Raw genomic sequence first — 70,073 nt, forward strand, 5'->3', positions numbered from 1 at the left:
TCTTGCCTAGATTGTCTCTGGACAAGTGGCTCTCAGCTGGCCGGTCTGAGGGACCAGCAGGTGAGGCAGGGTGGGGTGCGGAGGCCACCCTGGGTGGGGCAGACGCTCTCGAAGAGACTGGACAGCCCTGTTCGCAGCCGCTGGTTTGACAGCAGAGCTCCATGCAGAAGGGAGTGTGGCCCTGCCACCAGCAACCTGCCAAGTCCATGTCTGTAGCTGTCCCCGATCTCCAAGGGAAGATGCCATCCCTCAGCTCCCAACCTTGACCATGGCTTATTTTTAGCCATCCCAGTCACCACTTAGCCTGGCAGCCCTGTCATTTGGGAGTCTGACCACTTCTGTGCCGCAAGTTCCCAGCAGATGTTCAGACCTCGAGATGGCCCCTTCAGTGTGCACTCGGGGGTGCCCTTTAGCCAGAAGTCTCTTTTGCAACTTAAAGTCAGGGCTCAGTGCTATGGAATCAAAACTGGGGTAGGAAAGGGTGTTGAGGACTCTGGATTTTCTGCGCCTGCCTCCTCTCTACCACTGAGCTGGACTCAGTTATCTTGGAAACAGGCTTGTGCTGTCTCTTCTCAAAGGAGACGGGCTGGTGCTGAGCGTGGGGCTGGCTTTACAACAGCGAGGCTAGGGGAGCGGCAGGGGAGGCTTCTCACACTGGGGTAACCTTCGGTAAAGGTTCCCCACCTGGTGCGTGTCCACGTGTGGGGCTGCCGACTTTCCTGGCCAGCCTGGCTTGGCAGCAATGACAAGTTGCATGCCTTCCTGCCTCAAGGAAGACTCGAGACCCTTTGTGTGCCTGCCATGCTCTTTCACTAAAACTCAGCTCCCACCATACCACTCCCCTAACATCCACAAGAGCAGCACCAGCTCCGGACGAAGGGAATCCAGTACACTGCTGAGGACTCACAGAGTACCCGACTCAGTTCAAGTTGGTTTGCTGTTGGCAGATTTTCGCTTATTTAATGAGTATTAGAGCCTCAATATACACAGAAACCGTAACAAAAGAAAAAAAGAAGGCTTCGTAATAAAATAAAATCGGAAACTGGTTGAACTTTTTTGCTACATTGTCCTTCGCTTATGGTGGCTGAGAAATTGGTCCTTTTTTCTGGCATCATCTACTCCGCTTGGTGAGGTTTTGTGGTGTTATTTGATCCTCACAGCATCCTTGGGAGGTGGGCATGCTTCACCGGGGGTCACAGATGAGGAAAGGGAGGCTCGGATTTGCGCCGGGAGCTTTGCCCAGGCCAGAGCCCTTAGGAGTGGGCTCCCTCCATCCCCCCACCCCACGCCCCCAACCACGAATGCTTCTCTCTCCCTTGCCCTGGGTTGTATTTCCTCACAGCCCTACCCACTACTTGCTAGCACGGCACACCATAATCCTCTTCATTCCATTATACGATTTGAGTGGGCCTGTGGCTCTCACTGAACTAAAGCCTTCAAGGTCAAGGAGCCGGCTGGCCGGCTTTGCCCGCAGCTGCACCCCAGCACCCAGAACAGGGACAGCCCTCTGTGGGCACTCAACACATTTTGTTGAATAAATTCAGGGCCAAAGCCTAGATTCAGACACAGGTCTACCTGGTTCCAAAGTGGGTACTTTTTCGATCCTACTGTCCTGCCAATAAAAGCAAGGCTCAGAGAGTTTCCATGACAGATGGAGACAGCCGGAGGCGCTCAGGATCCCCAATCCCAGGCTTTCCTGGTGGGTTTCCTGGCGAGAGAAGCTGCGAAGGACATTGCCAACCGCCCATGCTTCTTCCTCCCGACTTCTGCCTGGAAGTTCCAAGTGAAGGGACTTGGGGTCTTTCTGAGCACTGCAGGAGAGCCCATTCGAAGTGCTCCAGCAGAGTGGGGTTACCAATCTGACTACCGTGGTAGAAACTCCCCCTCCACAGCCGAAGAGGCAGACTCCTGGCCAGTTTGGACCCTGCTGCCAGCCTATAGTGAGAGTCAGATGGGCCTCTGGGCTCCTCAGCAGCCCCTGAAAGGCATTCTTGTTATCATAGAAACTGGGCCCCTTGGCTTCCTTCTGAAGAAATCTCTGGACAGCATCCCATCAGCCCACAAACCCCGCTTCCCGAGCTGACCCTAGAGAGAGATGCCAAGGGGGCTGAGCCCTCCAGGGCTTCAGGGCTGACCTGTTGACCCAGTTTCTGATCCAGATCCCATGGGGCACCTACCTGGCTCAGTGGGTAGAGCGTGAGACTTGATCTCAGGGTTGCGAGTTCAAGCCTCACGTTGTGTGTAGAGATTACTTTAAAAAAAGAACGAAAGAAAGAAAGAAAAAAAGATTCGGGGGCACCTGGGTGGCTCAGTCAGTAAAGTGTCTGACTCTTGATTTCATCTCAGGTCATGATCTCAGGGCTGTGAGATCAAGCCCTGCATCGGGCTCCCTACTCAGCAAGTCGTCTGCTTGAGATTCTCTCCCTCTCCCTCTGCTCCTCCCCACCCCCAGGAATGCGCACACATGCGCCCCCCTCTTTCTCTCCCCCTCTCTCTTTCAAATTAATAAATAAATCTTAAAAGAAAAAAAAAAGGGGGCGCCTGGGTGGCACAGCGGTTAAGCGTCTGCCTTCAGCTCAGGGCGTGATCCCGGCGTTATGGGATCGAGCCCCACATCAGGCTCCTCTGCTATGAGCCTGCTTCTTCCTCTCCCACTCCCCCTGCTTGTGTTCCCTCTCTCGCTGGCTGTCTCTATCTCTGTCAAATAAATAAATAAAATCTTTTAATAAAAAAAAAAAAGAAAAAAAAAGAAAAAAAAAAGATCCGAAGAAAGGAGAGAATGACAGGCATTGGTTCATCTGCCAGCGAGGTGTGAGTGGCTGGAAGCCTATGCCCAAGGCTGGGAAACAGAGGACTGCAGGGCTGCTGACGCAGAGTGTGGGGCCGGAGGATAAAGGAATGTCCCCTCCACCGTATCTTTCACGTTATGACCGTGGCGATGGCATACACTCTATCACCCTTTGTGCGGGGCACTGGGCTAAGCACCCGTGCTGCAGTGCCTGCTACTGCCACATCTTGCAGACGACGTGTCCTGCCTCGCATGCTGACTGCCTCGCCTGGGAGCACGGCATGCATGTTGGTTTGGCCACCAGCACGTGAGTGCTCCAGCTCAGGGACGGTGTGTCCCTCCTACCTGTCTCCCCAGCACCAGGCATGGGGCTGGACACGTAACAGGTGCCTGGCAAATATTTGTTGAATGAATGAGTGATTATAAATTGCAAAGCTCTCTTCCAGTATGATTTTTATTTCTTCTCATTTTTCCCTAGCCGTGACTCCTCCCCAGTAATGAAGCGTAGCTCCGTGGCTCTAGTCCCTCTACATCCTGAAAGGCTTTGGAATCTCGAGGCTTACTAAGGGGGAGCTGCAGCTTAGCATAATGGCACGATGGCTAAGAATGCAATCCTGACAGCAGGACTGCCTGGGTTCGAATCTTGGCTCCGCTTTTGATGGGTTGGGTGACCTCTGTGAGGATCAGTTTTCTCCCCTGTAAAATGAGGATAATGATGGTGGTGAAAATATTAATGATGAAAGTGTATCGGGCACCTCTGAGGGGTGACTTCGGATGCTCTTGGCCTCTGCTATTATTCATTCTAACCAGTGGGGTGGCAACTAGCTTGGCATGGACTATGAACACCCCTGACAGCGCCTGGTCTCATGTCCGCGCTACATGCTCTGGCCTCCTGTCCCGGGGCTTCTCCAGGGCCATGAAAGCATGGGATGCCACAGGGCTCTGCTTGGTGTCTACTCCCGCATAACCAAGAAATGTTTGTGTTGTGGGGGAAGCCCATTGGAGTAGACATCACCCATGGGAGCCAGGAGCTAGTGGATAAATTCTGCCCCCTCTTTACCCTGGTCCAACTGTCCTGAGATGCATTTTATGTGCATTCGTGAAGGATATTCCCGGGGACGGGACACTCCCTCACCTGCTCTAGAGGGAGCCAGTTGGATCACACACCTTTATCGTCAACTCTGCCTCCTTCCCTGCTCCGCGGTCTGTCTCTCCCTCCTGCTGGCTGGGGCCCCTCCTGCTAACAAAGCCGTAGGCTTCAGCCCTCGACTTCTTAGGCTTCGCTGGATAAGAATCCAGGTGAGACAACCATTATCTTCCTCTAAGAGTTTGTGAGAAGCTGAAATTAGCTCATTAACGTGAAGGGCTCAGACCAGGGTCTGCTACCAGTGGGCCTTCTGTCTCACCACTGCCGGGCTCCCCCCCTGCCCCCTTCCCCATGTCTGGTCAGTCACGAGGCCCCACTCACTCCACCACTTAAAGTAATCTTGACAAGACCCACCGCTCTCCATCCCCACAGCCACTGTCTTGTCCAAGCCACCGTCAGCTCCTTGCCTGGACCCAAACTGGGTGCTAATCCAGCCTTCCCCAGCTCAGCCCTCCTCTGCTCCCGATCCGCAGTGACCTCCCACTAGCAAGAATGTGGTTGTGCCGCTCTTCTGTTTGAAATCTTGCCATTTCTCGCCACCACTCCTCAAAACTGGCTCTCCGAAAACCGACCCTCCAGGCTCCTCCCAGGCCACCCCCACACCCCACCTCTGCTCCAAGCAGCTCTCTCGTCCCTTCGGCCCTTCACCTGCGTTGTCTGACTGCTGGGAGAGTCTCTGCCTGTCCTGCTTCCCTCTTCCTCAGGCTGACATCAAGTGTCAGCAGAAATAGGGAGCCTTTCACGGAACTTTTTATTGAAGAAACTTTCAAAGAGCTCCAAAGTAGCGAGTAGAATGAGCCCGATGTACCCAGCCTCCAGCCTGAACGACGATCACCACGTGGCCAGTCCTATTGCTTCTATACTCCCCCCACCGCTGCTTCCTCCCTTCAGATTATCTGGACGGAAACCCCGCACATCATGCATATCAGGTCATCTGTAACTATTTCATCGCGTTACCTCTGTAAGACAAGGATTCTCTTAGGAAAACAGCACCACACCAGCATTATCCCATCTCGGAAACTTAACAAGAGTTCCTTCAATCGTCAAATACGTTATCAGAGTTCATATAGTCCATACCTGTGTTTCATTCATGTGCCTCTTCAATTTCATGTTGTTTTTTTTTTAAAGATTTTATTTATTTATTTGAAGAGATAGAGACAGCCAGTGAGAGAGGGAACACAAGCAGGGGGAGTGGGAGAGGAAGAAGCAGGCTCTCAGCGGAGGAGCCCTGATGTGGGGCTCAATCCCACAACGCCGGGATCACGCCCTGAGCCGAAGGCAGATGCTTAACCGCTGTGCCACCCAGGCGCCCCCAATTTCATGTTTTTAATTCAATTTCTTTTAATTTATAAGTTTCCCCTCCATCTGTCTTTTTTTTTCCCTTGCGATTTTTTACTCAGTTGTTATTGTTGAAAAACTGGGGTCTCCTGTCATAGCAATTTCCACAATCTGGATTCTGTCTTGATGGTATCGTTTTCGTAACGTTCCTTGGTCCCTTGTATTTCCTTAAATCAGGTGTTAGATTATGGGCTTGGTCGGATTCAAGTTTCTTTCTTTTCTTCCTCTTCACCTTCTTTTGAGCAGACTATTTACTAGGCCGTGCTTTGTCCTTCCATCGGGAGAGGCATGATGTTTGGTGATCTTTCTTTTTGTGACATTGTTACGGGATTTTTTTTCTCCGTTGGTGCCCACGGTTCCTGGTCACGCCGCTTGGAAGAATGAAGAGGTACACCAGCGTGGTGGGAAGCAAAGCGAAGTTTATGGAGTGATAGTGAAGTAAAGCTTATTGAGAGACAGTATAAAGCTCCCAGAGAGGGAAGGGACCCAAGAGGGGTGCCCACCAGAGTTTCTGAGTTTAAGGGTTTTTAATAGGCTTTTTAAGTGGCTGTTTTAATCTGATCATCCCTCCCTGTGCCTATCATCCAATCAGGTTTTTGCCACCTATCTATCACATGGGAAAGGTGGAGGGATCCTTCTAGGGTGGTGTAAAATCCTTTTAAGGGTGATTTCCTCTTAGGGTGGGGGCCCCTTGTCCCTGCCTGCCTGACTTCCAACTATTCTTGCTCAATATTAGCAGCCGTAGATGATCAATGCCCAGATCCTTTAACTCATTAACGATACAAAATGGTGATATTTTGATGCTATGATTCCTTCTTTGATTATTAGCTGGTGTTCTGGAAAAGGAGGTATGCGCAAAACAACCTCCAAAGGCCAAAGGAGCTGTCAGATGGAAGAAAAAGGCCAACAAGCCCAGCTTGACAAGATATGGTTTAGGAAGGGGGCGGCTGCAGGAGGAGTAGCTCTCCCACAACCCCAGCTCTCTTAAGACTACCCAAAAGAAGAATGTTCGAGAATAAGCATGTGTCACAGTCGTATCTCCAGGCAGGTCAAGGACGGAGACAGCCACCCCCCCCCACTTCTGTGTGCATAAAGGTGTGGTCAAACAAAAGGAAAGAATGTGGGAGGGGGGCTGTGCTCAGGAAGAGTTCAGGTCACAGCAAGGTCATCATGGAGGATTTGTCCAAGGATTAGTCTGGTTCCCACAGCTGGGATAGTTCTCAAGACTTAGTGCCAATGATGCACCAATCTTTTTGATTTTCCGACACCTGTTCTCTAGTGGATTATCCAGAAAGGGTTCAAGGGAACAGTATTCCTCCGGCTCTTCCATGTCGAAACAGTTTGACTCCTAGACTTGATGGTCAGTTGGACTCAGTGTTAAATCTGTGGTTCGCATGTCCTGAAATACCATATTGTCTTATATTAAACATTGCATTGTCTTCTGCCATAAAGCATTGCTGTGGAAAGTCACGATGACAATTTGTTTTTCCTTCCTCCTTTAGTGACCCGGTCTGTGTGCTTGAATTTCTTCTGTTTTTTTCTTTCTTTCTTTCTTTCCCTTTTTTTAAGATTCTAAGTAATCTCTATACCCCACGTGGGGCTCAAACCCACAAACCCCAGGTTAAGAGTCACATACTCCCCAGACTGAGCCAGCCAGGTGCTCCTTTTTCTTTCTGTAAAGCCCAGCAGCCTTCCCAGACTTGAGTCTCAGAGTTGTTTAGCCCAGAGGCACCGCTCTCCTCCTCAGTATGAAATTTCAGGCCACGCTCTCTGAGGAACAGTGTTTTGAATTCTATAGCTTTGGGTATTTGCTCTATTGCATTGTTTTGGTTTTCTTTAAGGTTCTTTGTGGATTTCTGCTACCTGGATGGTGAATCTTCCTTTTCTCTCTGTTGGATCTATCACTTAACTCTCTTTTATCTCTTTTATCCCTTAGTTTTATTTTTATATGTTAAAAGGCCTTCCTCTTGGGTCGCCTGGCTGGCTCAGTCAGTAGGGCACGTGACTCTTGATCTCGGGGCTGTGAGCTCAAGCCCCATGTTGGACGGAAATAACTTACAAATAAAATCTTTGAAAAATAAAATAAAATGCCTTCCTTTCTATCTCATTTTTCTCTTAGAATATTATCTATTGTGGTTCTTCTGTCTTCTGTTTTTTCTCTTTTCATCTTTGTTTCTGAAATGGTTTCTTATTTTATATTTAGTTATTTTCTGACTTTTATCATCACTTTTCCCACTTTTTTTTTCCTCCTCACTGAGTTTCTCTAATTTCGATTTATGTCATTTCATAACTTCTATCATTTTTTAAAAATTTCTCTAATTTGGTTTTGAAATATTGAGTTACCATTTCCATCTCTTTTGTGCACATGTTTTTCTTGCATGCTTTTATTATTTGTAGGAATATTATTTTGCTGCTTCTTCTCCTTGTTCTTAAATTAGATGGATTTTCCCAGCACTTTTAGGAGACATGGGTGAGTAAGGACAGTTTTCTACCTTCGCCCCCCCCCTTTTTTAAGATTTTATTTATTTATTTGACAGAGAGAGAGACAGCTTGACAGAGAGAGAGACAGCCAGCGAGAAAGGGAACATAAGCAGGGGGGAGTGGGAGAGGAAGAAGCAGGCTCCCAGCCAAGGAGCCTAATGCAGGACTCGATCCTAGGACCCCAGGATCACACCCTGAGCCGAAGGCAGACACTTAACAACTGAGCCACCCAGGTGCCCCAACTACCTTCATCACTTTTGAGCTGCTTTTCCTGTTGAGTCTACAACGTGATTATTCTTATCGTTACTGCTGCATAACAAATCATCCCAAAACTACCGTATCAAAGAAAAACCATTTTACTGTGTTCCCAGATTCTGGGGGTCAGACGGTCAGAAAAAGTACAGTGAGGATGGCATGTCTTGCATCTTGACACTTGGTGGCTCAGCTGGAAGATGGTGTGAAGGTGACCTGACAGTTAGGGCCTGGGGCCATCCGAAGGCCCCTCACTCCTGTGTCTGGTGGAGGATGCTGGCGGTCTGGTAGAATTCCTACCTACATGTGTCTTGTTGGACTTCCTCACGACATGGCGGTTAATTTCCGAGAGTGACCATCTTAAGAAAAAAGGTAGCTGTGCATGACGTTTGAACAGTCTTGGAAGTCACATGGTCTTGATGTCCACTGGACTCTGTTGGTCAAGCCAGTCACAGACTTCCATGGATCCCACCATTTAATGAGATGAGTGTCAAGGCCTCATTGTAAGAAGAGCATGTGGGGTGAGGAGATAATTTTTGCAGCCATCTTTGGAAAATAAAATCTGCCTCAATGATTACACACACACACACACACACACACACACACACTCCCTCTCTCTCTCACATGGCTTTGTACTTTCTGAGGTTCCCCAACCTTCCACCCTCCAATACCACTCTCCCCTGGCTCTTCTCTTTCTTTGTCCCCTGGTGGGCCTGTCCTGATCAGTGTGGATTCTACTCTCAAAGTCCCAGTCAGGGACTTTGTTATGGAAGAGGGAGTCTTTAGTCTATTAGACTAGTTTGGTCTATTAGACCAGCGAGTTTACGGGGCCCAGATGGCTCCAGCGCCATTACACCCCATTGAGCAGCGGTCCCCTGGCACTCCCACACAAACGGGATTCTGTGGGATTGTTTTCCAGTTTCAGCTACTACTGAGCAGGTCTGCTGTACTTTTGGGCACAACTTGGTGATTTGGGGGTTTACCTGTTCCCGGGACGATGAGAAGCCCAGTTTTCCTCCTTCTGCTTCCCCCCCACAGACACCGATATCCACAGGGCTCCTAACCGCCTCTGGCTTGTTCCCAGCCCACCTGTATTTTGGGCTTGTGGGTTTAACTTATCACTTAGGCTTTTTGGTGGATGTTGTTTGTGGGTCTTCTGATTTTTTTTTTTTACCTAGTTTTTAATTTTTTTTAAAGGGGGGGTCGGTGTCTGAGTCTGTTTGAGCTGTCATAATAAAGCACCACAGATTGGGTGACTCAAACAACAGAAATGTATTTCCTCACAATTTGGGAGGCTTGAAGCCTAAGATCAAGGTGCTGTTAGGGTTGCTTTCTTCCTTATAGACAGCTGCCTCCTCACTGTGCCCTCACATGGCTTTTCCTCTGTGAGGAGAGACACAGAGATGTCTCTTCCGCCTCTTCTATAGACACCAGCCTGTCGGATTAGAGCCCTACCCTTATGACTTCCTTTAACCTTAATTACATCTTAAAGGCCCTGTCTCCAAATACAGTCACTTTGGGGGTTAGGACTTCAAGCTTTGTATTTGGGGGAGAACAGGTTTCAGTCCATAATGGGGAATTTGGGAAGAGACATTGTACATTCTGCCATCATCCCAGAAGAAGAGAGGCTTTCTGTGGCTGCAGTTCATACAGGCCCATGCCCCAAGACAGAGAGCAGAGAGGAGAAGGGTGGGCAGCGCTCTCGTCAGCCAAGGGAAGGTGCCGGCACCTGACCAACACCCTGCATGGCTGGGCCTCACCTAGGTCCTCCTCTCATCAACTCCTGACACTCACTGTTTTCCCCTGGTGCTCTGGAGACAGCAAGCTGCCTCTCAGTGTCCCTGAACACACCACCCTGTTTCTGTCCTCTTTGCCTTTGTTTGCACAGTCATGGCTGCCCACGACACCCTCCCTACTTCCCTGTCCTCTTCTCTGTATTTCAGCCAAGAGCTCCTATTTCTTTTCTCCTGTCGCATCTACCCCAGTTATCTTCTCTAGAACATCTTCCTAAACGTCTAGCTGGTGGCAGGGACCCACTTCCATGCCTTCATAGCTTGCGTGTGAACATTCGTACACATACACACTGCCATGCCTCCCCCCTGCACCGCCTCCTTGCAACTCCCTCACTGCATTGTAATTGTGTCTCCGTGAAGACTCCCCACTAGGCTGTGAGCTCCCTGAGGGCAAGACCTGTGCCTGGTCTCCTGTGGCTGGCTGGACTTCTGCTCTCAATTCTCATTTCTCTTGTCACAGACCTTTCTGTTATCACTGGGGCTTCATAGTGGGTAAAATAGACTTCTCTGTCTTAATGCCTTTAGATTTGGGCATGGGATTTGCTTTGGCCAGTGATGTCAGCAGAGGCTTTAAATGTGTTTGGGTGGTTTGCTTTGTCTCTTGTACTCCTGTGATCTACCTCAAGAAGAATGTGTCACAGGTAGTCACTGGACCAACTAGACTGTGAGGACATGAACAGCAGACCTGAAGCCAGCACAGAGGCTGGCCCCACGGGCGTGGGCCCATCCCGTGGCCTAAACAGAAATCCCTGTTCAGGGGCGCCTGGGTGGCACAGCGGTTAAGCGTCTGCCTTCGGCTCAGGGCGTGATCCCGGCGTTATGGTCGAGCCCCACATCAGGCTCTTCGCTATGAGCCTGCTTCTTCCTCTCCCACTCCCCCTGCTTTGTGTTCCCTCTCTCGCTGGCTGTCTCTGTCTCTGTCGAATAAATAAATAAAATCTTTAAAAAAAAAAAAAAAAGAAATCCCTGTTCAACTGCTGACCTACCCGTGAACGAAGAAAATCCGTCCTTGTTGTAAGCCACGGGACTTGGGACGGTGGCTGTTTTGTACCATCATTGATGCAATAGCTGAGACATCACGCATCCCCGCACTCCCAAGCCCAGTGCAGTCCCGGGCCCAAAACTGTTGAATAAAGAAGCAAAGACATTCTTTGAACCAATACGTTTGCGGTGCAAGTTGGCTCAAGGCACCACACCACCCGAAACCTTTGCTACCTCTCGTTTTCAAAGGGCATGGTAGCGGTTTCTTTGAGGGGCTGCTGTGAGGATAAATGAAATACCCCGGGAAAGCGCCTGGTACTTTGTGTCCAACCACTGACATTTTTCTTCCCCCATCTGTGCACGTTACCATCTTGAAGCGAGCTCTTGGGTGAAAATCATCAGGGAATAGAGGAGGCTGGGATGGGGTAGGGGGGTGGGGAGAGGGGAGAGCTTACTCCAGGCTCTTGAGCCTCCGGGCCCTTTAACTCCAGGTGGGGAACCCCTTTAGATTCTTCCCCCTCCCCTCTTCCTTTGCGCCCAGAATTCTTCCTTGAGTCACTGGCAACTCGCTCTTCCTTCCAGAGAGGAGGATTTGCCCCTATCCCAAGAATGGCTCAGCGGTTCCCTGGCCCAGCATGTAACTGGGCTGCCTTAAGAGGACAGACAGCTTATACCTCCGCTCTCAGAAGCCAGCTGCTTTGTAAGAAGTCTGTCCCCTCGGAAACTACCATGCTGTGAGGACGCCCGAGCTGGCCACATGGGGAGAGAGACGCTGTCTGGAGGAGCACTGAGGTGCCACGCTTGGGAGGGAAGCCTTCATGGATTTTCTAGCCCAGCCCACCAGCCAGCTAAAGGCAGCAGAGTGAGTAGCCTCGGTGGATGCCATATGGAACAGAGGAGTCTTCCAGATGTATCCAGTCAATCCACGAATTTGTGAGGAATAATACATTTTTGTTGTTTTGAGTCACTAAGTTTAGAGATGATTTGTTATACAACAGATAAATTAATAGATAAATGAAATTCTTCCTCTAGAATACACAGTGTATGTACAATGTATATAATGTTTACTTTTCCTTAAAAAAATTATTTTTAAGTAATCTCTATACCCAACGTGGGACTTGAATTTACAACCCCGAAATCAAGAGTCATGTGCTCCACCCACTGAGCCAGCCAGGCACCCCAATGTTTGTTAATTTGTTTGTTTTTAAGATTTTATTTATTTATTTGAGAGAGAGAGAGAGAGAGCGAGCAGAGGGAGGAGCAGAGGGGGAGGGAGAGAGACAAGCAGACTCCTTGCCGAGCGTGGAGCCTGACGCAGGGCTCTATCTCAAGACCCTGAGACCAGGACCTGAGCCAAAACCAAGAGTCAGATGCTCAACAGACTGACCACCCAGGTGCCCCCCTCATGTTTAGTTGTATCAGTTTTTCTGAACCATTTAAGAGGAAGTGGCAGAAATCGTGATCCTGAATACTTGGGTGTGTATCTCTAATGAGCCACACATCATCTTACAGAACAGTGCACTTATCAAACGCAGGAAATACAAGGACACAATACTCACAATCACTTGGCCCCCACTCATACTTTCTCAATTATCTAAATAATGTCTTTCATTGCATTGTTTTTTCCAGTTCCAGGACTAGGCGTCGTACTTAGTGGCTGTATCAGTTATATGTGGCTGCATAACGAGTCACTACAAAGCTTCACGGCTTAAAACACCCATTTTGATCATCCCACAGTTTCTGTGTCAAGGATCTGGAGGTGGCTTAGCTCTTTCGCTCAGGGTCCCTCAATCAAAGTGTCCGCCAGGGTTACTGTGATCTCAGGGCTCCACAGGGACAGGATCTGCTCCAAGGCTCATTCGGCAGGTGTTGGCAGGATTCGGGTGGTAGCACGCTGTTGGCCCGAGGGCCTTAGTGCCTTGCCACATGGGGGTCTCTCTCCATAGGGCAGCTCTCAATTCAAGCAGGCTGAGAAGAACCAGAGAGAATGTGTTAACACAGAAGTCACAGTCTCTTGTAACCTAAATTATGGTCTTTTGTGACCCAGAAACGACATTCCCTCACCTTTGCTCTATTGTATTCATGAGAAGTAAGTTGCCAGGTCCAGGCGCACTCAAGGAGAGGGGACTGCACAAGGGAGTGGACACCAGGAGGTGGGGTCGTTGGGGGCCATCTGAGAAGCCTGCCTACCACGGTGCTCACATCCCTCAGCTCTTCTAATCTGGAGTGGTTTAGTCGTGTTCTTTGTCTTTGACATTTTAAAATTTTACAGGCCAGCTGTTTTGTCAATGTCCCTCTGTTTGGGTTTGTCCTGTGTATCCTCACGATCAGATTCAGGTGGTAAATCATTTTTGACAGGGATACTTCACACTCAACATTGTGCCCTTCCCAGCACAGCATATTGGGAGACACCTGATCCTGGCATGTCCCATGATTAGTAATCTTAACTTGGGTAAGTTAAAATGGTACCCAGGCTGCCACATTCTTACCCGCTCTGCCATTCTGCCTCTGGCCTGGAAAGCTCTTTTTACAACAGGGTAAAATTTTTCAATTTTTCAAACAGGGTAAACAAAACAGTACAATACAAAACAATAAAAATGAGACCAAATCTCTTGGCAGAGCAATTGTGGGAAGAAGTGGAGCCTGGAAACTATTTTAGGATGAAAATCCCCAATGTCCTGTCAGAACTTTACCCTCTGCCTCTGATTTGCAACCAAGATACCCTCAACTGAAGGCCCAGGCATTGGCTGTCATGCCAGCCCAAAGGAACCTGTTTCTTTCAATTGCTGGTCCATTCACCTAGAAAGCCCTGTCCCATCTCAGGCCTGGGGTCCTCAGGTCCAAGAACAAGGCCGCAGCACTGAACGACTCCAGGGGCCGACACTCCCACCACATTCCATCTGCCTGGGGCCCCCGGAGCTGTGCAAGCCTGTGATCTTATTCCTGAGACACCCGCTCTCCTGCCCCCGGATCCAGCCTCCCCTTACAAAGCACATGGTATCACTAGTGTTTGTTGCGATACAGGACTGTCTTCTCTGGACAGGAGGTGGGACGAAGGCTTGTCTACCCCAGTGGGCCCCCGTATCCAGTACCCGCTCGATAAGTATTGGGTGAACAAAGGTATTTCGCAGTGGCCTCTTGTGCTCCTCCTCCCTACCCCTACCTCAGTAGCACTGTCCCTGCTCTATAATCTGGGGGTGACACAGTCCTAGGTTTCAGCCTTTGTATCCCCTAAGGCGCTTACAAATTTCTGGCAGTAAAGCCCCAGATTCCGTGTGGCTGACCGGAAGACCTCCCTCATAAGGCCAGCAGGCAGTTAAAAGTAGCTCCTTGACAGATCTGCGAGCTCCAACGAGACGAGGCCCTCCCTTCAGAGAAGAGCTGCTGGGGTCCGGAGAAACCCGCTTGTTTCAGAAACTGGTTGGAGAGCAGCCAGGCTGATTCTAGAGCAGAGGCCCCGGGCCCTGTGGATGCGGCCATGGCAGCCAAGGCTGCAAGACATGTGGGGAGGGCCTCAGGATGCTTACCCAGGAAGTGACTTAAGGTCTCAGTTCTCACCAAATTTCTAGCCCCCCAGAGCAGGCCACAGAGCTGTTAATAATAGAACTGAAGCACCCCGTTGGGTTTTTCTGCGGAAAGACACACACCAAGGTCTCACGTCACAGTCGGGAGCACTTTGCCCAGGTCCCCTGCAGCCCACAGTCCCCAGGGGCAGCTTGGCCTGGTCCCCACCCAGATAATGAACAGGGACCTCTGACTTCCCCCACCTGTGAGGACTCACCCCTGGGGGAAGGCCTGGGTCATGCTCTGCTCTGTTTGGGTTCCTTTTCTACAAATGTTGAAAATGACAAGGGAGGCAAAGTGTAGGTGTTGAAGTTTTTGTCTTTTTGAGTTTTCCTATTTCTCCTTTACGGGAAATGACTTCTTGTTCTGAACCCTATACTATCCCGTTAAATGCCAGGACCACTGCCTTAAATGGCCTGAATTAGCTCCTGGTGCTAAGTGCTGAGAAGACTCAGAAGAAACGCCAGAACCCAGGGCACCACAGGACTCGGGCAGTTAACAGGGAGTCTCTGTTTGTCTTCCAAACCCCAGCACTTGACCGCACTCCTGGTGAAGTTGGCCTTGTACCCATGAGCCGGCGCTGTCTAGCCCGGGCACTGCCCCACGTGTGGGAGGCAACCGGCCCCCACTCGTCGGCCAGCAGCACCCACCCCACCCTCCGCGGGAGGCGCCAGCTGCCCAGAAGGGTGGGAAGATAAAGCCGGCCTGGCTGGCCCCCGTGGACCCCACTTCCTTCTGGCTTGCCGGGTGTCACACTTGAGGGACTCTTGACTGGAGGCATGAGAAGGCGGTAAGGCGAGTGGGTGACCTGTGACGGCCCAGAGAGGGTGTGCTGTGGTCTTTGAAAGCCCGGGGGACCAACATTTGGACCCCCACCCCGCTCGGGGTCGAGAACCAGCGTAGCCAGAGGGATCTCTCGGAGGAAAGATAGGCTGGCAGGCCGGTAATGGCTTGGGAGGCTCTGGCAGGGCGAAGCCGCGAGGATTTCCACGCCGCCTCTCCCCCCACCTACCCACCCCGGGGCCGGGAGCTCCTCCCAGCCTCTCTGGGAGGGGTGGGGGATCCGAGCGGCCCCCCAGCGAGTCCCCGGGGAGGGCGGGCGGAGGTGCGGCTCCCGGAACAAAGGCCCACAGAGGGGTCCTGGAGCGCGCGGCTCCCCGGGGGCGGGGGCGGACCCCTCCCTCCCCCCTCAGCTCCTCCCTCTCCTCCCCTCCTTCCACCCAGAGGCCCGGCCGGCGCGCAGCCCGAGCTGCGCCAACTTCACCAACGGTTCCCAAGTTGCCGGGCGCGCTGGGCTGGGAGCTGGGTGGGGTGAGGAAGGAGAGGAGGAGGAGGAGGAGGGCTCTCCGGGCGCCTTGGACGCGGTTCAGGAATCCTCCGCCGCCGAGGGCCGCTCGCCGGCTCGGGCCCGAGCTGGGAGAGCGCCAGGCAGGACCGCTTGCTCGCTCGCTCGCTGCGCAGGACGGCGCCCGCCTGGCGCCGCTTCCCTCCCGGCGTGCGAACCGGCCGGGCCGCGCCTCCCTCCCTCCCCGCCGCCGCCGCCGCCTCCGGGGAGGGCGCAGAGCCCGGGCCGCGAGGGATCGGAGCGACAGAGCCGCTTCTGCCGCGTTCTGCGCAGAGGAGGGCAAAGTTGAGAGCGGATGCTGCCGGCGCGGGACGCCAGCCGCGGACAGTCGGATCCGCCCCCGCCGGAGGGGGCTCGGCGGCCGGGGTAAGTAGGGCGCCGGCGTCCCGGAACCGCCTCCGAGGCCCGGGCAAGGCCGCCCAGCAGTGCGCCCCTCAAGCTTCCCCGTCCGGGCGGCCCGCCAAACTTTGGAGGAAGAGGTGGCGAATCGGGGCGTGGGAGAGGGAGTTCTCGGCCCAGGGAAAACTCCGCGGAGGCACCCGCGACCCCCAGACCCAACCGGCACTCGGATTCACGGCTGCCAGGTACTCGCAGCTCATCCTCATTCAAGCCACAGACACACCGCGCACTCGCTGCGAGCACACGCCACACCGACCCGCACACGCTGCAGGCCGAAATTTACAATTCCGGGGGCGCCGGGGTTCGGATCTTTAGACCAAGCATGCCCTCCTGCCCTCAAATAAATCCACGGTCTTTGTCTGCTGCCCCTGCAGCCCCCCAGTGAGGAGCCCCTAAAGCGCGAGGGGCCGGGGAAGGGCTGTCTTGGCTTTGAAAGTCGTGGCCGGCACCCCGAGGCTAGAAGTGGGGAGGGGAAAGCGGATACTGCAGTCGGATCTCGGGGTTCATCAGCAGCGAGTCTGGTGTGGAAACTCGGTGTCTTGGTGATGTGTCTGGGTGTGCGCAGCCCTTCCGGAGGCGAGGCCGGGAAAGAGGAGGGAGTGATTCATGAACTCGGACCCGGCGTGCTGGGCTCTGTGAGCAGAGTGGAAAAGGCTGCAGGCGGATGCTGCGCTGCGCGGGACATCTGGGTGGTGGCAGTGACAGGGCCTGCGAAGAAAGCACACAGACCCTGCCCCCCACCCTGCCCCCCACCCCCAGCGGATGTGCTTCCTCAGAGGGGCTTCCAGGAGGACCAGCTGAGGAGACTGCAGCCCTGGCTGTGTGTGTTTACGCGGGGTGGGGGATGCTTAAGGCTTCCAAGGTCACGAAGAAACCAGGGCGATGCGGGAACCCTATTTGTTTTCACTGCACCTGAAGCTGTGTTTGCTTTCAGATGCTCTGGTGTGCTGGGGCCCCAGGATGTTTCAGGGATTGTCCTGGACCTAGCCCAGTGCTTGGCACATAGTCGGTACTCAGTAAGTAGTTTGATGATTAATGACACCAATAATTAATATTTGCTAAGGACTCACTATGAGACAAGCCTGGTGGCCTCAGCTGGGTTGGAATTGGTCTTCCTGCAGAGGAGGGGGCCCTGAATGGTTCCAGGGAGCCCTGTCTGATTTGTTTGGAGAAGTGGCCCAAGCGGCATGTTTCACGGTGCCATGTGGGCTGGCACTGACGGCTTGAATCTCATCATTGGTCTATGCTCCCCTAGGAGGGCAGCAGGAAAGTCTCCATTTCTACATCTGGCTAAGCAGGGGATGGTGTTGGGTGTTTCTTCCTGGCTCCTGCTGGCCTGGCTGGAAATGGGTCTCATGAAGGGTCTAGGGGCTGTGTCCTCCAGCAGGGGCTTGGCTCCGTACTGGCAGCAGGTGGAGGGGTAGTCACAGTCCCTGTACTGAGCATCAGGTGGCTTCCTCTGTGCCAGCTGGCTTGAGTTTCCCAGAGGAGCTGAGACATCTCATATTCCTGGAACTGGGATTAGAAGCAGTCTTGGGAGTGATTCCCTGTTGGCATGGGATTGAGAGTGTTCAAGGATATGGGATAACCTGGCCACGGAATCACAAGGAAATGTGTCATTCCCCTGCCCCTTTGTGACTAGGTTCAGTCTGCAGTTCAAGCTTCTAAATGGTCTCAGTGATGAAATTAGCAAGCTATGGAGCCAGCACCAGAACTGTGACCCCGGATGAGAGAGGGAGTGACCTGGACTTGGCCATCTCCAGTTTCAGGTGGGATGCTGCAGCCAGTCCCTTCCCCATATCACCTTCCCGCCTCTGTGAATCAAGTTCTCCATACATGATCTCATTAAGCCCTACATTTGAAGTTAGAATTTTATTGCTCTTTTGCAGATTAGGAAACTGAGGCTCAGAAAAGTTAAGTAACTTTTTCAAAGTCACACAGCTGATGAGGAACAAAGCTGGGATTTGAACCTGGACAGTCTGACTCTGGAACTCATGCTGTCTCCACCATGCTAGGCTGTCTCTAGGGTCCCTACTGGTTCTCCATGGCAACAAAGAAGCAACACTGGCTACTTACTAACACTTAACTAACATGGTCCTGGGGCCTCTGACTGCAGTCTCTTTTCCACCCACTCTGCCTGGACTGGGTTACACTGTGGGCCATGGGAAACCAAAGTCTGGGTGGCTCCAGGCTGCTAGAATCTTCCCTGTAGGACTGGAGTCGGGAAATGATAGAGATTTGGAAGTGATTGAGGGAGATATTGCAGTAATTCCAGTGAGAGACGATTCGCTGCATATCTGAGAAGTGGGGACAAAGCTGCCACTTGTGACCATACAAGTCATAAGTTTGGGTTTGGGAGAAACGGCCAGGTAGACATTCTCAGATGGATTGCTATATTCCTTTCTTTCTTTGGCCCTCACAAGAGTGAAAGTCTGTCGGGGAAATCAGCCCTCACCTGCCACCTCCCGCCTGGTGAATGTAAAGCGCGTGGTGGCTGTCTTTCCCACACCTGCCATGTGCCCTGGGGTGGTTTCTGGTCCCCAAGAGAGATGGGTGGGGCAGAGCTGGAGTGAGGGATGAGAACGCATGGCTCACCTGGTCCCTAGCGAATGCTTTCCCACACATGCCCCACAGAGGGACAGTGGTTATCGTCCCCACTTGACAGATGAGGACATGAGGCTCAGAGAGGTGTGGTGGATGCCCAAGGTCACGAAGCTAGGGAACTGCAGGCACTTTGGGGCGGCTGTGGTCTCAGTCTGGTTGGTCCTCCATGCCCCGTAAGGGCTGAGGGGGGTGCCTCTCACGGCTCTACCCACCCACATCTCTGCCCAGGGCGTCCACATACAGGAAAAACTGGTAACCTTAAATGAGGACCAGAGAATGAGCACTGCCCCGCTGGCCCCTGCCCACCTTCCCCAGGAAGCCCACGTGGGTGATTCTAAGAGCTGAGCTGTGGGTATTGGAACCCTATTCCGCCTCCACTGTGGGGTGGGCATGATGTCCGGATAGAAGTGGGAGACTGGGTGTGGGGAGAAGCTGCCCCACCCGAGGGACAGGGGCTGCTTATCTTTGCACCCTGGCTCCATCCCCGTGTCTGAGACCTGGAAGTACTTGGGACTGTTGTCAGGTGATGGGTGAAGCCCAGGGAGGGGCCGCGGGCGAGTGCCTCTGCGGGGAAGTCATAAAGCAGGGGAGCCAAGGGAATCTTAGCCATGAGGAAACGCTCACAGAGGCCTCTGCCTGTCATGGAGGAGGAGGAAAGGAAAACAGCTCTCCGTTTCATTCCTTAAACAGAAGAAATAAATGTCATCTCTTCTCTGATGACTAAATAGACGATAGAATGCTGCTTGTCCTGCCCTGACCATGTGGCTTCCATGGCTGGGGGTGGGGTGGTCCCTGACCAGCTGGACAGTTTGTTCTGTGCTTGGAGGTGGACATGCTCAGTCTTCGGCTCCATCGCCCCAAATCTGGCTGGTTGCTCCCCCCACCCTTATCCACCACCATGGAGAGAGGGGGCAGGCTGGCCATGGGAGCCCCCAGCCACCAGTAACTGCACCCCCCCATTCCTCCTCCTCTTGCTTCTCCCCTTCACATTTCCCCCTCTCCCTCTCTCCCCCTGTTCCACAAAGATGGCTGTGTGCTGAAGGACTGTGGGTTTCTCTGGGCCCTGAGAAATTTATCACTGGGGTTCTAGAGGACTCTCTGAAAAGGATTTGGAGGAAAGTGTGGAAAATAAATAAGCCAGTTCCCAGTTGAGCTTCTCCTGAATACCACAAGTAAACAGCCATCCCGGAGGCCAGCCTGGGAAGCTCTGTGTTGGCCTCCCATGGTTACACCTGGCTCACTGGCTGCTTTCACCAGCTCCCCCCTCCCTCCCCTCTCCCTGTCCAGCCCCTCCTCCTTGACTTTGGGAGCCTCAAAAGTCAGGGAACGCACGGGACCGGACTGCTGGACTGTCCTTGTGCTGAGGGAGGTTGGCACGCAGGCTGCTGGGACCAGGAGGAACCTGAGGGAGGAAGGTCTGCCTAGGGTGCCCGCTCAGCCCTGCTCCATCTGAGCAAGTCTTCCGGCCTTGGCCCCACTCGTCGAGGCGGAGGGTGGTCTCCCGGTTGGTGAGTTGAACTTTGATGGTGGAGAATGGTGGGGGTCCTGATGAAGTTTTGCATCTTAAATGTCAGTTTAGGGTGGATGGACCAAAGCTAATTTTCCCCTTTCATGACCCCCACCAAGGTGGGGCTCACATGTGCAAAAACCCTCAAAACCTCTGCATTTACTTTGAAGGGCTTTCGGGATGACCTGGAATGTCAGGGTTCTTTGCTTTTGACCAGAGTCATATCAGATTAGGCCACGTCAGCTCAGGGTGCTGGTGGTGTAAGTTCACACCAGAGGTTTCAAGGAGCTGGAACGCTGTCGTAAGTTGCTATGTCCATAGGCTGGGAAGCAAATTCATGATAGCTTAATAACGTCAATGCGTTCAGTTGACCCCCTCTAAAACCCAGTAGCGCCTAGTGAGAAGGGAGAACCAGGGCTCTGGGTGGGGGCAGTTCCTGGCTGAGACCCAGAGAGTGGCTGAGGGGCCTTTCCATGGTATGTGACTGTACTGAGCTGGGTCAGCAAACTGAAATCTCTGGGATCTGGGGAGCAGGCACTGCTGGGAGGCTCTGGGTCCTGCCTCTGGCCAGGGAATTTTTCTGTCATGCTGCCACCAGGCTGCTGAAAGAGAACTTGGGGGTGAGCTCCATAACTTGCAGCCCTGGGGAGAGACGCTGCATACTCACATCCTCACCGACCATCACATAATCACGGGCTGAAATACACACACACCACACACACACATTCAGATATGTCCCCCCCACACAGATAGTTCAGTAAACAGCTGGGGACATTATATACCAAAACATTTGTAGGCACGAGTGCGTGCGTGCACACATACAGATACACAAACACAGGGACACACTCATTCCAAAAGGCAAATTATGTAATGGTTAAGAGCACATATCCTAAAGCCGCAATGCTCACAGCCTTGCTTAGTAGCTGTGTGACCTTGGGCAAGTTACTTAACCTCTCTGGACCTTAGTTTCTTAATCGGTAATAGGTCACAGGTAATAGGGCTGTCAGTGAATTCATATCTGTGAGGAGTTTAGAAATGTGCCTGTACATAGAACTAGGCAGTGTTACAAGTATTATTCGCCACACACCCTCTGCCCCAGATATTCAGACCCAAGTTCACAAGACTTCTCGGAGAGAGGCACCCACAAACTTGTCAGCGAGTGAAATCAACCGCTTTGTACTTTCTGAGCCCTGATTCTCAGAATGTGTGCCATTTGCTGTACTGGCCTCAAATTAGAATTTATTAGGAAAATAATTTCATCTTTTCTCAGAAAGCTCATTCTCTTAAAACAGTGTTGGTATTAACTCCCCTGAGGAAGGGCGGGAATGCCTTTAGCAGCAGGGGTTTTCAAACTAGGTGCCACGGAACCCCAGAGCTCAGTGGGGGAACCCCTCAGAGGCCTGATGGGAGGAGGCTCCAGGCCTGTCCCCGCCTTGTCTGTGGCACACACGGGGCTTCTGAGGGAAGTTCTGGTTCAGAGGAGGGCTCCCCAGCTTCGCCGTTTGCAGGCCCCCGTCTCCAGGCGGACCTGCTTACCGTTCTGTGTGCGCGCCTGTCCACACACGCGGGGCCTGGCGCGAGCCCGCGCCTCGCGTGCGCTCTTCCCCACTTTCCTCCTCTGCCTTCCCCTCCTGCTGCCGCACCATCTGCAGGATTCTGGGAAGCGCTAAGGGGTCTGAGCCAAAGCAGCGCATCGGAGGAAATATTTTGAAAACAAAGGGGGCCGCCCCCCTGGCTGAGGCCGCACCAATTTTCAGCAAAGCTCGCCCCGCGCCGAGGGCACGTGGCCGGGCCGAGGCTCTGCTCCGGACACGACCTGGGGCCCCTGGCTGCGGGGTCAAGGACAGGGGCGGGGTGAAGAACCGAAACTCCCCTGACCGGGAAGGTCAGGCCCCGTCGTGTTTTCACTCTGAGAGGAGCTCTGCGCTCGCGCGGTTCCTCCTGCGGCTGCGTGCGGCGCGGGTGCCCACGGTCAGGTGCACAGGAAGCCCGTGAGGGAGGCAGCCTGCGATGGCCATTTCGCAGACGGGCGCGCAGAGGCCGCGGGCCAGGAGAGGTTGTCCGGCCCCAGCTCGTGCGTGCGGAGTGGCGGCGCCCCCGGGCCCTGGCGCGTGCGTGCTTGCCGCCGTGGCCACAGCCAAGAGGACGGTTGCTTCGTCCTGGCGGCTCTGGGGAGGCTGGCTTCGGGGGCACTGCGGGTGGAGGTTCGAGCCCCCGGCCTGCCCCAGGCTGACCCACACGGGGCGTTTCTGACGGTACCACGGCCTCTTCTGCAGGGCCGGCTCTCTGCCGAGCGCTGCTTCCCCTTGGCAATGACCTGGGCTCAGGAAGTGGCGTAGGTGGCAGGAGGAGGGATTTAAACTCGCGAGGAGATGCTGGCCGATCGGGGTGTTCCAGCAAGACAGAAGCCCCACCCTGGGCTAGGTGCCGAGCTGCCCGGGATGCGGCCCTGTGATCTTCCAGGTGGATCTTAGGGCCTGGCCTCCCCTTCCCCAGCCCTCACCTTGTCCTCACTGTTCCCCGTTCCAAACTGTCCCCGTTCCTCAGACACAGGCATCCTGCTCTCCGTGGCCTCTCCAGCCTCTCCTTCCTGCTCTTCTTGTGGCCAGCACACATTCAGCCTCTGGCCTCTGCTTGGGTATCGGCTCTGGAAGCCTAGGTCAGCAGCCCTCCCTGTGGCTGCCAGCACGTCCCCCTCGTCACACTTTACCACGCTGTGGCCATTGCTGCTTTCGTGGTCTGTGGTCTCCTTGTGTAGTGAGCTCTGTGAGGTAGGACAGCATCTGCCTAGCTCCCCTTGGTGTCCCCAGTCCTTCCACACACCCAGGGAGTCCCCATCTGACCGTGGAACCGAGAGTGATGGAGGTGACACGAAGCTTCGCCATGCCGGACAGGACAGTGTCCGTCCTCCCAGGATGGGATGCTCCCGTTAGGGAGTGCTCGGAGTCTGGGCAGAGCTGTGGGGAGTCATGGTGAGTGGGAGGAGGCAGCTGATGTGGACCAGAGGCCTTGTGTGGGACTGGGCAGAAACAGGAGTGGGACCCTGGGCATGTGACCTGTTGGAGACATTATCCTGTTTGCTGGGGTGCACTGGGCTGGGGTCCTGACAATGGGCCTGAAACCCTCTGAGAGGCCCCTTGGAATTAGGCGGGCTGGTGGGTGGTTGCACTCTGGGCCCCACTGCTCAACGCCATCAGCAAGTGGCACTCAGTCCTGTCCCCTTATGGATGTCTGTCCAGCCCGTCCAGTTCCTCCGGTCCCTCTAGGGTTCAGACCTGCCCCCCAGGCAATGCAGGCCTCCTGTGGCCTGTGGCTGAGTCCTTTCCCCTGAGCAGACAGCAGGAAGCCCAGCTGGCAGGCTGCCTTCTGGGGCTGGTTCCAGCTGCAGCCCTCCAGCCGTTCTTGCAGAGTAGTGGGGCCCCTGAGGGCTAGTTCTCCTCCACACCACCTAGGAAGCACACATTAGGTGTTTCAGCCCGGGCATTAGTACTGCATGCTCGTTCATGCCTGACGCTGCGCAGGGTGGCCTGGGGCTAGCGGAAGGTGCTAGAAAGGGAGAGGAGACTTGGGCACAGATAACCACCTTCGAGTCCAACTGTGATGAGCCCGCACAGGTGGACGTGAGGGAGGACTTGGGGAGGGCTTCACGGATGAGGTGGGCACACAGCTGCCAGGAAGGAGCCTGGGCAAAGGCACAGGGTGGGAAAGCTCGGATGGAACGCAGAGAAGGGCGAGGAGTCCAGTTGGACCGAACTCTGATTTGTAGGATGGATGAAGACGAACGATGAGGCGGGATGGCGCTGTGGTTGCAGCTGCAGGCTCTAGAGCCAGGCAGCTTGCAGGGGAAGGGGGCCCTGCTGCTCACCTGCTGTGCGACCGTGGCCAAGGTGCTTCATCTCCCTGTGCCTCAGTTTTCTCATCTGTAAAATGGAGATGCTAACAGTACCCACCACAAGGGGGTGATAGGAGAATAAAAGTGTCCCTATACAAGTGTTTAGAGCAGGGCCTCCCATACAGTAAGCATCAAGAAGAATGAGCTATTATTCTTATTCTTTAAATAAATGTAGCTAGAAAAGTCAGTTGAGGTCAGATCATCGAGGCCTTTGAATGCCATACTTTCCATTTCCTAAGCGCCTGCTCTGTGCCAGGTAGTTACAGACCGTCTCACTAAGCCCCACATGACCCAGCAAGGTTGTTAGGCAAGTGTCCGTTTTCCAGATGAGGAAACTGAGGTTCAGACAGGCAGGTTAACTCACCCCAGATCACTCAGCCAGGAGGAGTCGGGGGCAGTAATGAAATCCAAGTGTCTCTGGCAGTTCGGTCTGCCCGTGTGGAGATTGGAGAGACATGACAGAGGTAGCATGTGGGTCACTGCCTGGAGCGGCAGCCTGGATGCTGTAATCATGGGCCCCTGGGGCAGGGAGGGCAGGAGGGGACAAGGAAGGAGAGATACCCTGCAAGCCTGGAGGGCACAGAGACAAGGAGGCCTTGAGGCTGCAGCACACAGCTCACTATTCACAGCCCAGGGGCACCACTGAGTCATTCTGGGAAAGCATGACATCACTGAGTCCCGGTGTCTGCTGCCTACCTGCCAGTCTGCCCTCTGTGGTCCTCTGGTGACCATGTGCCCGAGGTCCTGCTGGGGACCCTCCCACCCCAGATAGCAGGGCCAGGTCAGCTTCCTGGCTTCCTGTCCTGGCTCTCCTCCCCAGCTGCTGTTTCCTACCTTCCCACGGTTCCTTTCCCTGCCTGGAATCCCCACCCCACCCCTTACTCATAAGCTTAGCTGTGGCAGAAGCTTCTGGAAGGGGTGATGGGCATGAAGAACTTCCAAAAGTACATCCTTTCCAGGCCTCTGATTGGAATTCTGGGCATCCCAGTGTTGGAATCACTTTTAAAAAGTAAAGCCTGGTTGAGTTGTGTGCCCAGCACTATGCCAGGTCCTAAAGGCCTGCCTTCCTGCCTTCCTGGGCGCTCAAGCATCCTCAGGCTGGGTGGTTTATTTGCATCAGTCTGATTGCATGAGGTAGCCCCATTTTACAGATGCCAACATTGAGGCCCAGAGAGGTTAGGTGACTTGTCCAAGGTCACACAGCCAGATTTCAAACCCTCAGCTGTCCAACTATAGCTGTGCCTGTGCTCTTAGCCACTCCATGATCCAGCTGCAAAATGAAGCCACCGGAGTCATAGGAGGCAGGGCGTATGAACCTATGCCTGCCAAGCGGTGTGGGGCAGACAGGGAGTGCCAGCACAGTTCTCATCTTTCAGTGGGAATCACTCCCCAGAGTTTCTTGGAGATTGTGGATCTCCAGGGAGGGGGCAGGGAGCACCGAGCTTCTTGGCCATACAGACCCTGCTGACGTGGCCATTTGGGGTGAAACTCACCTCTCTGGAAGGAGCACGGGGTGCAGGGGGCGCCTGTGACGTTTTTGGTGGGCCAGACCTGGAAAAGGAGTGTGAGTCAAGAGAGGGGCCGAGTGCCAGCTTCCTCAGCCCCGTCTGCAGGCGCAGAATGCCAGGCTGCTCCCAGCTCCACCCCAGCCGCCCCAGACAGGGGGAGGGGCCAGGGCCCAGCCCTGTGCTGAAGGGCGCCCTCACCCTCCACAACCTCACAAGGGAGGCATGGTTAGCCCCATCTGCCAGGTGAGGACACTGAGGCTTGGAGAGGGTTTCTGGCTCACCTGAACTCCTTTGACCGGAAGAGGGAGAAACGGAGACTGTGAAGTCTTCTCTCTGCAAGGACAGGAGGAGGGAGGAGCTAGTGTGTCGTGTCCTCCACCCCCACACCGAGGGTACAGGCCAGCTCTGTCCTCAGGCTAGCATTTCTGATTCATTCTACAGTCACTGGGTCCCCATGTTGCTGTGAGAATGACCCTCCCGAGTAAGAGAAAAAGCTCTGATTTCCCTTGGGCTATGAGTTACCATTTTCCCAGGAGCACTTTGAAACGGTAGGGGCCCTCGGCAGGCTTCTGGGGCTGGGCCCTTCCCCCCAGGGAGCCAGCCCCACCTTAGTGGGCCTGACCTGGAAACAAAGGGCCTCCACGAGATAACCTGGCTTAGGCGATGACCTGGCACGGACTGAACAGACAGGTGCCAGATTCTCAGGGTTCCCTCATCCCCTTTTTAATGCCCAAGTCCCAGGTTAGCCCAACTCCAGGGGCCCTCTCCACAGATATATGGGGATCTCCCAGGGTTCCACGAAGTTCCCGACACTGCCCCCTCTTAGCCCCCAGGACCCCCACACCCAGAAGGGAGGGGACCCAAACCAGTTACTCCCCCCAACCACTACAGGAATAATTTCTGGACAGTTGTCACTTTTCTTGCAGGGAAAATAGACTTAAGTTTGACTGTAGGGCAGTTTTGCTTCTCATTGCCTCCAGATTTTCCTTTCTGGCTTTGCCTCAGCTTAAATTCAAAGGCCTGTTAAAATGACTTCCAAAATGAGAGTCTCACCTCAAAAGAACTTTATCTCTACTTCCATAGGTAGAAAACTGCTAGCTGCTTTTAATTTTTTTTTAATTTGATTAAATTTTATAAATTAAGCAATACATGCCCACGGTACCCAATTGGAAATGGACAAACAGATACAAGGTGAAATCGCTTTCAGACTGAGGCACAAGCTTGAGAGTAGCTGTCCTGGACACTTAGTATGACCCCTGCCCAGGGTCATTGCTAAGCCGGCAAGTGCTCGCTCCCAGGCTGTACTGGCTGCCACATCCCAGTCCCCCCAGGAGTCACCTTGGACTCCACCCGTGAGACCCAAAGGCCCCCACATTCCTCTGCCCCCGCAGCCCCAGCGTGGCCTCTTAGCTTCCAAGTGAGCAGTCTCCTGCATTCCCGGCTGCCTCTTCTCCATTTTCCCCTCTTGTCTGGCTGGGCTGGGCCCTGCAGCTGTGGCCGGTGGGGTCAGGGCCCCACGCTGGTGATCTGACCGGGCATACTGCCTCTCGGCCAGACTGACTGCATATTCAGAGTCCCCTAGGTGTGGGGGCTCACACAGACAGGTCCACCCTTCTCCACTGCCATTCCTGGTGAGACCGAGTATGACCTAGGCCTCCCCTGCCCTTCCCCCTTCCTCTCCTTGTCCCCCTCCCCTCCCTTCCTCTCTGCATCCTTCCCTTCTTCCCTCCTTTTCTGACATATTTATGTGGTGCTATATAGCAAATGTTAACTCTAATTCATAAGAGTGGAGCAAGGCAGAGAAATAAATAGTGCCAGGAGAGCAATGTGCTGGAGATTTGGTGTCCGCAGACCTTGCCCTTCACGTCTTGGCCTTGCATCTCCAGCTGGGTGACCTTGGGCAGGTTGCTTAGCTTCTCTGAACCTTACTCTTTCATCTGGAGAATGAAGGCAAGGGTGGTAAGAATCCAGGCTGGGTGCAGGGCTGGCCTGAGGACCAGGAGGAGCAAAAGGGCTTCCTAAAGAGGAACAGGTGACAGGTGTGGGGGGCGGGGGGGGGCAGGGCTGTTCCTTTGGGGGACTGGTTATGGCTGCAGGGGCTGGATCAGGGAGGGCTCTGGGGACACGTGGGGTTTGGGCTCAGCCTTAGGGTAGACTTTGGGTAGGCACAATGGCCTCTTAGGCAGCTTGGCCCCTGGGCTAATGGCTGCCTGCCCTCCCGTGGGAATGCCTTTTCTTTTCTCTATTTCCACTCAGAAATGGACCCCCAATGGGCCCTTTTTTAAAGTAATGACTTTATAGTTTTCATCATGCTTACTCTGCAAAATTCAAGTAAAACGGACAAATACAGAGAAGAAAGCAAAACTTGCCCCTCAGTCCCACCACCCAGATGTAACCTGTTAGTTACTCCGTGCATGTCCTTCTCTAGGCATATAGACATAGAAGAGGGGGCAGGAGAGAGGCAGGAAGTTTTCTAAACATGGGGAAATGCACAGTTTAGTTTAACTTTAGGCCAGTGTTCTAAGGAGGCCGTGTGCCCCGAAGCAACCCCACTCATCTGTCCCCGTGTCCATGAGGGCATCGTGGTGGTGGGGGTGGGGAGGGTGTTGGGGGAGGACCCAGATGTTCTGCTCTTTAAAACCTCCTGATGCAGACCCGTTATAGAAGGGGAGCTGGTTGAAGTCAGTACATACCGGCTCCGTGACCGTGGTTTTCACTCTTTGGACCACAACTTCAGACACAGATACGGAAGTGAAACTAGTCTTACAAAGCCCGTGTGTATCTTTATCACCCAGGATACACTCTGGTATTTTCAGTTCTACACCATTCCAGTTCACTTTTTTAAAAACGCTGGTCGACCTACCAAGCATTGCAAGCTGGAGTTTGAAAAATATCCCCCTAGAAGAGTGATTTTCAAACCTTACATCAGACTCACCTGGAGAGCTTGTTGGAACAGCGTGCTGTGCCCACCCCCTGAGATTCTGGTTGAAGAGGTCTGCGGAGGGGCCCGAGAATGTGCATTTCCACCAAGCTCCCAGGCGCTGCTGCTCCTGCTGGCCCCGGACCCCACTCTGAGATCTGACCTTCCTAGATTGTTTTTTAAAGCATTGTACTTCCCGGCAGAGACTTCCAGAGGATTTGCCTTATTCCACAGATGAGAATCGCTGACGGCTAACACAAGAATTTGGGTCTCTGACATTTTTGAGGGTGCTGGTCAGGCACTACCTTCGGGATCTTAAACACCAGTCTCCTGAAATCCAGCTCACGCTATTAATATCAAGTGCCGAATGCAGAAGAGGTCTGCAAAGCAAAGGGACATTTATGCCCAGCCCTGGTTGAATTACCTGCCTCTTAAATCCCAAACCCACAGAACATGAAACCCTCCCAGCCCTTTTGAAAACACTGTTCCTCTATAGGCAATGAAAGGTGCCATTTACCATGTAGATTTCACCTATTCTGGTTTTTTAAAGGGAAGAAGGTAAGTCAAGCATGACCACCCCATGGGGAAAGCTGTTTCCCCTCACTCTGGTTGGGGTCTGCTGGGTTTCATTGGCTATCGCTGGACTCCCAGCTTTCCCTGGAACCTCTTCCTGGCATGGCAGCTGAGCGCGTGCGACAGCACCCGGGCTCGCCTATGTTTTAAGCTGTGTCTGCTCCTCCAACCAGAGAACTCTCAGCCCCCCCAATCCTCCCCCTTCATATCCTTGGGGCCCCCTCCCCAGCCTTGCAGTCCTCTAGAAGCCAACCCTCAGCTGGGAGCAGCCTCATGAGGGAGGGAAGTGTTAAATGGGCACAGAGCCCCTCTGTTCCACTAACAATGGCCCGTTGATGACTGGATTCTGCCCAGGGCGGCCCCCTTGACTGGACTTAGGGGAGGAGGAAGGACTCCAACCCCCCCCCTCCTGCAGGCAGCCATTTCGGGGTGTGAAGTTGATCGTGTCCTTGGCCTCTGCCCACAGAACCTCATTCTTCAGGCCCTGAGGCAACAGAGAGAAACCCACTTACCCCTCCTATCCCATCCCAGGGGCAGTTCGAGGCCCCAGGGGTGATTCAGTTCCGTGTAATTCAACAAACATGTATTGAGCAGTTGCTGGGCACGGAGGCTCAGTGCTAAGGAGCTGTGGGCAGGAAGAATGACCAGTAATATGAATTCATTGCCTGTTCGAGTCACCCCCATCCCTGGCTGCCAGCAGAGTCACTAAGGAGCTTACACGAATTCCAGCCTGCAGGTCCCTCCACCCCAGATCTCCGGGAGTGAACCGCAGGCCCTGCTATTTTGTAAAAGCGCTCAAAGGGATTCTCATTCCCAGCTGGGGTTAAGCATCCTGGGCCTCCTGTTGGTTCGCCCCCATTTCATGAGGGAGGTGCTTGTGGGAGGCTGAATAATGGCTCCCTGAAGATGTCTACACACGAACCCCCACACCTGTGCATGTTACTTTCTAAGGTCAAGGGACTTTGCAGTGGAACTGAGTTAAGGATTTTGAGACAGGGAGATTACCCCAGATAATCCAGTGGGACCAATGTCAGCAGAGAGGTCCTGCGAAGAGGGAGATGTGACGACCGAAGAAGAAGTCAGAGTGATGCCTGAAGAAGAAGACTCAAGCAGGCACTGCTAGCTTGGACGATGATGAGGGGGCCACGAGCCACGGAAAGCGGGCAGCCTCTAGAAGCTAAGCTGGAAAAGTCAAGGCAGCAGATTCTCCCCCTAGGGCCTCTAGAAGGAACTCGAGCCTGTGGATGCCTTGATTTTAGTCCAAACTGATCTTGGATTTCTGACTCTCAGAACTCTTAAGGTAATAAAGATGTGTCGTTCTAAGCCGCTGAGTCGATGGTGGTGTGTTACAACGGGATGAATACAGGGCTGTTACTAACTCTGTTAGATGAGGCACAGAGACGTGAGGCAGTCAGCTGGGGTCACACAGCTAGTGAGTGGCCGAGCTGGAGCAGGAAGAACCCTCACTCAGTATGCTCTTCCGCCTCCCCGCACTGCCCCTCTTTGCAGCCAGACAGACATGGGTCCGAAGCCCCGCCCCGCCGCCTTCTTTCCTGTGCCCTTTGTTAATAGTGGGGCCCATTGGCCAGGGGGGAAGGTGGGGGTGGGGGAGTGGGCAGGTGGAGGAAAGCTAGGATGGGCTGGGTTGTCCCCAGGTGGAATGCCACATTTGAACTCGATTCTGGAAGAGCGGAGCCCGGGGACACTGTCCCCCGTCTCCTCGGCTGCCTGTCATCACGCTATCCCTCAAGGCCACTCTGCCTCTGGGATCTGGCCTGCGGCCACAAGCCAGCTACAAGCTTGGGCAGGAGCAGCGTTCTACTCACTGTCACCCACAGCCAGCAACAGCTGCTTATCTGGGACAGCCGGCAAGCTCCCATTTCCTGGGAGGCCAGCGAGGACCTTGTGCCTTCAAAGGATATTTCTTCCAGGACGCCAAGAACCTTGTATTTGAGGTCACGTGTGTCTCTCTGAGGTGTGTGAGACAAGCAGAAGTCTAGAGTGTTGTTGTCCGAAGTCACACAGCAAGTAGGTGACAGGTCCTGGCAGACGAGTTCCCCTGGAGCTGCCCGCTGACGTGCGGCTCCCAGGCTTCGTTACACCTGCCTGCTCGGGGATACCACATAGGAGCCGGACTGCCTCGGCTCTACCTTGTGCCTGGGGGCGGGTTGTTCGGCCTGGCCTTGCCTTGGCGGGGGTGGTGGTTAGTAGCTAGCAGGGTACTGCCCACCTTCCTCATGGGGTTGTGCTGAGGACCAGACACATTTAATGCATGAAGCCCTTGGAAGCACCTTGTTCACAGTCAATGTTAGCTCATCACTGTTGAGCTCCCCTGGGCAGAGACTGTCTCTCCCTCCCTCTGCCGCCAGGGCCTTGGCCCCTGCGTGGCCGGAGCAAGTACTTTGCACGTGAGCTGACTTGTCTTGCCTGAGCTTTTATCATGTGGAGGGCTCACCAGGTACTTTCCCCAGACTTTTAACTTCTCACAAGTTCCCGCTTAGTTCACACCCTCCTCCTCCTTGCCTGCGAGCTGCAGAATGGCCTGAAAGCAGCCCGAAGCTTGCCCTGAAGCTTGTTCCGCCCCTTGGTAAGTCCCAGGAGCGGTAGGTCCCAGGTTCTCACGACCTGTGAGTGCCCTGTTACATCATTGTCAGGGCCACGCCTGGCCGACCTGCTGAGCTCTCCCTGGGGTCTCCGGGCCCTGGGGCAGCACTGTTCACACTGAGTCTTGTGTGGCCTCCCATGGACCCTCTGCCCGTTCCCAGCATCTCTCCTACTTGGAGCCCACGCCAGGCCTTGTAGCTGATGGCGGGGCCGGGGGGGTGGTATCACAGACTATGTGGGTCCCTCAAAGGCCCGCCCCCTTTCTCCCCCGCCCCCCGTGAGGATGGGGCTTCCTCTTCAGGTTCTACTTCCCCACTCAGCCTCCCCCACAAAAAAAGCCCCCCAGGCTTGTCCTTGCACATGAACAGACCCCAGGGGTGTGGCCAGTTCATGGTCTTACAAAAAGCCAAACTCAGGCGTCCAGTTTGGATTCAACTCGTTCAGTCTCCTGCCCCAGGAAGGCCATTTCTGCTCAGTCTTACTACCCACCTCTAGCTGTGTTTCCAAAGTCCTCTTTCAATCCCGCCTCTGTGGTAAGAGCCAGTTTCCTTTCCTCCTCTTTTCAGTTAAACTTTTTACATTTTTTTAAGTTTTTCTTTTAATTCCAGTGAGTTCCCATACATGTGATATCGCTTCAAGCATACAGTAGCGTGATTCCGTAATTCCATACAACACCCGGTGCTCGTCACGGCAAGTGCAATCCGTCATCCCCAATATTTACATTTTTTCAGTGTTGAGATAATTACAGATACACGTGCGATTTTAGGAAATAATACAGAAAGAGCCTGTGCACCCGTTACCCAGTTCCCCTTGTGGTAATACCTTACAAAACTCTCTTCGAAGATCGCAGCCAGGGCACTAACACTGACGGACACAGCCAAGATAGAGCACTGCAGAGATGGCTCGTGGAGCCCTTTTATAGCTCTAACCACTTCCCTCCCGCCCCCACGCCTTCCTTAGCTCCTGACAGGGCTGATCTGTGCTCTTCTGTTTACAATTCTGTCATTGCTAGAATTTTATATAAATGGGGTCATGCCATCTGTAACCTTTGGAGACCAGCTTTTTTCACTCAGTACCCCTAACAGTCATCCAAGCTGTGTGTAGCACGCCCAGCACAGAGAGGTTTGAAGTCTCCTGAGGAAGGTCAGTAAGTAGGACAGAGCAGAAAGGGGACCGTGGGCTTATGCACTGAGAGCTTTTTCCTCTCCGGCGATCCCAGAAATGCTGTAGGAGTTAATCTTCACAAAGGTGCAGAGCAAGATGGGACAGCTGTGTGACCATACTGAAAGGGACTGCCAGGTACCCCGCAGCAGCCACAGGCTTGTCCTGAATATGTTCACATCTGATGCACTCACATGCATGTATACATACTTGGACACGTTTCTGGTTGAACGGTTGTGAATCAGTCAAACTAACGAAAGCTCCCAAGCCCACACATGAGCACAGAATTGTGTAGTAATGAGCGTGACCAAAATGGAAATAATAGGGCATATGAGGAATGAGGGAAGAAAAGAATTCCATGGCCCAGAGATTCCTGGCCTTCTTAGGCCGCTCCTCCTAAAGTAAGAGTGAAGCATGTGTCCACCCTTTCCCATCCTACACGCATGGCAGACATCACTAATCAAACACCACATTCTTTCTCGAGGCAAACAAGCGTGACCTCAGTCTTCTCAAAGAGCTCTAGGCAGTCAATACCAATCTACTGGCGTTGGCTCACGGGTTGAGGATTGTTTGCTGTCCATGCTTAAGCACATTCTTTGGTTCAAGACCCTGGAAACCTGGTACAGTCACCATCTTTGTCAAGCTCGCTCTTGCTTGTGCTGGGTTAAGTTTATCACAAAGCTCCTTAGGCGGACTTGGTTATTCAAGTAAACATTAAGCACTAACTGTATACAGGGCAATGGATTCGAGCACAATTCCATATACTCTTTTATTCTAGCTTACTTTCTAACCACTTCCTTTAAAAAAAAAAAAGATTTATTTATTTGAGAGAGAGAGGGAGAGCCTGAGTGGGGAGAGGGGCAGAGGGAGAATCTTAAGCATGCTCCACACTCAGCATGGAGCCCAATGTGGGGCTTGATCCCACGACCCTGAGTTCGCGACCTGAGCCAAAACCAAGAGTCGGATGCTTAACCGATGGAGCCACCCAGGTGCCCCTATAACCATTTTCTTTTCTTTGGAAAGAGTAATAAATAAACATGGTAAGAAATTAAAACAATACAAGGAGGTGTATGTGAAAAATGGGTCCCCATCCCCACCCCTATTTCCCAGTTCCCCTCAACCACTCTGGCCTATTTCTTGTTTTCCCCTAGAGGTAGTCTGTGTACCAGCATGTGTGTGTGTCCACCCCCGTGTTACACAGATGTTAGTAGACCTCACACACGCTTGTCCCTTGTTTGTATCACTCATGTCTCGAACAGCGTTTCATATCAGCCCCTACAGGGCTGCCTCTTTCTTCCTTTTTTTTTTTTTTTAAAGATTTTTTATTTATTTATTTGACAGAGAGACAGCCAGTGAGAGAGGGAACACAGGCAGGGGGAGTGGGAGAGGAAGAAGCAGGCTCCCAGCAGAGGGGCCTGATGTGGGGCTCGATCCCAGAACGCCGGGATCACGCCCTGAGCCAAAGGTAGACGCTTAACGACTGAGCCACCCAGGCGCCCCAGCCTCTTTCTTTTTAACCACTTCCGGAGTACTGCACTGACAAATGTACCATCATTTATCTAACTGGTTTTTTGTTTGGGTTTTTATGTTTGTGCCTGTTAGCAGACATTAAGGTCATTTTCCGCCTTTTACAATCATGAACTGTTTACTGTTATGTGTGGCCTTGTTGTGATTGTCCTAATGTGTCTACAGGATGAATCTTCTGGAAGTGGAATTGCTGGGTCAGAGAGCATGCGTACTTAGAATTGGGATGGTTTTGCCAAATTGTGCTTCAAAAAGGACACCCCCCTCAGCATTACAAGAGGGTGCTGTGTATTACTTAGGGCGGGGCAGGCCGTGCTATAGTCACAGACCCCACATCTCAGTGCTTCGCCTAACAAAGGCTTATTTTTCCCTCGCACCACGTCTGACGCAGGTTGGGGGGCTCTCCTGTCAGCAGGTCGGGATCAGGACTGAGCCAGCTGGAACCTGTGGTCTCCAGCGCGGCCACAGCAAGAGAAGAGGGCCTGAGGAGCGTGTGGGATCACTTGAAGGACCAGGCCTTGAAGCGGCTCACGTCCCTTCCACCCACATCCCACTGATGCTTACCTGGTCCTGTGCCTCAACAGGCCAGGACGGTGCAGGGCGTGCGAGCACTTGATGAGCACCGAGTGTTTGCACATCTGCCCGTTGGGTCTCCCTAACATTATTTGCCCACTAGGTTACAGAAGACGCTGTCTTTCAGTCTGACATGTGACCGTGTATCTTTTCAATTAACCCTCAGACGCTTTCTTTAGGCAACTGGCCTCCACCGTCTGCTGTGATCCCTGTGGCAGACTATGTTCACACTCAGGACGCACTCCAGGGGGCTTGCCTAAATCTGCCCAGAACCCAAAAAACATTTTGTGGGGAAGCCCTGAGACTTTTTTTTTTAAGTTTTGGCTCTTATTCATAAAAACATATAAAGGAATGTGAGTAATAATATAAAATTAGCCGTGTAAAGATCTTGCCAGCTGTGGTATGGAACAGATTGGCAGCGGTTCTGGGCAATTTCCTAAACTCTCCAGAACTCCGCCCCCACTCTTGCTCAGGAAAGCACAGGCCACGTGAGGGAGAAGGGTGGAGCTATAAGAACCCTATATCTATTGCAGTTCTTTTCAAAAAGCAATTTTTGGGGGGGTGCGCATTTTTGATGCCTTCACTATTCTTAGTAACCTTCGCCGTGAGTTATCATCTGCGGTGTTTTGTTCGGTGAAGGGCCTACAGGGCTAATGAAAGGCTTGGAGGATGGACGTACAAGGCACGTGTGCTTGAATGGAGGGTTTATATAAGAGTTTGGGCTGGGGACGCCTGGGTGGCACAGCGGTTAAGCGTCTGCCTTCAGCTCAGGGCGTGATCCCGGCGTTATGGGATCGAGCCCCACGTCAGGCTCCTCAGCTATGAGCCTGCTTCTTCCTCTCCCACTCTCCCTGCTTGTGTTCCCTCTCTCGCTGGCTGTCTCTATCTCTAATAAATAAATTAAAAAAAATCTTTAAAAAAAAAAAAAAGAGTTTGGGCTGGCATTGCAGGGCGATGTCAGATTGTAGAATGCCAGACTAAGAGGTGGGGAGGAATTGCATTTGGTAGCCAGTAAGGATCCTGTAAAGTTGGGAGGGCAAATCGGTTTTATCTCACAGGACAACTCTAATGGATCCACGCTGCAGTGAGGTTTCTGAGGCTGCATCCCAGTCTCAGCTGAAGGGAGGACATTGATTGATTAGTGATGTCTGCTCCAGGCACAGCACTGCTGAGTGGTGGTGTGTGTGCCGTGTGTTTGCCATCCCTGTGATAAAGCTTCTTAAGTGGGCTAAGCTATGAGAGAGTGATAAAGGGGGGCAGGGCCATCACTAACTGGGGAGACAGGAGACCCACATAGTAGTTGGAGTTTTGTCAGCATCCACTTGTATGCCTTGGTCTCTCTGAGCCTGAATTTCTGTAGATAAAAAATGAGGAAGGGTGGGTAAGACAATGTCCACATCCTGACATTCAGCAGTGTTAGGACAAGAGCCATGTCTTTTCATGGTCCACGGGGTAGTATACAGGACACATTTCTTTTGGACATCCTGGACACAAGCTTCCACTGCGGGCCCTGACTGGGCAAGGCCCAGAGTGCGGGGCAGCTGCGACCCAGTCCAGGGTCCCAGGTTCAGTGTGAGAGGTGCTGGAAGCGCCTTCGCTGACAGGAAGGCCTGGGACTCTTCTCTGGGGCCCTGTATTTCATGCGCCTGTTGGCTTTGGGGTTTACACAGGATGTTTTGTTCACAAGGCTGAGCCGGCCCTGATAAAGTGACTCTCAAATGGGGGTAGAGAGTGTGTACCCCCATATCCCCACAGAGCAAAACAGGGTTGAGGGCAGCCAGGGTCTGTCCCAGGCGGAGCTGATACCCTGAGAGTCTGTGGCAGCCCCATCCCCACCAGGCTGGCCCTCAGCCCCCTGGTCCACCTCGTGGCAGTGGCCCAGAGCTTCTTACAAGTTCTTGGATGTCTGCTGTCGCTCAGGTGAGATACACTTCTACCTTTGGCTGCTTCTTCTCTGTCTCTGTCTTGGCTGAGGCTGGGCACATGCCCATAAGGAGGTCCTGCAGGGGTTTGTTCTTGTGAGGGGAAGCTGGAGCCCTGGAACGTGAGCAGGCTTGAGGAGTAAGGACGGCCCCGAGCCGCGCAGGGGAGCATCGGCCAGACATCCATTCACTTCCTCACTCTCTTCATCCTTCCCTTCCTCCTTCACTCACTGGTTCATCCAACAGCCCCTAGGCATTTACTCTCCCATCAGACACTAAGCCTGAGATATTGGGGGCCTTGGTCCTTCCCAGGCCATCCTTGCCTATGTGAAATGGAGCCCAGTATGGACAGGCCCCTGGATGGGCTTCTGTATTCCCCAAGCAGGGACTGCCTCCCTCAGGGGCAGGCCCAGCCTTGGAGTCCCTCCTCCCTGCCCCGCCCTCCGTCCTAGTCTCCAGGGGACTCAGAGACAACTCACGAAAACCCTCCCAAGGTTTCCCGTCACAGGCTTTGGTGGCATCATGCTTGGGGCACCTCCTCGCACCACCCCGCCCCGGGCTATGGCCCACGGCGTGTCGGTCTAGAGTTTCCCACAGTGGGCTTCACTGCTCCCGCAGACCCCCCCCATCTGGACTCTAGCCCACTCTCAGCTGCTCTTCTCGGTGTGGCTCTTCCTCTGATGGAACAGGGGTGGGAACAGGGCCTACAACTGCTGAGGCCCAGCCCCCACTGTGCTCTGGGCCCCAGCAAGTGGGGAGTGGAGTTTTGCTGCCTGATGCAATGTCTGGCAGGGCCGGTCCCTTATCAGAGCTCCATTCCCAGCAGACTCTGGGACCACACCTTCCGTTAGGGGACGCAGGGGCAGGCTGGGAGGCGTCCAAGTAGAAAACTGTTGTCTAGTGAAGGCCCCTCGTGGGGCAGGACGGAGGCCTGGCCAGAAAAGCCTCTGAGGGGAGAGGAGAGTAGGGAGGTGGGTGCCTCAAGTTGGGGCCTTAGCCCAGCCCACTTTCTTTTCAGTATCCCCTCACTAAGATTTGTCTGGGTACGCGGGTGGTTTTCTACCCTCCCATCATGAGCGCATCACTGTACAGGCTTGAACTGAAAGCTCCAAGGCTTAATTTCTTCATCCTCAAAATGACATCCCGATTGATAGTGATAATTCAAGAGACTGACGTATGCGAAGCCCCAAGCGTGAAGTTTTGCCCATAGCGCACGCTCAAGGCGTCTACTCAGAGCACACACCCATAGTGCACACTTGGGGCGTCTACTCAGAGCACACACCCATAGTGCACGCTCAGAGCACACACATGGTTCGCTCATCTAGGGAACAACCGCTTTTTCTTCTTCACGTGTCCCATCAACTTAGAATGAGGGAGCATCTCCCGCTAGGCCAGACACTTTGGAAAAGGCATTCGTCCATTCATCTGACAAGTGTTCTAGAACACCTGTTCTGTGCCCCGTATGTACAGAGTAGGGCACGGGGATTCTGGGCACAGAATACAAAGGGGGAACAGACGGACGAAACTCTCCTGTCATGGAACCTACACGCCAGTGGCTGAATTAGGCAAGAAACCAGTGCATTTCCGACCAGGAAGGAAACAAAGCAGGATGCTGAGAAGGGAAGTCACGGGGGAGGGGAGATGGTCAGCGTGAGGTTGGCGGTCAGGGAAGGGCTCCAGGGGAGGGCTCCAGAGCCGAGCAGTGGGGATGACTGGGCCAAGGGCGGCTGTCCCACCCCCTGCTGTGTCCAGGCAGAGCTGGGCTGGCCCGTGCTTCCGGCCTTCTTCCCCATTGGCCCTGGTGCCCTGGAAATGGGACCTCGGCTGGTGTCCCACCTTTTCCTTTGGCTGTCACATCACTTGCTGGGTGTCGGGGGGGAAAAGCTATCGAGGACTCCCCTGGGAGGCGGCGTCTGCCAAGAGAAGGAAACAATGTTTCATTCTTCCCGTGAGCTAAGTAAGGGTGCACCCTGGGTTTGGGGAGGGAGTAGTGCAAAGGTTTGACTAGTGTTGACATTCACAGGCCCACTTCTTACAGAGGGCCTCTGCCGGGAGCTTTGCCAGGTGACCCCCATCTTGGCCCCATCTTCCTCCCTAGTGGTCCTGTGACCTCCTGGCCCCTGTGGGCCTCTCCCACCTCCTGGTCTGAGGACCTCCCCCATTGCCCCTGGGACCCCTAAACCTCCCTCACCTGCCTGCCTACCGGTCCGCTGGGCTTCCAGAGCTAAAGCTAGGGGCAGCCGCTGGGACAGGGCGGAGCCAACAGCCTGCCTTGTGTTTCCTGTCAGAGAGTTTTCACCATTGCTTCTTCCTTTTAGGGCAATGCCGGGAAGGTTCTTAGGAACCCTGTATTATTCAGGGGGGTGAGGGGACTGGGATGGCAACTCAGAAACAGTGCTTGCAAGGGGGGGGGGGGAAGGTGCTAAGCTTCATCGTGGAGGCAGCCAAACTTCTAATCTCACCAAAGACCCAGAAGGGAGAGGACAATGAGGGCAACTCCCCTCACCCACCCCTGCCTCTTCTCCCCTCTTTTCTCCCCTCTCGTAGTTAATGAACACTTACCGTGCCCCAGATACTGTTCCTCAAGGAAGCCTTATGTACAGGTTTGCATGCTACAGATAAAGAAACTGAGGCCCAGAGAAGTTAAGTCACTCCCACAAGGTTACACGGCATGGTAGACACGCAGGAAGGACTGGAACCCAGGACTTCTGGTCCCAGCTCCTTTTGCTTCCCTCACATCATCAGACACAGACAACTCTCACCCAAGAGACGGGAGGGCAGAAAGTCAGGATTTCAATCCCTTTTCTCTACAGACTTAGTGTTGAGTCTCACCCTTCCAGAGAGATGGGTAGCCTTGCGCACCACGGGGTTCGAGGAACATGGGTCTGTCCGTCGTTCTGCAAACTCTTGCTGATAGCCTGCCAGGAACTGTGCCAGGCAACAGCTTTGATAGGTTTGCTCACTCGTGTTTTGTTGGGCAGCTGGTATATGCTCGGTGCCATTTCAGATGCTAGTCCCTACTTCAGGGGGCTCGGAGTCTGGGAAGACAGACAGACCATCGGCTGGAAAGCCCAACCATATGTGCTACTGGGGAGCACTGAGAGGCTCGAATGACCCAGATCTTGGAGGGATGATGAGGGCTGCTGCTGGGGGAAACTTGGGCAAATTATTTAATCCCTCAACCTCAGTTTCCTCGTCTGTAAAATGGGATAGTTGCTACTAATAGGACTTCTGTAAGGATCTGATGAGGAAATGCAAATTAAGTGCTTATTAGCATGGCACCTGGCACAGAGGAGTAAGCACTCAATAAATCTCAGCTCCCCAATCGTTCCAGTTGACCCTTCCACCCCGAGTGTCAGCTCCATGAGGGCATGGGCCAGCTCCACTTGTTCGCTTCTGTGTCCCCAGTGCCTAGACCAGAGGCAGGTGCAGAGTGGGCGCTCAGGAAATAGTTGTTGAATGACTATGTGGGGAAAGGCCCAGAAGAATTAGGAAGGGGCAGGCCACCCACACTCAGGAAGCCTCACCACCCCCTCTGCCCTGCACAGCTGGGTCCCGCCACTGAGCTGCCAAGGTTATAGCTCTGCCTCCTCGAGTTGCAGAGCCCGTGGCCCACTGTTTTCCCCGAAGGACAGATGTTCTGCCTATCCCTTTAAGCCACTTCCATTGTGCAATGAAGGTGCAACCCTGGGACCCGCCTTCCTGCCCTCCTCCTCCCTCACGTCGATGTCAGCTGCTTCCCGTGGGAAAATCCATCTTTTCCAGAAAGAGAGAGGATCCTGGGTGCACTGCACCAGGTCACAAGACTTTTGCACACTTGGAGCAAATAGTATCCCACGGACGACGGTCCTTATGGAGAAGGGATAGACTTTTGATGGGGGGTGTTTTGCTGGAATCTGGGGCTCCTGATGCAGACAGGTGTGTGTGCGATGGTGGCAGTGAATGGAAGCAATGGACTCCATCGGGCAGTGCTGCGTTTGCTCCAGCTTTGAAAAATGTGTACCTCTTCCGTTGAGGACCTTCTGTTCCTTTATCCGTTCTGTCGTTTGGCGGCCATGCTCCGACGTCTCCTGTGTGCCTGGCCCGGTGCTAAAGGATAATGAGGGGCTGAGACAAACTCCCTGCACTCCACAAAGGGATGGTCAGCGGTGAACAAATTGATACAAGTGGGCTCACTGCATGACAGTCTCAGATGCTAATAGGAGTCTTTGCACGGTGGTGGGGCCGGGGGAACCCTAACCTAGCCAAGGGGAGGCTGCTCCAGGAGGCTGAGCGTGAAGCCTGAGGCCATGGGAGGTATTTTGAAGGACCCAAGTGAAGGATCTAATATATATTTATTAGGTTATTCACATAACACTTACAGGTCCATCTCCATCATTTTTTATTTAGGTATTTGTAGTCTTTTGCTCTTGCAAACATTTATAGAGCAAGGAACATTCTTTTCCATGTACTTGCCCTTGAGTTACATGTGAGTTCAAAGGGTAAGTTATGGAAGTGGGATGAATGGATCAACGGGCTAATCAGCATTTTAAGTGACCTGATTTCACCTCTCAGCCATCGGGAGAGTGGGTCTGGGATTCTGGCTACTAAGTAGGGCCAAAACCCTCAGAAGTGGGTGGGAAAACTCTTCATTCCTCATCTCCAGACAAGGGTGTCCTGACCACTGGTCTCTTCCCAGGACGAGGGTGTCTCCCACCTGAAGACGACAAGCCCGGTTCTGAGTGATGTGTCTGAGCTGAGTGCCCGTGGCCCCACCCTTCCCTATGGAGAAGGGACTCGCTCTACCCCAGGACTGCCGGGACTTTCTGCACAGCCTGAGGATGAGAAGCAAATATGCCCTTTTCCTGGCTTTCGTAGTGGTGGTTTTTGTCTTCATTGAAAAGGAAAACAAAATCATCTCAAGGTAAGGGATGCGAGTGCAAGTCCTCCTTATCAGGGAGGGGTGGGTGGGGCAGAGAGGTAGCTACAGGGCTCTTTGTGGACCTACAAAGGCATTCCTTCAACGAGTAATCATCAGGCTCCTCCTGGGCTCTGGCAGTGGTCCTGCATGTGTCCCCAGGACTGCACAGGGATGACACTTGGCAGCCTGGGCTGGAATCCTGATTCTGGCTCTTTCTAGCTGTGACAGCTTGGGCAAATTCACTTTTCTGTGTCTTAAGTTCCTCTTCTGTAAAATACGGCTAACGATGGGATTTTCCTTATAAAAAGAATAAATTAGGAAATATAAAACATTTAGTTCAGTCCCTGGCATGCAGTATCCAGTACTTGCTGACCATGGCTATTATTATTAATTTACTTCTTGACTAGGATGATGCCTCACATTAACAGCACATCTACTATATCGGCCCAAAGCCATGGATGAGGGTGAGCCCATGGAAAGGCAGGGTCCTGGTACATATACCCTGGTGGGCAGGGCTGCCATGTGCAGCTGTCCAGGTCGTATACTGCTAAAATCCAGGAGTGTGCAATTCTCCACCAGAGAGCTTTCTCTCTACTTGCACACTAGGAAGCCAGAGAATACAGAGAGTAAATGCCTCTGGGAGCAGCCCTCAGCCAAGGCCAGCTGGGGCTTCACATACCTTGGGAGAGAGAATCCTTTGGGGTGTTCTACACTGTCTCCCAGGATGCCCCAGGGGGATTGGTTTGCCCACAGAGACACCCTGCTCACCCTTTACAGACCTCTTTGTCTCCCCACCTCACTTCCTACCTCTCTACCAGTTCTTCCTGTGACTATGTCCCAAATACACTACTTAACACTCAAATCCTTGCCTCAAAATCAGCTTCCGGGGAAACCCAGCTACCACAGGCTCTGGGTGATCAGCCCAGGAGGCTGCTTAGGGGTGCACAAGGGATGGAGTCCCCAGTCACTCACTGACTCCGATTTCCCTTTGTCCTCCTAGGGTGTCAGACAAGCTGAGGCAGATCCCACAGCCCCTCGTAGATGCCAACGGCACCGACCCAGCCCTGATCTTGGCCGACAATGCGTCCCTCTTGTCCCTGAGTGAGCTCGATTCGGCCTTCACCCAGCTGCAGGGCCGCCTGCGAAACCTCAGTCTGCAGCTGGGTGTAGAGCCAGCAGGGGAGGCCGAGTCGGAGGAGGCCCGGGCGGAGGCCGGGGAAGAGGAGCCACCGCCACCCCCCGGGGCGCGGCCGCGGCGCCACGTGCTCCTCATGGCCACCACCCGCACCGGCTCCTCGTTCGTGGGCGAGTTCTTCAACCAGCAGGGCAACATCTTCTACCTCTTCGAGCCGCTGTGGCACATCGAGCGCACGGTGTCCTTCGAGGCGGGAGGCGCCAACGCTGCGGGCTCGGCCCTGGTCTACCGTGACGTGCTCAAGCAGCTGTTTCTGTGCGACCTGTACGTGCTGGAGCACTTCATCAGCCCCCTGCCCGAGGACCACCTGACCCAGTTCATGTTCCGCCGCGGCTCCAGCCGCTCGCTGTGCGAGGAGCCCGTGTGCACGCCCTTCGTCAAGAAAGTCTTCGAGAAGTACCACTGCAAGAACCGCCGCTGCGGGCCCCTCAACGTGACGCTGGCCGCCGAGGCCTGCCGCCGCAAGGAGCACATGGCCCTCAAGGCCGTGCGCATCCGGCAGCTGGAGTTCCTGCAGCCGCTGGCCGAGGACCCCCGGCTGGACCTGCGCGTCATCCAGCTGGTGCGGGACCCGCGGGCCGTGCTGGCCTCCCGCATGGTGGCCTTCGCAGGCAAGTACGAGGGCTGGAAGAAGTGGCTGGCGGAGGGCCAGGCGCGGCTGGGCGAGGACGAGGTGCAGCGGCTGCGGGGCAACTGCGAGAGCATCCGGCTGTCGGCCGAGCTGGGCCTGCGGCAGCCCGCCTGGCTGCGCGGCCGCTACATGCTGGTGCGCTACGAGGACGTGGCGCGCTGGCCGCTGCGCAAGGCGCGGGAGATGTACCGCTTCGCCGGCATCCCCCTGACGGCGCAGGTGGAGGACTGGATCCAGAGGAACACGCAGGCGGCGCAGGACGGCAGCGGCATCTACTCCACGCAGAAGAACTCCTCGGAGCAGTTCGAGAAGTGGCGCTTCAGCATGCCCTTCAAGCTGGCGCAGGTGGTGCAGGCCGCCTGCGGGCCCGCCATGCACCTGTTCGGCTACCGGCTGGCGCGGGACGCCGCCTCCCTCACCAACCGCTCCGTCAGCCTGCTGGAGGAGCGCGGAACCTTCTGGGTCACGTAGGCGGACTGGGGCCCGCGCGCACCCCTCCTTGTGGAAGGCCCACCCTTGCCTTCCTCGCCCCCCACCCCGGCCGAGGGTGCGACGGTGGCTCCCGCGGAGGGGGGGTGGGCGGGCGGCCTCTCGCGGAGCAGGCAGCCCTCCCGTAGCAGTAGGCGCCCCCCGCCAGCTAGCTCCCCCCCACCCCAGCCTGGGGCCTGGGGTCTCTCACCGAGAGCCAGACAGTGCCTGTGCCGTGAGGGCCGCCAGCACCGAAGGGGCTGCGGTCTCCTGAGCAGGCCCACACAGGCCCAGAACTATTCACATGCCTTTCTCTCTCTCTCTCTCTGTCTCTCTCTCTCACACACACACACACACAGGGAACACGCCTAAGTGCCTGCAGACCCTGTGGGTCAGAGTCCCAGTGTTGAACCAGAAGGGGCTGTGGGCACGGACCAGTCACAGCAGCCCTCCTGCGTACTCAGCGTTCATCTTACAGTTTCTGGATTTCTACACAATCCAGTGTGGAATCCGCATGGATCCCTGGGGAGGGACTGTAAACAGCCCAGAATGTCTGAGGACGGCCGTTGGGGCTTTTCAACCAAGAACGATTCAGTATTTTCATAAATGGAAGAGCCGTGCTGGCTCCTGATGAGGTCAGCCCCGCACAGAACTGTGAAACACACTCACATGTGTGAAGACAGCGCCTCTGTGCACACCACACACAGGCCCAAACTACGTAGAAACCCAAATCCACACACACTCAGACCAGACAAGCTTCCCGGTTGCTTTATGCCCACAAGATTCAACTATCACAGACCTAAAGACGAGACTTTCGTTACATTTTTAAACTATTTGGGGATGAGGAAGGAAACACAGGTTTGGGACTGAACAGTAGACACAGAAGGGCCGAGTCTGCGGCCCCTGCCCGCCTTGGTTTCTCCTGGCTACCGCCTCTGGCCCATTTACGTCCTCCCTGCTGGCAGGCAGGATGTTTTGAAATGGTGTGGACAACCCTCACATGATTACAGCCTAAATGCCCGGTCCCAGCTGGGCTGGCTCTCCGAGAGCATGTCCATGTGTGAGGGCTGCCTCAGGCCTGACCGGAGGCAAAAGGCAGCTGACCGGTTCTGCCATTTTCAGCCAGGCCTCGTGTGGGGCAGGGCCCAGAAGAGAGTGCAGAGTGCTCCTGGGGGAGAAGTCACATCAGGATACCCCCTCCCCTGAGAAGACAGGGGACAGAGGTCAGCCTCATGGCTGGTCACCATGGTTACGTGGTTAGTGTCTGGAATTCCAACATTTAGGGCTCTGGGAAGAGTGTTGCTCAACTTGAGTTAGGCTGGGTGTTTTATTTGGGTTTTTTTAAAAAAAAGTTATTTATAGTTTCGTATCTTGTTTTGTGGCTATGTTTTTTATTTTCTTTCTGCAGGAGTGCAACTTGGAAGCAATCTGGGTGTGAGGAGGCTGGGAGGACCAGCAGGGAGCACTCTGGCTCCTGCTGGAGGGAGAGGAGGAGGAGGAAGGATCAGAGCCTAGGTGGCCAAATGGCAGCCTGCAGTGCCCCACGGGCTTTACTGTTTGAGCCCCATGTGGAATGAATCTCAGAAACCACCAGCGTTCTTTGCTGTGTGTCCAGAAGCAACATAAATCAGCTCTCGCCCTCTCCCCGAGATGAGGCCAGATTTGAACATCTCTTCCAGGTCCGAATGCCTTTCCTGGGAGAATCAGGCGCCTGTGGCCAAGCAGCAAATGTCCCCAAACTGGGGAGCAGAACTCAGTCCCCTTCAGAGCTTGAAGAGCTGCACAAGTTCACTAGAGCTGTTTCTGATTTCCTGGACAACTTCTCTGTCAGATCTGTCCTGTTGTCAAACCAGAGGGCTGAGTTTCGGTCTGAGTAATACGGACACAAGGGAACTACAGGATCTGAGTCCAGCTGGTGCCGCCATGGGGAGTGTGTCCTGGCCAGAAGCTGCTGGTTGAGACGGTGAGGACCGCAGCCATTTCGTGGGGTCTGTGCTAATCACTGCTTGAAGCTGCTGGGTCTCCAACACCGTGGACTGCAGCCATTCAAGGAGGTGTCCGGTCCCAGAAACAAGTCATGCAGGGAGCTGGCTCGAATTTGGGGTCCAAAGGGACTCCAGCCCTGAAAACTTGACCCTGGGGCAGAGGGGGACCATGATGTTTCTGGCAAGCACAGAATGCTGGCTGTTCCTCCCCACCCCCACCCTGCTCCCTGCACTGTTCCCCACCTGTGGTTGGTGGGGGCTGGGGCAGGGATGGAGGCAGGCACCTCCATCTGGGACTCTTCTTGGGGGCCCCCCTGGTGTGGACAGCAAACTTCTTCCTTCTTTCCTCCCTGTGTTTCTGGGGCCAGGGTCTCCACCCCCGGAGCTCTGAGGACAGTGCCGAGAATGGACCTTTGGGACTTCTCAGGACACTCACAATTTGTACACTGCAAGTTGACTTAATTTATTTATTTTGTGACAAAGAAGAGACATAAAATACCTTATTATTTGCAGGGACTCAAAGCTGTACCCAAATCAAGGAAGACGAAACAGTAATAGAAACCGTTGACTCGCGCCATACACACAAGGGCACTTGAAGAAGACGATTCAGAATACCAGAGAAGAGTCAACCCCAGGGCAGGGGGATTGCACTGGCCCCGGGGTGTTGTTTAAGGAGGTACCTTGGTTTTTTCCTCGTAGTTTGGAAGATGCGACATTGGAGGCTCTTTCTGCTGTATTCCCTTTGCCCTGGTGTCTGAAACAGGACACAGCTCTAGAGGGAGCCCTCAGCAGCGCTCCAGGAACCCTCGGGGTTTGGGGAAGGACAGGGTGGGGGCGACTACTGACTTTACACTCTGGGGAACCTAGTTGGGGGTATGCATTTGGGGTTTTCAGCAGGCAGCTGGGACGAGGAAGGTGGTCCATCTGGGGCGAGTGCCTCCCCTTCCGGCGAGGCCAGCCCTGGCTTCTCTGCTCTTGCTGGCTCTAGCAGCAGCCTTTCCCCGCTCAGCGTCCACCTGCCTGCAGACAGAGGGAGCAACTGAGGCCTCACCTCTGGGGCTGCCGGCTTCTCCGGAACAAGAGGCCCATTCAGCAATGAGTGTTGACTCATTTTCTTTTTCCTGATGAAGACCTCTTTAGCCTGGCCTATATAAATAGTTCAGAGCATTCCAGGCCTTAGTGAGACAGGGCAGTGTCTAACAGCCACAGGCTGTCGCTGCGGCTGCCTATTCCTGGCTTCTCCTCTGGCCTCGTTTGTAAACCTTGGAGGGAATAAGGGCACCAGGTTGGGGGTGGGGGTCTTTGGGAGCAGTCCATGGGGAGCAGAGTTCCTGAGTCCCCACAGAGAGGAAAAAAGAAGCAGATTCGCAGCTCTGTGGCATTCCCCCCCCCCCAACTCCCACCGCTGCAGGTTATCAGTTCTTACTAAGGTTGAGGGACATGAACAAAATCTAGTCTTTGGTCCCTTTATGTGATACATACACTTGAAAATAAATAACTCGATGAATAGGAAGAAAATGTTTAGTGAAGATTTACTCCCTGCTTGGGAACACCCTCAGCCAGGGGCTGGTCTAACGGAGCAGCTGTTGCCAGGACCCCTGAGAGCAGAGGGCCCACCCAAGCCATTACAATGGCATCTTTCCCCACCACCTCTGTCCTGTCTGATGATGGAGCAAGGCCCAGCAGGAAGTCAGGGGATCCCTGTCCCAGGAGATGGGCACTTGGCCTGGAGAGGTAAGCACCAGATAGTCTGGTCCTGATCCCAGACGTCTCTCAGCCCTGGTGGTATTTTCCCACATTAGGGCCTGTTTTAATTGACTGCAGGGCCTGCCCCTTGCTAAGCCCTGGATTATGAAGGATAGGAGCAGAAGAGCAGATGGCCGCATCCCTGAGGAGGTCCCTTGCTCCCATCCCCCAGGCTGAAAGCAAAGGCAGGTCCTGAAGGGATGGATTTCGGGGGCAGGAAGAGAAGGGGGTGGGCATGGGGAAACGCATCTGCAGAAGCCAAGTAGGTCTTGCCGATCTGCACAAAGTGGAAGGGGCATCTGCTGAACTCCCAAGGTCCCAGGTGGGTGGGTTTGCTCGTGGAGATTGCCAGGATGCGGTCCAGCTGGATGAGAGGCAAAAAGCTTCCTGGATACTTCCTGAATGCCACCGCATCGCCTCTCGGCTGCCCACAGTTTCAGGAATAGTGGAAGCTGCCCTTTACCTCAAAAGGAGGAAGCAGAATTGGCAAATTCAGATGCCTTAAGAGCTTGGAAATCCTTTGGTCTCATATCCTTTGTCATTCCAGGACTGTGCCCGGGGACAAATGAGTTGTGTATTTCCAGGGATATGGGTGCAGTGTCAGCCCCATGGGCCCAGCTCATAATGTAGACCAGATATTTTATTTGGGAAAATACCCTGCTTCCTCTACCATTGGGCTTCCTCTACCATTGGGCACCCCAGAAGTTTCCATCTCGTCTGTATGTTCTAAGCCAAGTGTGCCTGGCTCCCCTGCTCCCTCCTGGATCCCACAGACTCTGTCTTCTTTTTGCCAAGACCTCAGCTCTGTGTCATGTTTCGTGGCCGCATGGTATGGGACACTCCCTTAGCAGCCACGTGTGGCCATGTGTGTCCACATGTGTGTATGTGTAGCCTGCAGCTCCTTCTGCTCGGCCACGTTGCCCCCAGCCCCTCTTGCCATCGAATGTCCCAGATGTCCTTGCCGTGGCTGCAATCTGCCATCTCCTGGAAACGCAGGGGCCACCACCAGTCAGGGTCTGCTTTGTGGAACAGAATGTGAACCATCACTTGATGGCTTACTTGACTTATTTAATTAAAAATGAAAACATGCAGTGAGCAAAATCTGAAGTGTGGCTCTGCCTTTCTTTTGCATTTGTTCTCAGCAGCAATGAAAAATTAAGAAAAAAAAATGAGCAGCTGTAGGAAAGGGGTGACTTCTAGCATGAAGCAGGGCAGAGGAAAGCTCCTGAGAAGTGAAAGACATAGGGAAGGATGGCTAAGTGCAGCGGGTGTGATGATAGTTGCTTCTGTGACCAAGATGGCGGAGCTGGTGGGAACTGTGCTTGGAGCCGGCTGCAGGAATTCGATGTGACGTGAATACCCAGGTGTTACAGGGCAGGGACTAGAGCATTGGCTAGAGGTCAGGGGACCTGGGGACAAGTCCCAGCTTTGCCACTGTCTGGCCCTGTGACCTTAGACAAGTCACTTCCCTTATCTGAGCCTGGGTTTCCTTGAGAATGAGGCGTGTTATCAGTGCTTTACAGCCATTGTTCCAAAGTCAGCTGAAAAAGAGGCTCTGCTCTCTCACCCAGAGCTCCTGTATATTGATTTGCTTCATGTGTTGAAATGGCATCTAAGATTTCCTTTGGCCTTCAACAAAATCACAAAACCACAGGCGGAGATCGCTAAAGACCCTTTGGTTAAGAAATGGAATGGAGTCCTTTCAAATTGTTGTTACATGGCTCTCTTAGTCCTCGTCACTGTAGTGCAAATTAGGTTTGCGCCCTTTTACCTCCTAACAGGCACCTGGAGGCAATAGAAGGGAGAAAGTTCATTTTGGAACTCGAGAAGACAGAGCTGGTAAAGCTTTATGGGTTTGGGGGCGCAGGGGAGGAACCTTGAAGAAGCAGAGAAGGGCTGAGCACTGGTGAGCAGTTAGGTACCTGGTGGGAGGGGCGACAACAGAGGGAGGCGTGATGGGAAGGAATGGGACCCCTTCCCCAAACTCAAACCTGTGCCTCTGCCTTTCCACCCAGGCTGGGCCTTGGGAACTCAAACCATTTTCCTCCCAACCCTTGAAATTCGGCCGTGCACAATGACATCCCAACCTGAGTATCTCTGCCCCCAACCCCCCGGTCAGGTGCTGCTGCTGTCTCCACTCTTCTGGGGACTGGATATATTTAGTTTAATTTCTGGGCTCTGTTTCCTACCACAAATGACCTCCTGGAGAAACAAATTGCCATAATCATAGAGCAGAGAAGCCTGGAGACCTTCCCACCCACTCACCCCCTCAGTCACCAGCCCAGGCTGGAGCCATCTTTGCTCTCTGCTCTCAGGCCTTTCGGGACTCCTGAATCTTCCTCCACTATACCCCAAGTTACCCAACCCTGGGAAGGAGCCAAATGCTCCACGGGGTCTCTGAGGGAGTGACAGTCTGCTGGATCCGTCTGCGAAGCAATTTGACCATCAGCAGGGGCCTGGGACTTGTGTCATTTGCTCAAGGCAGGCCCAGCACTGGAGTCTCCATCAGTGTGTCCCCAAGTGTGTCTGGAAGAACTGCAGTCACCTAACCCACCTAACCGCTCTTAGGAAGTTACAGGGCACATTAGCATATTAAAGGCTCTGAGAAGATCTGCTTTCCTTTGCCCCAGCTTACCAGAATTCACCCAGAATGATTTTTACAGGAAGAATTTTTTCACCATGAAAAGTTGTTTTTGTTTTGTTTTTTTTTTTTGCCAAACAACATTTTCAAGACTCCGGCATTCTACAGAACACGTTGTAGCTATCAGAAACCTGCAAATAAAAGCATACGGGACTAAAAGCCATGATAAGCAGACCAGAAGGTTGTGGGTAAAGAGGGCGGGGAAAAAGAGTTCAGGATTGAGATTCAGGGCCCCATCGCACCTGCACCTTCGTGCCATTCTCAAGGAGCTGCAGGCCAGAAGCAACAGTTGGCCTATTGAGATTGTAGCAGCCTCGGGGGCACTGCGGGTCAAAGTTCATACCCCAAGGCAACCATGCTGCTGTTATAAAACCTCCTGGTCACCAGATACCCTGGATCCTTGGCTTCCTCAACTCAGCCCACCCCTGCAGAGCCTCTGTGGCATTACCTGGGGAACCAGGTCAAGCATAAACACTATTGATCTGAGCTTGGAGGTAACTCTTAAAGGAGCCATTTCTTTTTTTTTTTTTTTAAGATTTTATTTATTTATTTGACAGAGATAGACAGCGAGAGAAGGAACACAAGCAGGGGGAGTGGGAGAGGAAGAAGCAGGCTCCCAGTGGAGGAGCCTGATGTGGGGCTCGATCCCAGAATGCCGGGACCACGCCCTGAGCCGAAGGCAGACGCTTAACGACTGAGCCACCCAGGCGCCCCAAAGGAGCCATTTCTGAAACAGCTGGACAAAGGTTACCAACAGTAAACAGGCTCCCTGGAGATATAATCCTCTCGTAGCCAGTAAACCCCTTGCTGAATGCCGCTGTGCGGTTTATTGGAAGAACAAGCAAGTGGTAAAGGCTCAGCGGGAGAGGCTTGCCCAGGAAAATCAGACCGTGAGAAAGAAGGGAGGAAGGAAGGGGGGTTGGGGGGACAACAAGGAGGGGGCATCCTCATGAGATGCAGGGGAGGAAGAGACCCAAGTTGCTAAAAAGAACACCCATGAGGATAGCCACGGCCGTGATGTCCGAGCACTCAGGGCCCAGTGCGTGCAGAGCCCCGCGCGCCACCGGCCATGGACCGAATCCACCCTGTGGATGCGTGGCCCACACATGGTCTGGTTTCATTTTTAACAATTGGCGTTAGAGGCGACATTTAAAAAGTAAGGGGTTTTATACGAAAACCAGCTTTCCGCTTCCCCTAGAACATCAGGTGTCTTGGTTTGAGTAACACCTGAGGTTGGGACCGGCAGACAGCCAGTAGGGGAGGAGGGGAGGGAGACAGCCAGTGAAGGGTGCGCCGGTAAGCCAGCCCCCCCCCCCCCCCGGGGGGNCCCCCGGGGGCAACTGAAGCAGAAGCCCTCTGGGAAACAGCGGAAAGTCGGTGCCTTAGAATTATCCTACCCGAGGGGGAAGATGAGGGAGCCCGGAGTATTCCTACACCAATCCTTGTCAGACTTTGGCTGAAGGCTGCTTTGGGGGAATATTAATTCCCCAGCACAGCCTTGCTAGCCCAACAGCATTCCAGAATTCTGGAACAAGCTGTCAGGCCCAGAGATGCAGGCAGTTGGAACTTTCCAGAGCGCAGTGTAAGGACGCAGAGCGAGGTATAAGGGGGGGAGGGGTCTGACAGCACCTGCTGCTGGGGGATGTGGGGCTCTCATTCCCGCAGGGACAATGGACTGCAGCCCGGGGAAGGCGCTGATACTTCACCTCTGACTAAGACATCTCTGCGAATCCGCGTCCGTCCACGAGGGCCACTCCGTTCATTACGATAGCTCCCTGGGACCCATAGGCCTTTGCGTTTTCAACCTCCAGCTTGAAGTCCTGGTGGCATGCTGGGGTCTGAGTAGGCTTTCCCAGCAAGGCCTACCCGGGGCTCCTTAACGCTTAAACCTGAGGAATAAGCTGGTTAGTCTGCAAATTGTGGGCTCTGCCTCTGCCTGCCAGTCAGAGCACTGAAGTCAGCTACCCCAGCTGCACCCACCTGGGTTTCTCCCGCCCACCCCGCCCCCGGAGCAGCTGCTGCCTACCTGAGCAGGGGGCCAGAAGGAGCAGTGAGGAAGGAGTGAGGTGGTTTTGCTCACCTACAGGCTGGATGGGGCCAGCCTGTGTCCAGTCCACACGGAGCTGCCCTCCCTGGAAAGTGCACAGTGGGCGATGCTCGCCTATGGGGTGTGGCAATCCCCAGTGCCTGCTTTCAAATGCCGCCCCACTCTCTCTCACCCAAGAAAGCTCAACAGAGGAACCCAGGAGGCTGCAGGTGCAAGGGCCTGGAAGACAAAGAGGACTGGGAGTGCTTGTGGCCCGAGAAACAGCTTGCTTCTGGGGAGACAGAGCTGGGCCTGAAGGCTCGGGAGTCTCTCAGCCACACTAGGAAGGGGCTAGGGAGCCACTGAAAGGCAGAGTGAAGCAGAGTGGCCTGCTGTGATCACTGGATCCCATTTCACAGATGAGAAGAGTGAGGCCCCGGCAGCTGACATGACCAGCAAGTGTCAGGATGTGAAGCCATGTCTCTCATCCCCACAGACCCTTCTGTCCCATCTTTTGCATCAAGTCTCCCACTGTGATCTGTTGAGAGCCCCAGGTCATGGAAATGCCAAGGAGGCACAAGCGTAGAACCGAAGGCTTCCCTCTGGGGTCATACACAACAAGCCCGACCCCTCTTCTAAGTGCCCACTTCGCCAAGTCTGCCCCTGAGTCTGCTCTTCTCCAGGCTTGAATAGCAGCAATGTGTCCTAGCTGTGCGACCTTGCACCAGTGAATTGTCCTCTCTGGGCCTTAGGTTGCTCTTGTGTGAAATGGGGACAATATCAACATGAAGGACGGGGACGTGTGCCCTGTGCCTGGCTCACGATGAGCCCCGAAGAAACAGCTACTGCTTTTGCTTAGGTCCTTCACCCCATGTTCGACCTCCTCTGAACGCCTCTCAGTTAATCAGTGAACTGACAAATATTTTGAAGGCTAGAAGGGAGGCCCGAGTAGAACTTGTAATGGAACCCAGGGCCAAAGAGAACAGGTCCCTCAGCACCTGCCCCAGGCAGTCAGGCTGCCCTCTGTCCTAAATCCTGAAAAGCAGAGCTGAGCTTCAGGGACAGACCCGAGATGCCCCATGGAGTACCTTTGGTGTTTGGGTAAGTGAACAGGGGCTAATCCTGTTTCCCCTTGTAAGTTTCCATTAATTCCTCTTCTTTAACATTCTCTTTTCCCCTGACTTGGTGGTGATTTCTTTAAGCAGCGTCCTGTCCGGGAGAGCATGCCCTCTGCCTTCCGTCTGTACGAATGGAAATACTGACGCTGGGGGACCAAGAAGACCTGGGCTGAGGTCAATTCATTCAAAACATTGCCTGATGGGTGCTGCTCCCCACCGCCCTGGCCCCAAATAGAGGCATGTTTGCGCTTGGCTCGGAGCCCACTGCTTCCTGACACATGTCCCGCTTGCCTGGGGAGCAGAGGAACAGCTGAGAAGACGTGTCAAGACCTGCCCATGGAAGCAGGAATCCAAGGAGCCCGATACAGGACAATGCTCCTGCCGTCTTACTTCCAGATGTCAGTGCCCCCTCCTCGCTCTCCTTCATGGGTGATTAAGCCTCAGGGAAAGCCTTGAGCATTCACATCGGCTCCCTGTGCCCGACACAGCACAAGTGGAGGTTGCATGAATGAATGAAGGAACGAACGGTGTGCTATTAGTGACACTTAGTACATGTGTAATGTGCAGCTGTCACCACTCTCTAGGTCTAGAACGTTTTCATCATCCCAGAAGGAATTCCCATATTCCCTGGCAACCACTGACTGGCTTTCTGTCTCTAGGGATTTGCCTTTTCTGGACATTTCGTGTAAATGAAACCATACAATACGTGCCCTTCTGTGTCTGGCTTCTTTCACTGAGCACCACGTTTAAAAGGTTTGCCCACGTAGGATGTATCGGAACCTCATTCCTTTTTAAGACTAAATGCCATTCCATTGTATGGATGGACCCCATTTTGCTTACCTATTCCTCCGTTGATGGCCCCTTGGGTCATTGCCACCTGTCAACAGTTCTGTTTACTAAACATTTCCTGCACACCTGCTATGACCCAGGCCTTGTGTGGGGCACTTGCTCATGATCTCTTCTTGAACCCTCAGAACTGCTCTCAGCGGGGTGGAAACTATCTCCCCATTTCACAGATAAAGGAATGGAGGCTCAGCAAGGTTTAAGGAACTTGCTGAGATGGAAAGTAACAGAGAATAGTTGAGCCCAACCAACATTGGCTGCGTGCCCACCGTGTGCCAGACCCCACGCAGAGCTGCAGGGTAGAGAATTGTACGCATAGTCTCCGTCTGCGTGGGAGCAGACATCCCCTGTCAGACCTGTCAGGGCAGGCTTTTATACTTTCCAATACCAAATACAAGAAATTCATTGATGATTCTAGTGCGGCTTACTTTGTAACCATCTGTACCTAAAAATTCACAGTCGGGGAAAAATTAAACCCCCCATCAATACCTCGTGTCTGTGTCCGTCCCTCCCTGCCTGACGGATGGGAATGTCCAGACTGAAGCGGCTGGGGCCTCCCTGGCTCAGGTATAACTCAGCCTGGTAAATCTGCAGCCACAGCTCCTGAGGGAGCCTTATAGGTCTCCTTTTAGGTCCAGGACCGCCCTGGCCACGCACTTTATCTCAGACACAGAAGCAGAGGGACCGACCCCAGGCCTGTGGCGGGCTCAAGGATTTCTCAGCATTGCGTCTAGAGAGCCCTACGGTCATGTGGCCGTGGGAACAGTGTGGAGTCCTGAGGACATGAGCAGGAGAGGACTCCTGCCGGGCCCTGCCAGCACTTCTGGTCACTGCCTGCCCGCGTCCCCCCCCTCCCCAGGCAGGCTCCAGCAGAGAGGCATAAAGTGGTAGGACCTGGAGGGTTCTGAGCCCATCCCTTCGCGTCTTTTCTCAGACCCTGCAGGAGGTTCAGTGCCTGCCCTGGGAGCCGCCCGCAGAGCCCCGGTGCCGCATGTGACCTCTTGGGGCATACACTGAAGCGGAATTTAAGTGAGATTGGGCATTTTTTCCCAAATGAAGGTGCTACCACCTTTTCAAACATCAGCATCTGTGTAGCCTGGAGGACAAGAGTGTGTAATCCGGAGCCAGCCTGCCTGTTCTCAAATCCTGGCTCTGCCCACACCCATGCTGTGTGACCTTCCGCAAGGCATTCAACCTCTCTGTGCTGCACCTTCCTCATCTGTAAAATGGGGATACAGATGGTGTCTACCTCAGGGGGTTACTGTAAGGATTAAGTCAAGTGGTATATGTAAGGGGCCAGCACACAGTAAGTGCTCATAAATGTTAGCTATTATGTTACGAGCCTGGTCAGAAGTGGGAACAAAGAGAATAAAATGGATTTCTGTTGAATTTTCTTCCCAGAAATGACAAGATTGTTTGCATGTCCATGAACATTTCAAGCAAGTGAACATTCGTATTATTGTTTCTCACTCAAAATACCTCCCTCGAAGCCCTCCAGAGACAACGGAATGAGAATCGTAATGATGAAAGATTTATTGAGCACATACTATCTGCTAGTCCTGCGCCCAGGGCCTCTCATGCATGATCTTGCTGGATCCTCACTTGATTAGCAGCCATTTTACTGCTGAGGGAACTAAGGCTTGCAGAGGGAAATCGAGAACAGATCCAGGTTGCAGACCCAGGTCCTCCTGCCTCCAGAGCTTGGCCTCAGAATAGCTGTGCCACACCGTTGTGGGGACATCTGTGAGCTCTGGGACTTGCACCCTCGTCCCTCTCTTTGGTGACAGGACAAATAGAAGGCACTGATTCATTGGCCTGGTGCTCTGGGATCTTGGGCAATCCCTGCAGATGTCGTGTGCCTCTGTGAACAGTGCTCCTGGGATCCTGACCTGGACAAGAAAGGGGCAGTGGGACCAGAGACTCTCTTTAGAACTTGGCTTTTGATGACAGTGGCATGGAGCTAAGGCAGGGAAACATCACATACAGGGTTCCTGGGGGAAAGGTCACTTGTTGCCCTCAAGACATTTGCCCATAACACACATAGGAATAAAGCTCACACTCAGCAGAAAGCTAAGAAATGTGAACCAAAACAACAATGACCTCTTAAATTGGCAACAACGTTTTTAAAATAATAAAACCCCGTGCTGGTGAAGGTGTGGAGAAACATCCTTTCATCTTATGGGAGAACAGAGGAAAGAAGTCTGTTGATATGTATCAAACACCTTAACATTTTTTTCATACATTTTCATCCAGCAAACCCAGTACAGGAGTTTATCCTAAGGAAATAACTGTGGCTGAATGCTAAGATTTAATGTTGTTGAACTTGAATGTTGCTTATAATAGGGAAAAAGCGGAAAACCACTTAGTGTTGAATAACAGAGAATCGGTCACATAAATTGTGGTTACACATATGATGGGATTCTCCACAGCCATTAAAATGATCGTGCAGAAGACTTTTTTAATGACAAAGATGTTTAGGAAAATTACATCACATCACAAAAGTAATCTATAAAACACCAAGTACCATATGATTCAATTTATAGAAAATATTCTCTGTACTGTGAATACATTTGCAAAGAGAAATGATTGGAAACACATAAGCCAAACTGTTGACAGTAAATTACTTATCTGAGTCTTCAACAATTTCTTGAACAAACATGTATTCCTTGCATCTGTCACTTGGCGTTTAAGAGTGAAGCCTCTGGAGTCAAGCTGCCCGAGTTCAAATCCCAATTCTTTTTTTTTTTTTTTTTTAAGATTTGTTTGTTTATTTTAGAGAGTGAGCAGGGGGAGGGGCAGAAGGAGAGGGAGAAAGAATCTCAAGCAGACTCCCCACTGAGCACAGAGCTGACTCGGGGCTTGATCCCATGACCCTGAGACCGTGACTTGAGCCGGAACCAAGAGTCAGATGCTTAACCAACTGAGCCACCCAGGCGCCGCAGCAAATCCCAGTTCTACCTCTGGTTCACGGAGACGTCTCTGGGTTTCCGTATTCAAGTACAAATGGGGATAAGAAGTCATGGCAAAGCACCTGCTCGGGGTGGGTGCTGGGCAGCTCTGAGTGAGACGGTACGTGTGGGGTCTCTAGTGCAAAGGCTGACAGTGATTTATCCTCACCATTACTATGATTACCGTGATTAAGTATTGTTATGATTATCTATATATATAACTCTTGCAAGCAGGAAGGAGAAAAGCCTGAGTGTTTACCTGCTTCCTCCTCCCACTTAGCCAGAAAGCCATCCCCGTCCCGCAAGGCCGGCCATTGCTCTCTGACCTCCCGCTAGGCCTTCTGCTCACACTTGCCAGGACTCCAGGGTTCCGTCCTCCTCGCCCATGGCCGCAGACAGGGCTTGGAAGAAACAGCCCAACAAACACGGCTCTGCTGCTCGCAGAGTGAGACACGGAAGCTTACAAAAACGCATAAGCAAATGTTTGATTTGGGAGGAGAGAAGGAGCAAGAAAGGAGACTTTTCAGTAAGGCCCTGGAGGAGACGGTCACCCGTCGCTGAGCCTCCTTGTTTGTCCTGCTTGTTTCTTCACTCCATCCTGACCACATCATTCACTGTGAAGCATCTGGCTCCAATATGGGGCTGATTTTAATAAATCCAAGACATGTCCCTTAGCCCAGCAGACTTGGAAGAAGCCACGGAGAAACCCCGCCGTGTTGCCAGCAGGAGCCCTGACAGGCAGCGATGGACAGGCGTGAGGAGGGTGGTTAATAGCCTGACCAGGGTGCATCCGGGGAGGAGGCATGTCCGCGTGACTGATGTATTTAGAAATCAGGAGGAATGGGCCCGAGAGAGAGACATGCGCCTGGGAGCCGACAGCGGCCTCTGGCAAGCATCCACCTGCCCTTGGTTTCTATCCTTTTCTGTGGCCCCTCACGAGGCAGCAGCTGGCTCATATGGTCACAGATTTCTCCAGACTGAGAGAAGCATAGGATCATGGGACATGTTGAGTTGTTCTCCTACACACACACACGCACACGTGCGCACACTCACGTGCACACACACCCCTCCTTCCAGACGGGGTAAGCAAAAGGGCTCTGGGGTTTTCCAGCCAGATTCCACTCTCCAGTTGGTTGACCCCGGAAGGACACGGAGTTCATTCTGTTCTGTTGAGCCGGGAAAAGCCGAGTACCCGCCGTCGTTGGATACAGCGTCAGGAAGGGTGAACAGAAGCATTAGGCTGAAAATGAGAGAAAGTGCATTAAAAAAGCTGTGATTCCTAGAAATTCCCACTCCACCCACTTCCCACAACTATTCTATTACTCCAAAATGAGAAATTAATTCCTCCAGGATTAGGATTGTGAAGGATGTGCCAAAACCCAAGGATAAGGCCTTATGTTCGCAGGGCGTGAAGTTGGCTCAGGGGAGCTCGTGCCGAAGCCGCTAAGGGGGCTTGTGCTTGACATCGGTGCGTATCAGCGAAGTCTCAAATTCCCGTGGGTCAAGGATGTCCTGAGCGGGTTTGGGGCCTGTCAGTAATAGGACGATTGGGCAGGAATATTAATTGTGACAGGAAGTTTTGCCTTGCTCTCCCTCGTGTATGTAGAAGATGTTCAGAGAATGGGCAGGTCACATTCCCGTCCCCCTCCAGGGAGTAGAGAGCAGATGCCTTCATCGTGAACGCTGGGGCTCAGCAGGGAGGAGATAGGCCACTCAAATCAACACTTGAAGAAGCCACTCAAGTCAACACTCACCCTTTTACTACTTATTCGACAACAACAACAAAATAGAGCTCCCCAAACTAACCCAGTGGTGTTCAACTGTGGACACACATTAAAATCACCCACTGGGTGGCTCGTCGGTTAAGTGTCCGACTCTTAATTTCGGCTCAGCTCATGATCTCACGGTTGTGAGATTGAGCCCTGCATGGGCATGGAGCCTGCTTAAGACGCCCTCTCCTCTGCCCCTCCCCCACTTTCTCTCTCTAAAAAGAATAAATAAATAAATAAATAAATAAATAAAACAAATCACCCACTAGTTCTCAAACTTTCCTATGCATCAGAATCTCCTGCAGGACCTGCTAAAATACAGATTTCTGAGCCCAACCCCAGAGTTTCTGACTCAGTGGGTCAGGGTGTGTCGACTGAAAAAAAAAAAGCCAACCTTAAAATAGGTTAGTAAATGCTTTATTCGTTGTCTTACTAAGGTTCTGTGTACTTGTAAGCGATTCCCCAAGGTGTAATTGTGCATCACAAGGTATAGTTTGTTCAGGTGTAAAAATTAATGTTTACTGATTTCCATACAGTTACATAGCTTTTCCATAATGTATCTTAATACATTATGTGTCTATCATACCCAATTGTTAAAACACGTTGCCTGCATGTCTCTGCTGAACTGGTTTTCCGGATCCTCTTGGTTTGGCTTCTCCTTGAGGTCACTTGAGATGGTCACAGAAGCCTGACAGCAGTTGCCTGTCTTAATACACTGCCATTTTAGTGCACAGGTAGGGCCTGAGAAGGGTTGCTAGTCCCTGGACCACACTTCGAGAACCACAGCCCTCCCCCTGTCCTCGGAGACTGATGCAACTGGTCCGGAGTGGGCTCTGGACATCCGTTATTTAAAAGTGCCCAGAGTGGGGCAGCTGGCCAGCTCGATCATGTACAGCACGCAACTCTTGATCTCAGGGCTGTGAGTTCGAGCCCCACATGGGGCACAGAGTTGACTTAAAAATAAATCAATAATAAAAGTGCCCAGAAGATCCCAAGAGAACCTCCTTCACCTCAATGGCCAATTAAGGTCAGATGTACTATTAAGAGCGCATTATAAAAATAAGTACTGGGGCGCCTGGGTGGCACAGCGGTTAAGCATCTGCCTTCGGCTCAGGGCGTGATCCCGGCGTTATGGGATCGAGCCCCACATCAGGCTCCTCCGCTATGACCCTGCTTCTTCCTCTCCCACTCCCCTGCTTGTGTTCCCTCTCTCGCTGGCTGTCTCTATCTCTGTCAAACAAATAAATAAAATCTTTAAAAAAAAATAAGTACAAACATCCAGTTATCAGTGAAGGACTAATGACAATCCAGCTGTTCTCAATCATGGCCTTATCTCCCTCCTATTCCTTTTTTACATCAAAGAGAAAGCTCAACATCTCTGATTTGGCCCATCTGCAGCTTCCCAGAGGCCATTTCCGCCTTGTGTCTGATTTGCTCCGGTTTCTGGCTGAGTGCTGGCATCAGCACGTGGTCACAATCTTAGCTCTGAGTTGGCAGGTTCCTCAGTGCCTTCATGCTCTCCCCCTTTGCTTCGTTCCAAGAGAAACGTTCCCCGTCCTTGCATCTGGGGCAGAGATCCCCTTACGATAAGGAGAGCTGACTTGCCTTAATGGGGGAAGAGCCAAGGTCCCGTGAGCCCACATCCGTGGCCCACAGCGGGCCAGCTCTGGGGAGGCCACAGCTGAGAATGCTGCTGACAGTCCGATCCTTGGTCTGCAAGGGCAGAAATCCCCATCTGAGGCCAGGCAGAAATCCCCATCTGAGGCCAGGCAGGAGATGCGGGCCTCCAGCCCCGCTGTGGGAAGATTTACAAAACAAAGAACAGATGCTTTGTACAATGACTTCATTGAAGCATGGAGCCCAGTAATCCTCACAGGAGCTCCTCTCTAGGAGCCTCAAAGAGACCCAGCCAGGCAAGCAGATTGACCCAGGCAACCCCGAGGAGCGAGCGAGGAGAAGGAACACACTCCGCTTCCCCTGGGCTAAGGTCTTCCGAGGAGTATCTTATTGAATCCTTACAACAGTCCCCACAGAAGATGCTGTCATTGCTCTTATTTCGAAGATGAGGAAACAGAGGCTCAGAGAGGTCAAGCACCTGCCAAAAGTCACACAGCTTGTATGCTGGCTAACATTTACTGAGTCATGACTGTATGGCAGGCACTGCTTTAGTTGCACACATATTGACCTGTTCGATCCCCAGAGCGGTCCTAGAGGTAGGCAGCATAGGCTAGATTGTGCTGTGGCAATCCCCAAAGTATCAGGACTGACACGACGGTGGTTTCTTTCCCACTTACACAAAGCCTGCTATGAGTCCGTGTGACTCTCCAGGGCAACTTCCCTCCATTCGGTGACCAAGCAAGCCAGGCAGTCTTGATCTTGCGGCTTGGCCCACTGAACAGGGGGCCACCTTGGTGCTGAGGCAGAGGAAAAGATGGTTGGAGGGTCATGTGCTGGCCTTGCCATGCTTTGCCCCAGAAGTGACTCGTGTCGCTTCAACCCACAAGCCATTGGCAAATGCTTGGGGGCTTGGAAATGCAGGGGAAGAGATACAAGGTGTGGTGACCATCTCTATCTCTGCCATAGGGAGGTATTATTATTATTATTATTATTATTATTATCCCCATTTTACAGACAAGGAAAGTAAGACCAAGAGCTGAGGTCACTTGCTGTATTTGTTTGCTGGGCCTCCACAACAAAGCCTCACCGACTGGATGGCTGAAATGGCAGAAGCTTACTGTCCCGCAGTTCTGGTGGCCAGAAGCCTGAGGTCAAGGTATCGGCAGGGGTGGTTCCTTCTGCAGGCGGTGAGGGAAAATCTGTGCCCTGCCTCTCTCCTCATTTCTGACGGTTGGCTGGCATCCCTGGCGTTCCTTGGCTTGTAGAAATGTCACCCCGATCCCTGCCTCCATCTTCGCACGGCCTTTCTCCTGTACGTGTCCACCTCCAAATGTCTCCTGTTTATAAGGACATCAGTCGTATTGGATTACAGGCCCACCCTACTCCAGTATGACCTCATCTTAATTCATTTCATCTGCAACATCCAACTTCCAAATAAGATCTCATTCTGAAGTCCTGGAAGTTAGGAGTTCAACATGTGAATTTTCAGAGATGCGGTTCAACCCCAGCCCCTTGCTCAAGATCACATGCGGCCAATAATAAAATCGCTCAAATCCCAGTCTGTCTCACTTAACTCTCCATCCAGGGTAATAATGACTTCCTTTGAGGTGGAAGGCTATAAAACTTTTGGAGCCACGTTGATGATGACAATGAATCATGTTATTCTGGTCAGTCCCCAGAGACAGGGATCGGACCTCATAAAACCACTCTTACACTTGTCCTGACTCTATAAACACGAAATCCATTTAAACTCTTCAACAGGGTTGTTGAAAACCTCCAAGAAATTAAAATTCCTCTCCCTTCTTGCTCCCTCCACACAAATGGGGTGCGGTGCTCTCCTGAGAACAAACAGCTGTGGGGCTCTCTCACCGTCCCACCCACCAGCCTGGTCTAGAAGGAAGACACATCTGCCTTTCCCATCTTTCCCAACCGGGATGGTGATGGGGCCCCGACAGAAGGCGTGGGAATCGCAGCTCACCTCAATCTGGAAGGTCTGACGGCTGACCTCCACCTCCTCGTGGCTGTTAATAAGCCAGCGGGAAATGAGAAAGGATGTGTGTGCACGCGTATTAATCCATATACCTTCCTATGCTCTCCTCCAGGTTCCTACCCACTACTCCTCCCAGACCCACCGCACACAGACCCCATCTTTATTTTTTTAAATCTCCATTTTTGCCCATAGTCTCCCCCGAGGGGTCTCCTGTTGGATTGATGCAGGATTCGCCTTAGCCCAGACTGGAAGGAAATAATCCAAAGTTCTCAAGTTTGGGTGTCCAGAGTCACATGTGTCATTTAATAACTGGGCCCTTACAGCCCCTCCCCCCTTGGCTCTCCGAAGAATCTGTTTACCATATATTAAATGCAGGCAGTGAGGGCGGTGGGAGGGCTTCTGGTCAAGTTAGTTTTACCTTCATGCTTTGAGGCCCCATGGTTCCAGAAATAGAGTAATAATAAGCAAAATAGATTGGTACACATTAAAAAGCTCCCCCTCCCCCAAAAGACAAAACCACAGTAAAAAACATGATAAAAATTTTTGTGGTACAGAAATGGCATGAAGGGGCGCCTGGGTGGCACAGCGGTTAAGCGTCTGCCTTCGGCTCAGGGCGTGATCCCGGAGTTGTGGGATCGAGCCCCACATCAGGCTCTTGGACTATGAGCCTGCTTCTTCCTCTCCCACTCCCCCTGCTTGTGTTCCCTCTCTCGCTGGCTGTCTCTATCTCTGTCGAATAAATAAATAAATCTTTAAAAAAAAAATGGCATGAAAACCTCAAACTGTGAGAGAGGCAGAAGCCAGCAAAGCTTGTGAGAAGCCGCCCTTTGGGGACAGCGTGCAGCAGGACGCAGGTATGGGTTCCCCACCGGAACTCACAGCCGGCCTCTCCCTGCCCAGGAACATGCGTCTGATCTCCCCAGGATGAGTGCAGAGCAGGTCCCCCAAGATGCCCACGTCCGTTCCAGACCGTGGGCTCAGAGAACAAAGCCTGAGAGCATGGGGAGCAGAAGAGAGAAAGACAGAAAACAAAAACATGAACCAACTTCCCACTGGCCATTGGCCTTGAAACTAACCTTCCAAATCACATGAAGAAATTTAATGCTAAGAAAATGGACAGACTCAACAGTAAGAAGTCAACTCACTGCGGATGAATTTGAGAAAGTCCTTGAGAAGAAGCGGCGTGAAGCTCCTGAGAGATCAATGCGGGACTCAATTCTTAAAAAAGAATGAGCCGTTATGAAACCGAAGTAGGAAGAAATGAAACAAGAACAGTGAATGTAAAAATATTTATTTGTAAAAAGTCAACAAGTAGGACCACATCAAACAAGTGTGCACAGCAAGAACAAAATCAGCAAAATGAAAAAGCAAACCTATGAAATGGGAAGCAGTGTTTGCATACCGTAGATCGGGGAAGGGGTTAACATTCAAAATATATTAAGAACTCCTACAACTCAATAGTAAAGACTCAAACAATCCAATTAAAAAGTGGGCAGAGGAATTAAATAGATACTTCTCCAAAGAAGACTCCAGATGGCCGCGGCACATGAAAAGGTGCCCAACATCACAGATCAGCAGGGAAATACAAAGCAAAACCACGATGAGATGCCACCTCACGCCTGTTAGAATGACTATCATCAAGACGACAACAGACTGTTTGTTTTATTTCTTAAATTCCACATAGAAGTGGAATCCTATGGGATTGGTCTTTCTCTGACTGTCTTAGTTCACTTAGCATTGTGCTCTCTAGCTCTATCTGTGTTGTTGCAAAGGCAAGATTTCATTCTTTCTTTTTTTAACAGCTGAGTAATATTCCATGATGGGATCGTAAGGGGAAAAAAAGAGAGAGGCAGACCAGGAAACAGACTCTTAACTATAGAGAACAAACTGATGGTTACCAGGGGGGAGGTAAGTGGGGGATGGGTATAATGAGTGATGGGGATTAAGGAGGGCACTTGTGCTGAGCACTGGGTGTTGTATGTAAGTGTTAAATCACTTAATTGTACCCCTGAAACTAATATTGCACTGTATATTAAGTGGAATTTAAATTAAAAAAAAAAAGACAACAGATAACCAGTGTAGGTGAGAATGTGGAGAAAAGGGAACCCTCACGCATGTTGGTAGGAATTTAAATTGTTTTAGCCATTTTGGAAAATAGTACGGAAGTTTCTCAAAAAATTAAAAATAGAACTACCATGTGATCCAGCAATTCTGCTTCTGGGTATGTATCTAAAGGAAATGAAAATAGGACCTTTTTTTTAAAGATGTATTTATTTATTTATTTTAGAGAGAGGGAGTGAGAACAGGAGCAAGCGGGGGAAGGGCAGAGGGCAAGGGGGAAAAATCTTCAAGCAGACTCCCCACTGAGCGCAGAGCCCCATGCAGGACTCGGTCCCACGACCCTGAGATCATGACCCCAGCCGAAACCAAGAGTTGGAAGTTTAACCAACTGAGCCACCCAGGTACCCAAAAATAGGATCTTAAAGAGATATCTGCACTCCCATGTTAATTATTCAGAATAGCCAAGATATGGAAACATAGTGTCTGTCACTGGATGAATGGATAAAGAAGATATACAATGGAAAATTATATATAATACAATATTATAGCATCTATTATAACTATATATATATTATATACACAATGGAATATTATTCAGCTATGAGAAAGAAGGAAATCCTGCTATTTGCAACAATATGGATGGAACTTGAGGGCATTATGCTAAGTGAGATAAGTCTGACTGAGACAAATCTGTATGATATCACTTACATGTGGAATCGAAAAAAGCCAAACTTATAAAAACAGAGAGTAGAATAGTAATTACCTGGGGCTGGAGGGTGGGAATTGGGGAGTTATTGGTTAAGGGTACAAACTTGCAACCAGTAGATAAATAAGTCCTAGAGATCTAATGAGCACCATAGTGATGGTAGTTGATAACACTGTGTTATAAACTTCAAAGTTGCTCAGGAGACTAGATCATAATTGTTCTCACCACAGAAAAGAAATGATAATTCTGTGACATGATAGAAGTGTTAGCTAGCATTACAATGGGAGGGGCACCTGGGTGGCTCAGTTGCATAAGCACCTGGCTCTTGATCTCAACTCAGGCCTTGATCTCAGTGTTGTGAGTTCAAGCCCTGCATTGGGTTCCACACTGGGCATGGAGCCTGCTTAAAAGAATAAAATAAAAATAAAATAAAAACACTACAGTGGTAATCACATGCAATATATAAATGTATCAAATCAGCACATTGTATACCTTAAACTTGTACAATGTTATATGTCAATTATATCTCAATAAATTCTTAAAATATCTTTAAAGTAAAAAATATGTCATTAAACTCAAGGGATACCTCCTATGGGACACAGCTGTTTAGCTCAGAGAAATTCACCCTGAATGGAGGAGAGAGATAGGTAATATAAACATCAACCTGATGGCTGCATAATATTCCATCACCTGTGAATTTAGCAAGTTTGTGAGATATAAGATCAACTTACAAAAATCAATAACATTTCTATATACTAACAATAAACATGAAGAAACTGAAATTTTAAAAAACACAATACAGTTTACAGAAGCTTTGAGAAAACAAAATATTTAAGTATACACCTAACAAAATACAGGGAGGATCTTTATTGAAAATTACAAAATCCTGGGTCGCCTGCGTGGGTCAGTTGGTTAAACGTCTGCCTTCGGCTCAGGTCATGTTCCCAGGGTCCTAGGTTTGAGCCCTGTGTTGGGCTCCCTGCTCAGCGGGGAGCCTGCTTCTCCCTCTGCCTCTGATGTTCCCCCTTCTTGTGCTCTCTCTCTCTCCGTCAAATAAATAAATAAATAAATAAATAAATTGTTTTAAAAAGAGAAAAAGAAATTTACAAAATCCTGATGAAAGAAATAAAAGATCTAAGTAAATGAAGAAACCTACCATGTTCATGAATTGGAAGACTCACATAGTAAAAATGTCAATTCTCCTCAAACTGACCTATAGGTTTACATTTCTTATCAAAATCCTGAATAAGATCTTTATAGACATAGAGAAACTTATTGTAAAGTTTACATGCAAAGACACAGGTCCTAGAATAACTGAAACAATCTTGACAAAGAAAAATTAAATGGGAAGAATTACTCTCTCCAATATGAGTTCTCCCTGTATAGCTTCAGCAATGAAAAGTATATGACATTAGTGGAGGGAGAGATTCACAGATCAGTGGAACAGAATAGAGGACCCAGAAACAGACCTACACAGATATGTCCAACTGATTTTTTTTTCCCTACAAAGGCATGAAAGCAATTTGAGGGAGGCAAGAAACTTTTCAACAAGCCGTGCTGGAGCAATTGGACATCCATTCAGGCAAAAACATGAACCTTGATCTAAACACCTGGCACCTTATGCAAAAATTAACTCAAAATGGATCATAGACTTCAATGTAAAACAAAACTCTAAAACTCTTAGAAAAACTTCAGGATCTGTAGGTAAGCAAGGAGTTCTTAACCTTGACACCAAAATCATGAGCCATAAAAGGAACAGTTGATAAACTGCACCTCATCAAAATGAACCGTATGGACCTCGTTGGATCTTGATTTGAACAGTCAACAATTATGAGAGAATGGAGAAATTTGAACACTGGTTTGATATTCAATGATATTAAGAACATAGTTAAAAGGATATTCAGGATTTTGTTAAAATTCTAGGTGGGACATGGGCGTTATGATTTTTTTAAAAAGAGCTCTGATCTTTTTGAAGTACATGATAAAGTTCTTGCAGATGAAATGATGTAAAGTCTGGAATTTCCTTCTAAATAATTGGGGGAATGGACGAGGGACAAACTGAACGAGATTGGCCGTGAGTTTACAATCCTTGAGACTCAGTAATGGTAGAAGGAAGTTCTTTGTATCATTCACTCTATTTCTATATACATTAGTAATTTTCCATATTAAAAAGCTGAAACATATTTTTAAAATCATTATATAAATGTTGTGGCAGTAACCTTTCTTCCCTACTTTTCTTGTAGTATAATTCCTAAATTTTTTGAGGGACACGGGCCTCCCAGAGATGAAGATTTCTCTTGTCTTTCCTGGAATCTCTTACAGCTAGGAATAGCTATATGGTTAAGCTCTAGCCAAGGGAAAGGAAGTGGAAATGTCAGGTGTAAATTCACAGAGCACCTCTTTTGCTTCTTCTTGCTTCGTGATAGCTGAAATGCAGACATGATGGCTAGAGTCAAGCAGCCATGTTGGAGCATGAGCTGAAAGATACTCACTGAGGATAGCAGAATTGGATAGAAGTAGCCTGAATCGCTGAGAATCACAGAGGTGTCACACTAGCCTAGACAATTTGTCTCTGGACTTTTTTTTAATTTTTTTTAACTTTTTTAGAGAGGGGGAGGGGCAGAGGAAGAGGGAGAGGAAGAGGGTCTTAAGCAGGCTCCACACCCAGTGCAGAGCCCCATGCAGGCTCCACGTAGGGCTCGATCTCACAACCCTGAGATCATAACCTGAGCTTAAATCAAGAGTCTGGCGCTTCACCAACTGAGCCACCCAGGCGCCCCTCTCTGGACTTTATATGGGGTTTAAGTCTAAAACTTCTATCTTGTTGATAGCACATAATTTTTGGTTTCTGTCACTCAAGATTGAATCTAATGCTAACTGAACCAGAGATGTTACATCTACTTAACTATTGATGAAGCTGGGACATTCAGATTAACTTTTAAGTTTTTTCTATGCTAAATAGTGTAACGTGAACCTCTTTCTGCAAAAAACTCCAAATAAACTTGTGTGTGTGCGTGTGTGTGTGTGTGCACGTGCACACGACCACTCATTTATTGTATTATTTTCCTGGGATAGATTTCTGGTCTTGGAATTTTAGGGTCAAAGCATATCAACATTTTAATATCCCTCAATACACCCTGACAAGTCACTTTCTGAAATTATATTCCTGCCAGTTGAGTATATAAATGCCCGTTTCATGGTCTCTGCCTTTTCTCCAAAGCCCTCAAACAGGTGGGGTGTGACAGGGAGTTAATGCTTCAAAGTGATGGAAGATGGTGACACATGACTGGAAGTTTTTTTAAGACACTTTATTTATTTTAATTTAAAGATTTTATTTATTTATTTGACAGAGAGAAAGCGAGCACAAGTAGGGGGAGCAGCAGGCAGAGGGAGAAGCAGGCTCCCTGCTGAGCAAGGAGCCCAATGTGGGACTCGATCCCAGGATCCTGGGATCATGACCTGAGCCGAAGGCCGACGCTTAACCAACTGAACCACCCAGGTGTCCCTGGATGTTTTTTATTTGTTTATTGTTTAGGGTAAGAATTTATAAAAGAGAAAAAACTGAGTCAACAGGAGAACATATTTTTTGAGTATAGGAATGAGACCCAAATAATGACACTAGCCATCATTTATTTAACACCTTCAATAAATCAGGTCCAGTTTGGGTCTTGCCATAAAACAATCTCACATCAGTTCTGCAAATTATTATTCCCATTTCACAGATGAAGCAAAGGAGGCTTGGAGCTGTTAAGTAACTTGATCAAGGCAGGATTGGAACAGAGCCTGCGCCCTGTCTCCTCCAAGCCACCAGAATGTGGGGAAAGAGGCACTGCTCTCAGGAGGGAGGGAAGGGCAGACGTTCAGAAGTTAATCCCAGTCTCCCTCTGCAAAATATGAGAATCATGTGAGCACAACCCTGCTCAGGCCTGTTCTCTTTGTCCCGCCCACCCCCACGCGCCTTCCCACTCCCCTCTCCCACTCTACCCCCTCCCCAGGCTCTCGGGAGTGAGGGCAGGGGTGAAGTGTTGCAGGCACCAAGCGAGTGAGTGGCTTTGAGCAAATTACCCAGCCGCTCTCAGCCCTCCTTGTGGCCCTTCACACGGATTTGGAAGGTGCTGTCCTCGGAGGGGGTTGGGAAGTACATGGCGAAGCTGACAGCTACGCAAGGAGGGTCACAGCTGACAGCTACGCAAGGAGGGTCACAGCTGACAGCTATGCAACGCTTACCAAGTGCCGGCACTTCAGCTCACCACAGATTTTCTCCCTGAAAGGCCAGCAAAAGTACGGAGAGCTCCCTCTGTCACCAAGGTGTGTGGGCCACCTGGGGTGACCCCAGTTAAGAACCCCCCCTGAGCTGCACCCCAGTCCAGGATCACAGTTCCCTGGCACAGTCACCTGGGCTGGTGACCGTCCCTGTCTTAGCCTCAGTGTCCTCATCTGTCGTGACTCTTGGGGCTGGTGGATGCCGTGACAGTTAATGAGATAGTGCGGGCACCAGCTGGGGTGAGCGGAAGGCCAGGAACCCAGGAACCTGTCACCCTCAAAGGCATAGA

At 52.0% G+C, this 70,073-nt stretch overlaps 1 protein-coding gene and 1 long non-coding RNA gene across 17 annotated transcripts; one reads left to right on the plus strand and one right to left on the minus strand.

Moving 5' to 3' along the window:
* Nucleotides 1–15,036: 15,036 nt before the first annotated feature.
* Nucleotides 15,037–48,908, plus strand: CHST3 (carbohydrate sulfotransferase 3). 7 transcript variants are annotated; one of them, XR_004626159.1, is made up of 4 exons: nucleotides 15,924–16,055; nucleotides 41,555–41,779; nucleotides 42,777–46,033; nucleotides 46,569–48,908. XR_004626159.1 is itself a non-coding variant. In XM_034662652.1 (4 exons), the coding sequence occupies exons 3-4, from the start codon at nucleotides 41,640–41,642 to the stop codon at nucleotides 44,071–44,073; spliced, it is 1,437 nt and encodes a 478-aa protein (XP_034518543.1). In that variant the 5' UTR covers nucleotides 16,298–17,104; nucleotides 17,731–17,857; nucleotides 41,555–41,639; the 3' UTR covers nucleotides 44,074–48,908. The 7 variants fall into 7 exon arrangements, 6 of the variants coding, with proteins under 6 accessions (XP_034518547.1, XP_034518542.1, XP_034518545.1 ...); XM_034662652.1 differs by lacking the exon at nucleotides 15,924–16,055 and adding exons at nucleotides 16,298–17,104; nucleotides 17,731–17,857 and having other exon boundaries at nucleotides 42,777–48,908; XM_034662656.1 differs by lacking the exon at nucleotides 15,924–16,055 and adding an exon at nucleotides 15,037–15,134 and having other exon boundaries at nucleotides 42,777–48,908.
* Nucleotides 22,046–32,588, minus strand: LOC105240854. Of its 10 annotated transcripts, none has more exons than XR_004626166.1 (7): nucleotides 32,519–32,588; nucleotides 25,881–25,932; nucleotides 25,585–25,642; nucleotides 24,456–24,521; nucleotides 24,065–24,119; nucleotides 23,783–23,881; nucleotides 22,046–23,647 (listed from the first exon to the last, which is right to left on the minus strand). It is a non-coding gene; the product is annotated as an uncharacterized LOC105240854 (long non-coding RNA). The 10 variants fall into 10 exon arrangements; XR_004626162.1 differs by having other exon boundaries at nucleotides 24,456–24,661; XR_004626169.1 differs by lacking the exon at nucleotides 24,456–24,521.
* Nucleotides 48,909–70,073: the final 21,165 nt, after the last annotated feature.

Source organism: Ailuropoda melanoleuca, chromosome 6 (assembly GCF_002007445.2).
Source record: "Ailuropoda melanoleuca isolate Jingjing chromosome 6, ASM200744v2, whole genome shotgun sequence".
Taxonomy (NCBI): Eukaryota; Metazoa; Chordata; class Mammalia; order Carnivora; family Ursidae; genus Ailuropoda; species Ailuropoda melanoleuca.

What these genes read in the sequence shown, in the direction of transcription:
- CHST3 (XM_034662656.1), top strand. Translation starts at nt 41,640, where the DNA reads ATGGAGAAGGGACTCGCTCTACCCCAGGACTGCCGGGACTTTCTGCAC. An exon ending in GAAAACAAAATCATCTCAAG is followed by an intron (nt 41,780 to 42,776) that starts GTAAGGGATGCG and finishes TTGTCCTCCTAG; the next exon opens with GGTGTCAGACAAGCTGAGGC.